Below are 66388 nucleotides of genomic sequence, written 5' to 3'. Positions count from 1 at the left end.
CGCGGACCGCACAAAGTGGTATAGCGGCTGCGGTTGGCCAGCGCGGACCGCATAAAGTGCAACGCGGCCGCGCTGGGCTCAGGTTAACTTTCAAGAACATGAGCACTGCGGTCCGCACAAAGTGATACTGCGGACCGCGTAAGGGCATGGCGGACCGCGCAAAGGAGACCGCGGTCTGCGGAGGGTGCTTAGCCCAGACACTGAGTTAGGGTTTTAGTTTTTTGCAATTTTGTTCAAATTTTTCTCATAACTTGTCCCTGCTCAATTGTACCCAGTTCAACAAGTTCACCAAACACACAAAATTCAACATTTATACTAACCTAAGCTAACAGATACGGGAAGAAGAAGAAGCTATGGGCTACTGGACATGAAAATAAAATGAAATTGTAAAACTAAACAATGAAAAATGGATGAAATGGTGCCAGATGTGAAGGTGGAATGCAAGAATTCAGTCTAGACAAAGATTTACGTGCAATAGAGAAGATGAACAGTAACATTTAGGGTTCTGAGTGTTTAGGGTGCAAAAAGGGTAAAAGAAGACCCTTGAGGTCTATTTATAGAAAAAGGTGTGGGACCCAGCCTTACCTACCAGGGCGGCCGCACAAAACGGACTGCGGTCCGCACTGGGTTTGTTCAACAGAAGTTTGAGAAGGCAACCTCCGCGTTCCGCACAAAATAGACCGCGATCGCGGAGGTCCACCGCGGGCCGCACTAAATGGGACGCGACCGCGGTGGCAAACTTCAGAGAGCACCTCACTTGGCTTTCACCAGTGCGGACCGCACAAAATGCAATGCGGCCGCACTGGCAACTTCAGAGACTGTTCAATTTTTCCAAAATGTTTTGCACTGCATCAACACAATCCCTGCAACATCTCACAACCAATTAGTCCAAAAATCAAACCTAAACTACAAAGAAAATCAAAGAAAACAAGAAGAAAAATACATGGGTTGCCTCCCAAGAAGCGCCTGATTTAACGTCGCGGCACGATGCGGGTTACCATCATATCATTTCAAATGAATAACAGCCACCACATGGCTATCATCAAACTTCCCAAGATAATGCTTGACACCATGACCATTCACTCTAAAAACTTCACCACTTTTGTTCTTCAAATCTAGAGCACCAAATGGGGTCACACACACAACTTCAAAGGGACCACTCCACTTAGATTTCAGCTTTCCCGGAAACAACCTTAGACGAGAATTGAACAAGAGGACCAAATCACCAACATTGAACTCCTTTCCACAAGAATATTTGTCATGAAGGTACTTCATCTTATCCTTGTACAAGGACGAACTAGAGTATGCATGGAACCAAAATTCATCAAGTTCATTGAGTTGTTCAACATGAAGATTGGCCGCAACATCCCACTCAAGATTAAGCTTCCTCAAGGCCCACATAGCCTTATGCTCCAATTCCACTGCTAGGTGACATGCTTTCCCAAAACACCAACTGATACGGTGACATACCAATTGGGGTCTTGTAAGTGGTCCGGCAGGCCCATAGAGCATCATCTAACTTTTAGACCAATCGGTCCTACTAGCATTGACAGTTTTTGGATAAAATGCTCTTGAACTCCCTGTTAGACACTTCAACCTGGCCACTTGCTTGAGGATGATAAGGTGTAGAGACTTTGTAGTTGACACCATACTTGGAAAGCAAAGTATCAAAATCTCTATTACAAAAATGCGATCCTCCATCACTAATGATTGCCCGGGGTGTACCAAACCTTGTGAAAATGCTCTTCTTTAGAAATGCCACTACACTCCTAGCTTCATTGTTGGGCAAGGCCACGGCCTCAGCCCATTTTGACACATAATCAACCGCTACAAGAATGTAAGTGTTCCCACACGAGATAACAAAAGGGCCCATAAAATCGATACCCCATACATCAAAGATATCCACCTCAAGAATTGTGTTTAGAGGCATCTCATCTTTCTTGGAAATCCCTCCCGCTCGTTGACATTGATCACATCTTTTCACTCGATCACTTGCATATTTGAACAAAGTTGGCCAATAGAAACCACAACTCAAAACCTTCGAAGCTGTCCTCACCCCTCTATGATGGCCACCATAGGGGGAGGAATGACAAGCCTCCAAAATCCTTAATTGCTCTCCCTCCGGGACACACCTTCGAATCACACCATCCGTGCAAATCTTAAACAAGTATGGCTCATCCCAATAGAAGTCCAGCTTATCCCGTTTGAGCTTCTTCCTTTGGTTAGAAGAGAGCTCACACGGGATGATGCCAGTCACAATGAAATTAGAAATATCCGCAAACCATGGCATATCACACATTGACACAGAAAGTAGTTGCTCATCGGGGAATGTATCATTGATCTCCAAGCCATCACACGTCCTTCCTTCCTCCTCCAAGCGGGACAAATGATCCGCAACTTGGTTCTCACTACCTTTCCGGTCCACTATTTCTAAGTCAAACTTTTGAAGAAGTAACACCCATCTCATCAATCTTGCCTTGGAATCTTTCTTGGTCATCAAATACCTAAGGACGGCATGGTCGGTGTGCACAATTACCTTGGCCCCCATAAGATATGGCCTAAATTTTTCCATGGCAAATACAATGGCCAATAATTCCTTTTCCGTCACCGTTGTAATTCCGTTGAGCTTCATTCATACTCTTACTTGCATAGTACACGGGATGGAACATTTTGCTCACTCGTTGGCCCAACACCGCCCCAACCGCAATGTCACTTGCATCGCACATTAGTTCGAAGGGCAAACTTGTGCTTTAGAAGTTCAAAGGCCTCCATGCATTATTCATCAAAAACAAACTTGGCATCTTTCTGTAGCAACTTGCAAAGGGGATTTACAACCTTCGAGAAATCTTTGATAAACCGCCGGTAGAATCCAGCATGCCCCAGGAAACTCCTTACCCCTTTGACAGAAGTGGGGGGAGGAAGCCTCGAAATCACCTCGATCTTAGCCTTGTCTACCTCAATCCCATGTCTAGAAATCTTGTGACCCAACACTATACCTTCTTCAACCATAAAATGGCATTTTTCCCAATTGAGAACGAGGTTAGTTTCTTCACATCGGGCCAAGACTCTATTCAAATTTCCCAAGCACCCTTCAAAGGAATCACCAACCACACTAAAATCATCTATAAAGACCTCCAATATGTCTTCCACCATGTCGGTGAAAATAGCCATCATGCAACGTTGGAAGGTCGCCGGAGCATTGCACAACCTGAATGGCATCCTAGAGAAAGCAAATGTACCATATGGTCATGTGAATGTGGTTTTCTCTTGGTCCTCCGGGGCAATTAAAATTTGATTATACCCCGAGTAGCCATCCAAAAAGCAATAAAAAGCTCACCCCGCAAGGCGATCAAGCATTTGATCGAGGAATGGCAAGGGAAAATGATCCTTGCTGGTCACTTTATTTAGCTTCCGGTAATCCATGCAAACTCTCCTCCCAGTAATGGTCCGAATGAGAATAAGTTCATTGTTGTCATTTGTCACCACAGTCATCCCACCTTTCTTCGGCACACATTGCACCGGAGAAGTCCATGAGCTATCAGAGATTGGATACACCACGCCTGCATCAAGCCACTTGATCACTTCTTTCTTCACCACCTCTTGCATTGCCTCATTGATCCTCCTTTGATGTTCTAAGGAAGGCCTTGAATCATCCTCCAAGATAATTTTATGCATGCAAAATGCGGGGCTTATTCCCCGAATGTCCGCCAGAGTCCATCCAATTGCCCTTTTTCGCCTTTGAAGCACCGCCAAAGTGGCCTCAACCTGCATGTTAGTAAGGAAAGAAGAAAGAATAATTGGTAAAGTTGAATTAGAGCCCAAGAATTCATACCTGAGGTGTCGAGGAAGTAGCTTCAACTCCAACACCGGTGGCTCCTCAATTTATGGTTTTGTTGGTGGAGCTTTCCGGTTTTCAAGATCCAAAGACAATTTTCTCGGCTCATAGGAATAAGAGCCCATCCCACGTAATGCATTGACACACTCCACTCTGCTTGCATCATCATTGACATCAAGATTTAATAGCATGGCCTCAAGGGGATCCTCCACGTTGATCATAGAACTTGTGTCATCCACTATCACAGTTGTGACAATGTCCACAAAGGAGCACACCTCGGTGCTACTGGGTTGCTTCATGGATTTGCAAACATGGAAAACGACCTTCTCATCCCCCACTCGGAAAGTTAGTTCACCCGCTTTAACATCAACCAATGCCTTTTTCGTTGCAAGGAAAGGTCTCCCTAGAATAATTGGAACCTCATAGTCCACCTCACAATCCAAAATCACAAAGTCCGCCGGCAGGATAAATTTGTCCACCCGGACAAGCACATCATCAACTATACCCAAAGGACGCTTCATTGATCTATCTGCCATCTGTAGTCTCATGGAGGTTGGCCTTGGTGGCCCAATACCTAGAGTCTTGAAAACTGAGAAGGGCATTAAATTGATGCTTGCCCCAAGATCACATAAAGCTTTGGCAAAGTCTGCTCTGCCAATAGTGCAGGGGATGGTGAAAGCACCGGGATCCTCTAATTTCGGGGCCATTGAATGTACAATGGCACTAACTTGGTGTGTCATTTTGATAGTTTCGCAGTCCATTGATCTTTTCTTTGTAACCAAATCTTTCATGAATTTCGCATACGCAGGCATTTGCTCCAAAGCCTCCACCAAAGGCACGTTGATGGATAAGCTCTTCATCATGTCAATGAATTTTTTGAATTGGTTGTCACTTTTCTGCTTGGCTAGCCTTTGAGGATGGGGGGAGGTGGTCTAGGCAAAGGTGCCTTGGCTTTTGGCACCACGGGCTCCGGCATATCAATTATGTTCTCCCTAGATAGGTTCACGGCCTTTTGTGTTTCCACCTCGGTTTCAACATTTCAATCCTCACTTCTTTGTTCACATTATCATCAACTACATCTTCTACTACCAGAGGAACATCATTTTCTTGCAACTCAACATCATCATCCACAACTTGCTTATCTTTCGAGGCATGCACATCACCGCCTCTCCCACTTCTTGTTGTAACCGCCATCACATGATTGTTCCCACCCTTAGGGTTCACTACCGTATCACTTGGTAGAGCACCCTTTGGGCGAGTATTCAACGATTGAGAGATTTGGCCTAATTGCACCTCTAAATTCCGAATGGAGGTATTGTGGGAAACCAGTTGAGCATCGAAATCTTGGTTCTTCTTCATCATTTGTTCGAACATCATTTCTATTCTTCCCATATCATTACCCGAAGAACTAGACCCTTGAGATTGAAACGGGGGCGGGTTGATCGGTTGTTGATACATTGGGGGCCTTTGAAAACCTTGCCCCCGGTTGCCTTGATTTCCATTGTTATTCCACCCGCCTTGACCATTGTTGTTATTCCAATTGTTGTTGTTATTCCAATTATTGTTGTTATTCCCATTCCAATTCCCTTGGTTGCCCGAATTGTTGTTCCCTCAATTACCGCCTTGGTTGTTGTTGTTCCATTTACCACCACCTTGTTGATTGCCCCAATTTCCTTGGGGTCGCCATTGTTGGTTTGAAGAGTTGCCTCGATTGCCTTGATAGTTATTGACATATTGAACCTCTTCGCTTTGCTCATCATAACACTCATTTGAAAAACTACCACCATGTTGTCATATTGTTCACAATTCCCTTGAGATTGTTGCCCTCTTTGCCTCTTTTTAAGCATATTCACTCCATCCATAGCGTTGACTTGGCGAGGATTTTGGACTTGTTGCAATTGCGCCTTCGCCAATTGGTTCATAGTAGTAGTGAGCTCGGCAATATCTTGACCGTGATCAAGTAATTCCTTGTGCAAATGGATGACCGTGGGGTCACCTTGGGGCACATTCGCTCTACTTTGCCAAGCCGAAGTAGTGTCGGCCATTTCGTCCAAAATATCACAAGCTTCATTGTAGGGGAGCTTCATAAAGTTACCTCTGGCTAATTGGTTCACAATGCATTGATTAGTGGTGTTGATTCCCCGATAGAAGGTTTGTTGGATCATATTCTCCGTCATGTCATTATTTGGGCATTCTTTCACCATTGTTCTAAACCGCTCCCAAATCTCATGCAAAGGTTCCGTGGGTTCTTGCTTAAAAGCCAATATCTCATCTCGAAGTGCCGCCATATGCCCGGGTGAGAAAAATTTAGCAATAAATTTATCCGCCAACTCATCCCAAGTTGTGATGGAATGATGGGGGAGTCTCTCTAACCAATCCAATGCCTATCCCCGGAGTGAGAATGGGAAAGGCATTGGATTGGGGACTCATATTCGACCTAATTCGAATCAAATACGAGTCAACATTCAATTTCACTCAAATTGGCTCATATTTGACCTCGTTCGAATCAAATACGAGTCAACATTCGACCTCGCTCAAATTGACTCATATTCGACCTCGCTCGAATCAACTCATATTCGACCTCGTTCGAATCAACTACAAGTCAACATTCGATCTCGCTCGAATCGAGTCATATTCGACCTCATTCGAATCGGTTACGAGTCAACATTCGACTTCGCTCGAACCGACTCATATTTGACCTCGTTCGAATCAACTACGAGTCAACATTCGACTATACTCAAATCGACTCATATTTGACCTCGTTCGAATCAACTACGATTCAACATTCGACTTCGCTCGAATTGACTCATATTCAACCTCGTTCGAATCAAATACGAGTCAACATTAGACTTTGCTCGAATCAACTCATATTCGACCTCGTTCGAATCAAATATGAGTCAACATTCGACTTCGATTGAATCGACTCATATTCGACCTTGATCGAATCAAATACGAGTGAACGTTCGACCTCGCTCAGATCGACTCATATTCGACCTCGTCCGAATCAACTACGAGTCAACATTCGGCCTCGCTCGAATCGACTCACATTCGATTTCGTTCAACTATGAGTCAACATTCGACCTCGCTCGAAACGAGTCACAGTCGACTTCTTTCGAATTATGTGACGTTCGACCTCGTTCGAATTAGTGAAGAATTATATTCGACCGTACTCAAATTCAACCCATACTCAACCTGACTTGAGTTCAAGTTAGAAGATAACTTTGTTTGAGTTAAATACGACGACATGAGACTTCACCCAGATTCAATCAAAGATATACCCGACCATGTTGGAGATATCACATACCACCGACACAACCCTTCTAAAGCAACTATTTGAAAATCATTCGAAGAAAATAAAAGACCCAATAACGTACAACAAAGGGTTATTATCATTCCATTCTAAAAAATGTCTTAATAAGGGCCAGAAAGACGCCCACACACAAAAAAAAGATTTCAAAAATACTACACGGCAGCATCGCCCCCAGCATCATCACCACCATCTCCCTCGTCATCATACCAAGCACTTGACTCAATTGCTTCGAAATCATCTTCACCATCACCAGTCCCTGGCGTAGCTGGATTGTAACCACAGGCGAGCCAAGCTGAGCGCGCCATAGCACGAACGTCTTCAAGCTCGGCCTTAGAAACCCTCCATGCCGTCATCAAGCCCCTGAATATATCTACTTGAGCCTCGGCATGAATCCACTTTTCGTAAAAATCCCGTGGAACATCGGGATAAGTGGAAGCACGGGATGAAGCCGGTTGAGCCAGTAGCTGCATTTTCTCGGTCTCAAGAATGGCGATCTGCTCATTCAGGTCCGAGATATCTTTCTCAAGACCACCAATCCGTTCATCGAACCTCGCCTCCTTGAGTGCGGCCATCTCTGCTTCAATCGCCCGCTCAAATCTAAGGACACGAATGGTATCCTCTAATGCCGCCACCTTCGCCAAAGCCGCCATCCTCGCCTTCTTGGCCCGCTCCAACTCTGCCACTTTCTCAATCAAGTCATCACTCAAGCCGTTAGCTCTGATCGAGCTCTGCTCAAGCTTAGCCTGCAAAGACGCCACTTGAGCTTGAAGGTCGACACACTCAGCCACGCCCCCTTTGCTCAGCTCGAGCTCGTCCTCCTTGGCTTTAAGCGCTCCCTCGAGATCACTACATCTGCCAATGAACCTCACGAGCAATTTGTCCTTCTGCCCCACCTCGTCTCTAAGGGACTGGAAATTACCATCCGCGTTTAACCCGGCACGCATCTCACGGTACTTGTCACGATACCTGCGATACTTCAAAATCATTTTCATGAAAACCACTGATCGCTGCCAACACCACACTACTATAAAGTAGGAAGAGAGGGTCGCAATAGCTTTTAACCGATATGAGGGTCAGGATCGAATTCCTCAGAGAGCTAGAAATTGGAGCTGGGTATCTATCTAGACTAATGTCGTATAGTTGTTCTAAATGTCACTTCCAACATTTCTGGGTTTTTAAATTATAAACTACTATTATCAAACTACTAATTGAAACTAGATTATGCTATGAAATAATTGCTAAGGTTGTATCTAATGGGGAGAAAGGCACTAGGGTCGTGGCATCACCTAGGTGGCTAATTGACGGGTAGATACTACTAAGGTTCGATTGACATAATTGGGATCTATGCTATAACCGTTGCACAATTTTACCCACTCTCAGACCTCTCGGTAGAGAGAGTGATTTTTCCCAATTGACTCTCTCGAGACCAAATGGGTAGGCAAATTAGATCAAGCAACTAGGGTTCAAGTAGGTCGATTACTCTCTCGAGGTTTAACCCGTTAATTTGGACTATCATTTCTCATGAGTCCATCCCAATTCCTTGTTGGGTCAATTTTGGAGACTTAGTCTCACTCTCTCAAGAAGAGTCAAATCAACAAAGCTCAAATCAGTGTTTGCAACCACCAATTCATAGATTAAAACATAAAATCAACCCAAATAGCAAACACCCATAATCAAGCCAACCCTAGATGGCAACACCCATCAATTACCCACACTAGGGTTGAGCCACAACCCTAGCTAATGGGTTTAGCTACTCATGCTTGAAGGACAAAATGATGAAATAGATGAAGAACAAGACATATTAATGAAATACTAAATTAAAGTACAAGAATCTATCGTTAATTTGAAGTTAAGATGCCAAAAATGGCTAGAAATGATGTTCTCACGAGCGCAGCTAAGTTCTGGAATTAACTGATGACCTAAAAATGATAAAATGTTCTATTTATACTAGGCTGGAAAAACTGGACTAAAATACCCCTGCGGGGTCAGTGCGGGCCGCATGAAATGGACCGCGGCCGCACTAGGCTCTTTGACTTCAATTCTGGGCTCTCTGAACTTGGGCTCCACGGGCCGCGTAGAATGGACCGCGGCCGCGGAGGCAGCTTGCGTGGTCCGCACAATCACGACCGCGGACCGCATGACTTGGACTTGGCATAATTCCATCTCTCTGAATCTCTTGTCCGTGGACCGCACAAATAGGTAGTGCGGCCGCGGAGCCTTCACCGCAGATCGCGCTATGTGTACCGCGACCGCATTTCCTGAAGCTTGGTTTTGCCATCTCTCTGAATCTACCTAGTATGGACCACACAAAGTCGAATGCGGCCGCACTAGGCCTTTTTTGCCCTCAGTTTGCCTTGTCTTTTGTGCTTGAGCAAGTTTCACTCCTTTTGAGCCGAACTTTGACATTTCTTGTCGATCAAACCTGCAAACAAGCACACTTATGAGCCTTTTGGGACCATTTTTGTAGCAATTATAACCAAAGCGTAAGCAAGAAGGAGCATAAAACACTACAAAATCCCTAGTTATCAACTCCCCCAAACTTAAGCTTTTGCTTATCCTCAAGCAAACAAAATAAGACCCATCCCTTAAGGTAAAATCCAAGAATTTCCAGCTATCCTAAAGTAACCAAAACAAGCATCAATTGGGACTAACAATTGCCCTCAATACGAATGAATCATCAACAACATTTAAACTTTGAAAAACCATGGATCAAGTGTGACACAAGAGCATCAAGAGTTGACTCATTACATCAAAGAACTCTCTCAATTACTTTGGTCTCTGTGGAACCCAAACTCACACATCCTCAACACTCCCTAAGCAAACCTCACCTTTTAGAGTATTGGCACACAAACCGAGGTAATAGGAATTCACTCATCTCTCTCAAGAAAAGGTCACAAGTCCGGCTCTAGGTACCATATGCTTGCCCCTTATGTAAGTATCCACTAATGTAAGCTTCATTCAACTCAAGATCATATAGGGCTTTTGTGGAGTTATTGTGAAGGCTTTTGGGTTAGGGTAGGTCATGTTTTTGTTCAAGTGGGTTCCATCTTCCCTTAAGCACTTCTTTTGATTCATTTGGCACAATTTACTTGATTCTTTGAGCCATTTCACCTCTTTCTAAGGGGTTGGAGAGACACATTGTCACTCTTTCTTATGCATTTCCATTTTTTTCTCCTTTTTTAACTTTCCACACCTTTCTTTCTTTTATTTTTCTTGAATCCCTTTTTATTCTTTCTCACATTGAGCATTCTTTTTGTCGTTTTGCTTTTTTTTTTTTTTCATTGCCTTTCCTTTTCTGCATTTTTGTGCCTTATACCACTTTGTTGTCATCTTCGTCTCTCCCCCAAACTTATACTTTTGCCATGTGCTCAAGGAAAGATCGGGTGCCAAGAGAGGGTATCTTTTGGAACGGGTATAGGCTTGTAACATGGTTCTTGAAAGAAAAAGGTCTAAGGCTCAAAAGGGGTTAACTAGGGATCATATCATTGGTAGGCTATGGAATTTGTTCAACTATCATTTGGATCAAGGAGAGCCTATAATCACTTCTCAAGTCAAGTTTCACTTAAGATTTTGCCCCAACAAACATTCAGGGCAAGTTCTAGACCATTGGCTCGGGACTTGGACTCACAATTCGATTTCTCACCACGCAAACTCAAGGATTACTAAAGATATAGAGTCGGGGGCCCACAATAACCTTAGACACGATTGAGCACACAATAGTTCGAAAGACCACATGCTGATTGTTTGGTCACACAAGAGTCTCAAAGTCGCTACTTTCACCATCCTAAACACAACCACTTGTCTTTGACTATGGGATCAAAGGCAAAAGTGTTAGGCCCAAGTGATGCTTTGCTTGAGATACCCTTAACAATAAACTACCAAAAACAAGAAAAACAAAAACGGACTCAAACCCTAAAGAAGGTTGTCACGCCATCTATCATTGGGAGAAGCCACCCGGTTAACACAATACTCCACCTTTGGAAAGAACCGTGGCATTAAGAAAACCAAAGGCTTATTAAAAGCATGAAAATAAAACAAAAAGCTACGAGCCTATATAAGAAGCTAAAAACGAAATCTTTTTACGAAAAATAGAAAATAGAATGAATATCTACAAACGGGGAATGAATATACAACGGGGGATGAATATATACAATAATGTAACTTTATATACAGACCAAAAGGAAGATAAAAAGTACGATGAAATTAACTAAATGTAAAGTTATATACAGACCAATAGAAAATCAAAAGAAAGCATAAACTAAATCAATCTATATATACAGTCATCCAATTGATAAAAGTAGGGCACACCCCCTCAAATAAAAGTTGGCATTGTCCCCAATGCCAACTAAAGCAAAAATAAGCATAAAAACTATAGGGAAAGGATATGAAGACTCCCTAAGCCGTGTCCGTCTGCATGGGATCATGAGTGGTCCCCGGGTCCTCTGTATGCGTGGGAACCTCAGACTGGTTCCCGGTCTCCTGCTGCTCAGCTGCTGGGACTGGGGCCTAGACCTGGACGAGCTGAATATCAGGGGCATCCTATGGCTGACTGGAGGAGGCCTCCGGTGGGTCCGCCAACTGGATGATTGCCTCATCTGCACTGGGAAGCTTCCTCTTCTTCCTTGGAAGCCTCTGTGTCTGCTCCCGCTGTGGCTCTGCTGCTGGTACTGCTGCTGAAGCTGGATCCCCAAATAGCAAGTCTAAAGGCAGTGAGTCAGCCTTTAGCTTGTCCACATCTGCTATAAGCTCCTTCACAGACTCCTTGGAAACCCGTGTTTTTCGCAATTTCTTGTGCTCCCTGGCAAGCTCCTTCAGAGCCTTGCCGTGTGAATCCAATGCCTTAGACAAGGCATCCTGAGTACTGATGATCTTTTCCTGGTTCTCCAGGATCTTCTTCAATGTGTCCTCAATGGACTGTGGAATCTGTGCTGGCTGTGGTGCAGACTGGGCCGCAATAGTAGAAGACAGTGTAGAAAACTTGGATGACGCAGCTGACATCCAGTTGTTCAAGCTATGAAGTGCCTGGCTCAGCTGGTGGGCAGTGATAGGATGGGCCTGGGAAGACGGAATCCCCGGGCCAGCTGAAGAAGAAGGACCAGCAGTGGTGGAAGGTCCTAGAGGCAACTCAACGATGGTGGATGCAGGCTCAGTGGAGGGTTATACCGCAATCGGCTCTTCAGACTGGCCAGTTGGAGCAGAGGCAGGCGGCTTGTAATTTTTGTCCTTGGGGTTGTCTAGCCCCTTCAAACTGTACCACGAAAACGGAGCCACAGGTTTGACCTTGATATCAAAAGGTCTCTTATCTACCTCTAGGTCCCGGAAATACATAGTGAGGGTGTTGGGAAAAGGATAGTTCCGGTCATGCTCCAGCCCTACTGCGAAAATGACGCGGGACATAACATTGCCCACGTTGATAGGGTATCCAGCCATAATAGATGCAACAAGAACAGCCCGGGCAAGTGGAATAGTCTGATCATGGGTAGTGGGGTCAAGCCGATTGCACACAAAAGTCAACCACCCCCTAGTCTCAAAGTTAAAGGTCTTCCGAAATATTTTGGTCCCTGCTTGCAACCACTTTGGAACAGTAACCGGGATTGCCAAGTATGAAGCTAACCACGGACGAACCTGTTCGCCCATTGCCAACTTTTCATTGTAAAGGGTCTCATCTTCGTCATCGAAACCTAAGTATTCATTGAGTGCCTTCCCAGTAAATACCACGTTTTTGTTCCGCACTTTGGTCACTTTAGTGCCCTTCAAGATGTGGGCCACATTGCTATAGAACTCCTTGACCATGTGCTCATTTGCCTTTACATATTCACTCCGAAAATGCGCCCAACCCACTCGAGATTGAAACTGTCTATGCACATTTGGGTGTAGGGGAAGAAGGTCTCGCTCATTAAAACTCCTCTCAAGAATCAGCTTTCGTAGTGGCCACCACTCCCTAAACTTGTGGAACGCTACCTGACTGACGAACCTATCCTCCCAAGTTGTGGGATTTCTAGTTCGGTAAACACCCCCAACCTGAGGTTCACCACCCCCCCGCACCTCTCTAGCACCTTGAACCTCCTCCTCGCCTCCTTCTGCACTCTCCCCAGACAATGAAGCTGTGGGGGAGGTGGAGTAGTCCCTACTACCGGATGCCGAGCCCTCATATGACTCATAAACAACATTGATTAGCTGTCAGACAGTGGGTGATGGCGGAGGAGTATCATCAGTTAGTCCAAACCTTCCGGGCCAGTCAGGGACATGAGTGGGAATGGAATCTGAAGAGACATCTTGTGAAGGAACGTACTCACTCCCCGAAGAATGAGAAGCAGCTCTGTCTGCAGCTTTTATTAGCTTTCTTGTCTTTTTCATGCTTTCCCGAACTTGGGGAGTGAGTTTTATCATCTTGCCTTTGCCTCCCCGGGAGGTGTCACCTCTGTCGGGTTGTTTGGAGCCCTTTCCTCTTTGTTTTACCATTGTCTGCAAGCACACACATCTAACATTGTTAGTCTAAGCACAGGCAGTGAAACAGATGAAAAATGAATTGCAGAGTAGAATCCCAAAAGTTGTAGAACATGTTGCAGACACAGTGCACCGCGGCTCGCACAAACAGGAGTGCGGCCGCACTGGAAGCACCGCGAACCACATAAAAGCTACCGCGGTCCGCATTGGGGCAGGTTCTAGAAGCCACCTCTCTGAATCTCCCCACCGCGGACCGCACAAAGTGGTATAGCGGCTGCGGTTGGCCAGCGCGGACCGCATAAAGTGCAACGCGGCCGCGCTTGGCAAGAGTCATTCCCATAAATCAACACCGCGGTCCGCATAAACGNTTTGCATTATCTTATTTGGCTGCTATTATCTGTTGTTTGGTGCTACTTCTTGCAATATAGACCTGATACTCTGGCATTCCTTGATAACTGAGTGTTGTGCCCGCGGGGCGGAAATTCTGTGCTTATCTGCACTATTTGTTTTTGGCATTCATTTGCGTTACCGCTGAAAAGATCATTTTCAAAAGAGGTTTTAAACTGAGCTAAGATATTTCTAAAGGTTTTACAACTTCACTGCTTTCTCTAAAAGGGTTTTTCACTGCTCCTATATAGCATGATGGTTTGCTTTACGTGATTTCTTACTGCTCAGTTATTATTTACCCTTATTACTCACTGAGTTGGAGTACTCACTTTACTCCCTGCACCTCGCGTGCAGATGCAGGTATTTGTTCACCTGGTAGCGGGTTTTGGCTGATCAGAGGCAGAGCTATAGGAGTAGCGGTGACTGCCTGCATTCGCAACACCATTTTTCTCTCTTTTGGTTCATTATTCCGGCTTTGTATATTTTAGGTCTTGTAGTTGTATTTATACTCTGATAGATGCTCGTGACTTGTGACACCCCGGTTTAGGTTGTGTTTGGGTTTTATTCTGCATTTATTAAAGAGATCTTTTGATAGACTGTGGTTATTTAATCATATTAAAGCTGCTTATTAATGTTATCTATTCTAAAAAGATAAGTTGGTTTAGTTGGCTGGCCTCGTCTTCACGAGAGGCGCCATCACGACCAGTGCGGGGTTTGGGTCGTGACATCCTCTTTCTTGATGGTCCATGTCCTTCTCTTCTTCTTCTTCTTCTACAACCTCAACATTCTCCACAGCCTTTGCCTTCCCTTTTTCCCTCCTTTTCTTCTTGCTTTCTTCCAGTGCTTTCTGCAACTCTTCCTCACTTTGTGTGACCCTGCTTCTAGTTGCTCTTCCCTTTGAAGGGACAGTAGACTTAGGAGATGACACTTTGCTTTTCTTTGCTGGCTTGGAAGCAATTGGAGCTTTTAGAGAAGAAGCCTTGCGCTTCTTTGGATCATAGCTGGCCCCAACCTTCTTCAAGATGTCAGCTAGGGTTTCTTCAACAAATGAACTAGGTTCATCTTGTTGTTCACTCAGATGAACAAGACCTTCAGCAGCCTCACCGGAGCCACTTCCCCCTGACTTGGTGCCACTTTCCTCTATCCCTCCACAGATTGCAAGCATTTTGCCTTTCTTTTTCTTTCCCCTTCTACTAGACTCAGCCTCCTTCACATCTTTCACAGACCCAACCAACACAAACCTATTTTCCACCGTTTCTACCACATCAGAAAACACAAAATAGGTATTTACCTCACCAGGGTTTCATTGATTTTTGTCAGTGTCAGAAGACCCACGTTCTTCACCTTCGCTTGCACAGATAAATGTCTCAGACTCAGAACTTGAGTCAGATTCTTTAGTAGGGTTCTCTTTCTTCTGGCTAGCTCTCAACTTTTCATTTAGGGTTGTTTTCAGAGAACCAGTAGCTACAGTTTTTCTTGCCAACATTTTCTGCCGGCGAAACCAAGGTTTGGGGTTTTTACTAGGGGGTGTAGATGAGGATGTGTGTGAGGGAGACACTGGTGTGGGAGTTTCAGGGTTATCTTGAGGGTTTGTCATGGTGAAGGATTTCTGGAGAATTTTGGAAATTTTGAAGACAAAGGAAGATGATCAGAACTTGGGAGAGATTAATGACGGTTATGGACTAAAAGGGAGTATGTAGAGTGTATTTAAAAAGGATTATGATGAAGTGCAGTAATGGTAGCCTTTTTGCAGTAGTCAATCAGGAGTCTAATCACTTTAGAACTCCGGTCTTTTAGTTATTAATAGGCGACGCTAGTTTTTAGGCAAGAATCCCGTTTTCTTTAGAATTCTAGGAGAGTGAAACTGGTTCAATGCTCAACGGATATAATTTTTGGGAGTTTGGTGATAATAGGACTTCTGCTCATGATTGGAAAATTAATCTTTCTAATTGTGCAAAGTATAGAAACATACCTGAACTTTCTCATGAGCGTATACTGATGAACCAGGTTCTTCAAGTAGAACTTCTCTTGATTATGCCTCAAATGTCAGAATAGAAAAAACTTTGTAAGGGATTAGTGAATTAATACAAACACATGTCACAGGAGTATACTGATTAGAGTATGAGACTGAGTAAGAATTAGTCTAGATATTTACATAAAGTCAGAACTTCTAAAACCAAAAATATCTTTTTTTTTCATTGCATTCTGAACTGGTTCTTTTGGTGATCTTAATCATCCCTAATTCCAACCTGTTCCCCTTAAAGTTTTCCCAATTCAGTGCTTTAGTGAAGATGTCAGCTATTTGTTTATCAGTAGCACAGAATTCTATTGAGATTAATCCTTTCTCATAGTTATCTTTTATGAAGTGGTGTCTAACATCTATGTGCTTGGTCCTTTTATGATGAACATGGTTCTTTGTCATACTTATAGCACTAGTGTTATCACAAAATATTGGTATACATCCCACTTCAATTCCAAAATCTACCAACTGTTGTTTGATCCATAGCAATTGAGCACAACAAGAAGCTGCAACCACATATTCAGCTTCAGCAGTGGATAAGGCCACTGAATTTTGCTTTTTGGTAGCCCATGATACAAGACATGAACCAAGGAAGTGTGCCATACTAGATGTGCTTTTTCCATCCACTAGGAAACCTGCATAATCAACATCAGCATATCCTACTAGATTGAAATTAGTACCTTTAGGGTACCAAAGACACAAATCAGTAGTGCCTTTGAGATATCTCAATATCCACAGTCAAGTGAGACTCTTTTGGATTTGCCTGAAAACGAGCACAAAGTCCTACACTGAGAACAATGTCAGGTCTGCTGGCAGTAAGATACAAGAGTGAACCAATCATACCCCTATACAACTTCTGATCAACTGATGAACCAGGTTCTTCAACATCTAATTTTGTGGCAGTTGCAATAGGTGTATCTATTTCTTTAGAATCCTCCATTTTAAACTTTTTGATTAGTTCTTTTGTATATTTCTGCTGATGAATCATGGTTCCATTTTGACTTTGTTTGATCTGCAACCCTAGGAAGAAGTTAAGCTCACCCATCATGCTCATTTCAAACTCACTCCCCATTAATTTTGCAAAGTCCTTACTTAACTTATCAGTGGTGGCCCCAAAGATTATGTCATCAACATAGATTTTCACAACAAGGAGATCCTTACCTTTTTCCCTTAAGAATAAGGTACTATCAATTTTACCTCTTTTGTAACCATGCTCCAGTAGGAATTTTGATAGCCGTTCATACCAAGCTCTTGGGGCCTGCTTGAGCCCATATAGAGCTTTGTCTAACTTGTACACATGCTCAGGACATTCCTTGCTTTCAAATCCTGGAGGTTGTTTCACAAACACTTCTTCCTTTAGGTAGCCGTTAAGGAAGGCACTTTTGACATCCATCTGATGAAGAGTGAATTCCATGTGTGCTGCAAAGGCTATGAGAAGTCTGATTGCCTCTAGTCTTGCAACTGGAGCAAAAGTCTCATCATAGTCTATGCCCTCCTCTTGGCTGTAACCTTGGACCACCAATCTTGCCTTGTTTCTTGTAACTGTTCCATCTTCATCAAGTTTGTTCCTGAAGACCCATTTTGTACCAATGACTGATCTGTCCTTGGGTCTTGGTACTAGATGCCAAGCTTGACTTCTTCCAAATTGGTTGAGTTCATCCTGCATTGCATCCTACATTGCATTCACCCAATCTACATCCTGCAAAGCCTCAGCAACATTTTTAGGTTCAATGATAGATAGAAAAGCATCAAAAGCACACAGATTCTTTAATTGTGATCTGGTTTTAACTCCAGATGTTGGATTAGTGAGAATGTTCTCAATTGGATGAGAACTTTGATACTTGTGAGGTTTCACAACCAACTGGCTTCTGCTAGATGTTTCTGCCATTTGCTGAGGAACAGGATCATGAACAGGTTCCTTCAAGAAGTTTATCTTAATTCCTCTTTGATTTCTTCCCCCTGTCAGGTTGCCCTGTATGGAAGAACCTGTTCCATCACCTGTTCCGTCTGTTGATGCCACTTTAACCTGAGTTGATGCTCCAGTCAAGTCTTTCACCAATTCAATGGCTTCATCTTCATGTTCCTGTCTCTCAGAAAGAATGTTAGTTTCATCAAATACTACATGCACACTTTCTTCAACACACAAGGTTCTTTTGTTAAACACTTTATATGCTTTGCTATGTGAAGAATATCCCAAGAACACTCCCTCATCACTTCTGGGATCAAACTTACCTAGGGAGTCTTTTCCATTATTATGCACATAGCACTTGCAACCAAATGCCCTAAGATGGGATATGTTTGGTTTTCTCCCTTTAAGTAACTGATAGGGAGTTTTCTCAACAAGAGGTCTAGTCATGCATCTATTGATTATGTAGCATGCAGTGTTTACAGCCTCTGCCCAGAAGCTGTGAGGTAATTTACTAGAAAGTAGCATGGTTCTAGCCATATCCTCCAGAGTTCTATTCTTTCTTTCAACTACTCCATTTTGCTGAGGGGTCCTAGGGGCAGAGAAATTATGATCTATACCATTTTCATCACAGAATTCAGCAAACTTTGCATTTTCAAATTCAGTTCCATGATCAGACATAATGGATGCAAGTTGATTTCCTAATTGTTTCTGATTTTTTCTAACAAAAGCATTAAACATTTCAAATGCTTCATCTTTAGATGTCAGAAATAGTACCCAGGTAAATCTAGAATAATCATCAACAAGTATCATTACATATTTCTTTCCACCTCTGCTCATGGATCTCATTGGACCACATAGATCCATATGAACCAGTTCTAACGTCTTGGACGTACTTACCATTTTCTTGGATTTGAGGGATGACCTTCCCATCTTCCCCCTTGCACATGCCTCACAAACTTTATCTTTCTTGAATTTGATATTAGGTAACCCTATCACCAAGTCCTTGGAGACTAATTTGTTTAGCTGATTTAGACTGGCATGACCAAGTCTTTTGTGCCACAGGAGGGGATCATTAACTAACACACTTAAGCAAGTGAGTTCATTTTCTGAAAGAGTTGACAAATCTACAATGTAAATATTGTTAACTCTTTTTCCCTGCAAAACAATCTTGTCAGTGGTAAGGTTAATCACAAAGCATTTGGTAGAGGTGAAAGCCACAAGGTTACCTCTGTCACACAGTTGTGACACACTTATTAAGCTATATTTCAAGCAATCTATCAGGTAGACATTCTCTATAGAATGAGAGTCTGTTTTGCCTACTTTGCCAACCCCAATGATCTCACCTTTCTTTCCATTACCAAAGGAGACATTACCTCCTTTTAAGTCCTCAAGTGAAAGGAACTGGTCCTTGTTCCCAGTCATATGTTTTGAGCAGCCACTATCCATATACCATATTTGGCTCCTCCCTTTCACTTGGACCTGCAAAAGGAAATCAGGGGTTAGTCTTAGGAACCCAAACTAGTTTGGGTCCCTTTCTATGGGCAAAAGGATGAATCAGATTCTTTCTTGCCCAACCAGACAGCTTATGTTTTTCTTGAATAAAACTTTATTTCTTTGACTGGCCTTTTCTTTTGCATTACATTCATATTTGTAATGGCCGGTCTTACCACAGTGTGTGCAGATTTTATTTTCAGGAAGAGTGAGGTACTTGCTTTTAGGATCCCATTTTGGAGCTTGAGTCCCATAGCCAAGTCCTCTTTTGTTACTGTTATGATGTTCTTGCAGCCAGGAGAGTGCATCAGAAGCCTTGTTCCACTTGCAAGTTCTGTCTAGTTCATGTTTCACCTTTCCTAGATCTTCCTTTAAGACTTTGATGAATTCATCTTTCTTGTACAATTCATCTTTCATTTTTCCCAAATTCTCTTCTAGAGTGAGATATGTGTGATCAGCTTTCTTCTTTCCTGTTCCTAATTTCAGTTTTAAGTTTTCAGACCTAAGTTCTAGGACGCTGTTGTCAAGTTCAAGAAACTGGTTCTTCAACTCAGCATTTTTGTTATCACTCTCATTTGCCCTAGACTCTAGACTTTTACATTTTGCTTTAAGGATCACACATTCCCTAGACAGAACTTCTTTTTCATTATTAATTATCTCAGACTCATCAATGAAGTCTAGTAATAGCACAACCAGCCTTTCTTTAGACAAGAATTTAATCTTGTCTTTGAGATGAAGAATACTTACCTCTTGTTCATCATCTGATTCTCCGATGGCCATCAGTGCTTGCTCCTCTTCAGCTTCATCTTCTGAGTCTTTATCTGAGGTTTCTCCCCAAGCAGCAACCATAGCCTTGGTTGAACCTTTGTTTCTTTTGGGTTGAACCTGTTCCTTCTTCCTGTTCCTTCGTTCAGCTCTTTCTTTCTTCCACTCAATTTCCCATTGAGGGCAGTTCTTGATCATGTGATCAGTCTTACCACACTTGTAACAACCCTCATTGGTCTGTTTCTCCGGAGCTCTTGTTTTGTTGAAGGTTGTACCGCTTGAAGGACCCTTTCCTCTCATCAGGTACTTTTTGAAATCCCTAGTGATCATAGCCACTTTATCATCTTCCAGTCTGCACCTTCAGCAATTCTGAGAGCTATGCTTCTCTCCTTCTTGGGGATATCCATGTTCATGGTTTGCCTTCTCATTTCATAAGCAGTCAAATTTCCAATCAGTTCATCCAGTCTAAGGTTAGCAATATTCTTGGATTCTTGAATATCAGTGATTTTGCTTTCCCATATGACTGGCAGAACCCTTGTCAGAATTTTCTCAACCTTGTCTTCTTCAAGGATAATCCTTCCAAGAGACTCAAGTTCATTTGTCAAAGTAGTGAATCTAGTATACATCTCCTGGATAGTTTCTCCTTCCTTCATTGTAAAATTCTCATATTGAGAATACAGAAGTGTTCCTCTTGATCTTTTCACTTGAGGTGTTCCTTCATGGGCCACTTGCAGAGTGCCCATATTTCCTTAGCAGTTGTACAGCTTTGGATCCTACTGTACTCATCTGGTCCCAGCCCACACACAAGCCATTTCTTGGCATTAGCATTTTTCTCCCACTTCCTTAGGTCTTCAGTAGTACAATCAGCCCTTGTCTTTGGCACATCAATTCCTTTAGCATTTTTCTTTGTGGTAGCTAGGGGACCATCAGTGACTATGTCCCAGAGTTCATAATCTTCCCCTATAATGTGATCTCTCACTCTGTTCTTCCACCAAGAATAGTACTGACCATTGAAAAGTGGAGGCCTGGCAGTGGATTGGCTTTCCTAGTTCCCAGGTGGTGCACTCATTGTTGATCTTCTCCTAAGGTGTTAGCCTCTTCAAGGATAACCTGCTCTGATACCAATTGATGTTCTAAACGTCAATACCACACAAGAGGGGGGGAGGGTGATTTGTGTGGTACCTAATTTTCGCACTAGAAGAACCTGGTTCTTCTAGATGTACTTACTATTACTGTTTGCGGAATTAAGAGTGAATAAAATAAAGAACACAGATATTTTTACGTGAAAAATACCTGGCTCAAAAGGTGAAAAAACCACGACCTACTACTCAGTAGGATTTTCCCAAACTTCTACTAAAATCACTGAGCCAAAACAGCATTTACAAAACTCTTGTAAACCAAAGGATTAAACTCTTCCCAGTGTGGCACACAGCCTCAAATGCTGCGACACTTTCAAGTTAACTCTAACTTGAATACTCAAAGTACCTAATACAATTGCTTCTATGAAAGCTGGAAAGGTACAAATTTAAAACACCTACTACAATTGAACTAGAATAAAAATAAACACAATAGAATTGGTTCTTCAATCTGGTTCATGCAGCTTCAGGAATGCACACTTGAATCTCACATAAATTGCTTGCAAAATTGCCTAGCTCTTTTGCTCTCAATTTAGTTTAACTTCTGCGTATGTGCAACACCTGTAAAAGAGAACAATCATTGTTATTTAAAGAATTAGTAATTAGAGTTTGATTGAGACTCAATTGCTAATCCTTCATCAAATTCGAGTCCTAGAACATTACAAACTCCAACCCTTATTCTTGATCCGGATTTAGTTCTCTTCACATAAGGAGACTTCATCTCCTTATCCTTTATGCAACCTTTTCGATCAGTTCAGAAGATATTGTTGCTGATCCTTGAGACTTATCTTCTTCACGTGCATCTCACACGTATAGTTAGATAACCACTGTGTATCACATGATGGACCTGGTCCATGACTGAGTTCATTTTGTCAATCTTCAAAACTTCATTTGAACTTGGGCCAACACTAATGATTTTAGGACTTGCTGAATTTGAGCATTTCACAAACAGTCAAACAAAGCACAATTTAATAATTTTAAGATTTTAGTCGCCCTACAGGCTTGCCTAGGCGAGGATCAGAGATGTCCTATGAACATGATATCTAATCGTTAATCAGAACCGCAATAAACCAGTAAATAATTTTAAGCAGGCAGTTTGGTTCATTAGGTCCTATAGGCATGGTGTCTAGGTGTAGAAACTGATTTAAAACTTATAGACATGGCATGTAAATGCAAAAATTGGTTTGAAAACCTTATAGACATAGTGTCTAAATGCAGAAGTTGATTCGAACCTTATATGCATGCAGAAACTGATTTAAACCTTATTTGCATACAGAAACTGATTTAAACCTTATTTGCATGGTATCTAGAATGCAAGACTGATTTTAAACTTATAGACATGGTGCCTAAATGCACACAAGTGAACAAACATCGCAGCAACCTATAGGCATAGTTTCTAAATGTAGGAACTGATTTTAAACTCTATAGGCATGATATTTAAATGCACGGAAGTAAACAAATATCGCAGCAACCTATAGGCATAGTTTCTAAATGTAGGAACTGATTTTAAACTCTATAGGCATGATATTTAAATGCACGGAAGTAAACAAACATCGCAGCAACCTATAGACATAGTTTCTAAATGCAGGAACAGATTTTAAACTCTTTAGGCATGGTATCTACCCGTTCCCAACAAAATATATATAAGAATCCCTTCCAGTTTTACTAATATCCTCAATATTTGTTTACAAAGAAATTATTATTACAAACCAAACATAAATAATGAATTACATAAGTGAGACTGCTAAAACTCTAGGGAGCCTGAATAAGCCCAAACAGTAAACCTGAAAAGCCAGGCCTTCAACCAAGTACGAACATGCCAATATTCTCATAGTGCGCCCAATGGTATCCTGGTGTGTCAAAGTTCCCGAGGGCCTCAGGGACCTCGGGCAATGCTCACACCAGAAAATCTTTATGGAAACATTTTGGTAAGCAATTTTCGGAGAGCCACCCCCAGTGTGTCAAAGTTTAGAGGAGTCTCATGGACTCCTAGGCAATGCTCACACTGGAGGGGCAAGACCCTAGGTGTTCTAAGAGTAGGAGTTGAAAGCAGTGTATTAAAATAGGAGATAATTTTGTTTTTAGAAAGATAGTTTGAGTTTCAGAAGTGCATAGAAGCAGATTATAAGATCACAAGAATAACAAGAAGCACACACTTAGTAGGAGGAGCTCCGCCCTGAACTCCATCAATCAACAACAGATAAGGAAAAGTTTCACATTGCCTTAATCCATTAGCTATTACTAGGTGATCATATAGGCAGATGTTGGCCATAAGGCAGCATACTAGGATCAGATAATCATACAGGAAGGCAATGAGGTTGAGAACATAGAAGTCATGAATCAATCAGGAATTTGTTAGGGATGAGTACTTAAAACAGGACAAGAAGAACATGGTAGTTGAGAAATAAATAGGCATAGGTCATATAAGCAAACATGTAAGCATGCTGAAAGCAGGAGACACATAGGTTTACTTAAACATAAGTAGACAGGCTGAACATATGGTTGAACAGAAGTAGACATGTTGATTACAAGGAAACACATAGGTTTAATAACAGTAAACATGTTGATTAGGAACAATAATCAGAAAGCACAGAGATCTAATGAGGTAAAGTAGACATGCTGATAACAGGGCACATAGTTAAATTGAATAGCAGTAAACATGCTGAGTAGGGAAATACATAGGTTTAGTTAAACAAAAGAAAGACATGCTGATTATAAGGAAACACATAGGTTTAATTGAATAGCAATAGTGGAGGCATACCACTTAAGAGATAGCAATAGAAGAGTGAAGCTAACAGGGTCCAAAGGTCTAGCCTTGGCTTCCAGCCGGCTAGACAGTGCAACAAACAAAGAGTAGAAAATTTTGTTAAAGAAAGAGAGCAAGAACTTTTGTGTGTCTTTCTATGTCTGTGTGCGTGTGTGTTAAAGAAAAAGAATGAGGCTTATATAGCATTGGTAGAGTAGAGTAAATAAGGTAAAGCAATTTAAAGGTTTGCAAATAAGGCAAAGAAATAATCAGTCAATCAATTTAAGCATGACATGACTAATCAGCGGGCAAAAATCATGGGATTATATCAAAAATAACTCAGAATTGAGGTCCAAATAAGGTAGGTGGTGAGTCTGATAGCCAATTAGGGTTAGAACACCAAAACCCGGCAAACAACAGGCAATTAGTCACGTAAATAAGGTAACACAAGTAAATTAGCGACCAATCTGGGGTTGGTAAATCAATCAGCCCACAAATTAAGCTTAGCAGGAAGAATTAAGGCAAGTAGTACTAGTTAGGAGCCCCAAAATAAAGAAAGTAAATAAAATTACAGGAAGTAATCACCTCAATAAACAAAGCAAATTTCAAAACCCTAGGTAGTTTAGTTAATAAATCAATTATTCAGGAATATCAGGCAAATTATTAGGCGAGTAATGAAATAATCAATCAAATTAAAAACTGGAACACAGTCATGAAAGAATCAGTGGAAAAAAAAAATCAAACACATAGGATTCTTTAGAAAAGTTCCGCAGAAACAGACGAAGTGAAACCCTAGTTCTCAGAGAACATTAGGGTCGATTAATAATGAGAAAAAAAGAAGATCTTTAAGGAAAATGCCATGGAAACTGAAAATCGTTTCAGGTTCAAAGAGATTTGAACAGCAAATAACAAGGAAGCAAAACCCTAATGTAGAGGGATACTAAAATCGATTAATCAATAAAGAGATAAAGAGATTTTAAAAAGAAAACTACTGGATAAACTCAAAACCACTCCATATCTACAAAGATCTGGACAGATTCATGTTGAAAAGATTAGGGTTTCGAGGAAAAGGGGAGAGGTAAAGGAAAATCTAACCACACCAACAAAACCAACGATACTCATAGCATTGATGAACACAAGGCAGTGTTCATAAGGAATCGAAGAGGCTAGGTCGATTCTGAGTCGAACCTCTTCCAGGTTTCTTCACCAAAACAACAAGAATCGAACATCCAATAGAAGAAAGAGGTCGGCAGGGGCCGAAAATCACAAGGGAACCCCATGGAAGGGGTAAGAATCGAAGAGGTTTGGGGAAATTTTGGGTGACGGTGCTAGGGTTAGGGTTAGCTTCAGAGAGAACTGGAGAAGAAGAGGGATTCAAAGGCGGCTGTCTTCAGAGAATGGCTAGGGTTAGGGGGTCGTTTGGGTTAAAAAAGGAAAGGGGGATTGTGGGTCGTTGATCTCAGAGATCAACGGCCACGATTAGAAGGGGTTTTGGGTCGGGTAGAGGTCATTTGGTTTTGGGCTGGGATGATTTGGGCTTAGGTTAGTTTAAATTGGGCTGGGGGGTCCGATTTTGGATATAATTAAGGGGCTATTTGTTAAATACCCAATTTATTAATAAAATAAATTTAATAATAGTTAATTAAATGATAAAAAATAATTTTTATGCATTAAGGTGATTTAAAATAATTACTTAATATTATAAAAATATAAAATGTTATTTTCTGTATAGATAATGTAATTATGCATATGGATGGGCTATTATTGCAAAATGTGCAATTATAGCCTTAAAATGCAACTGTAATTGTAGAAAATGCGACTAAAATATTTGAACACTTATACGAGTATAAATGATGACTTTAGATGACTAGATCATTGTAAAGTAATATGAGGGATAATTATTGAATATTTATATAATTAAAATGCAGAAATAAATTGATTTGAGGCCTTTAAAAATTATAGAAAAAATTGTAAAAATACTTGTGCATGTTTGTAAATGCATGTACAATATTTTGAAAGTATGTATTCATGTTTAAAAACATATGAGGGAAAAATTGGGTATCAACACTGCGTACTCAAAGCCAAAACACAGCAAGCAAGGACCTACGGAAGGAATGCTAGGAACTAATTGGGATGGCCCATATAAAATCACGGCGGCATCAAGAAAAGGGTCATTCCAACTAGTAACAATGAAGGGGAAGCTATTACTAAACAACTGGAACATCGCCTACCTCAAGTACTTCAACTTCTAAGGAAAGATCTTCTCCGAGCCGTACTCTTTTTCCCTCACCTGAGTTTTGTCCCAATTGGGTTTTCTCGAGGAGGTTTTTAACGAGGCGACAAGGAGGACATCTCGAAGTTTAAGGCTCGAGCAGGTTAGATTACAAGTTGGCAAAGTTCATTACTTGACCCCTCGAATACTTCTCCGAGCCGAATAATAAAGAGACTAGATAGGCTGGGACTGGAACACCAGCCCAAAAAACATGTAAAATTCTCCGATGTATATATGTAAGCAAAGCATACAAACATATGATGTTCTCCTGTCTCCACCAAGTTTTAACTCCGCACCAATCAATGCACTCATATTCGACCTTGTTCAAATCAAATACGAGTCAACATTTGACCTCGCTCGAATCGACTGATATTCGACCTCGCTCGAATCGACTCATATTCGACCTCGTTTGAATCAACTATGAGTCAACATTCAACTTCGCTCGAAGCGACCCATATTCGACCTCGTTCAAATTAACTACGAGTCAACATTCGACATCGCTCGAATCGACTCATATTCGACCTCGTTTGAATCAACTATGAGTCAACATTCGACCTCGCACGAATCAACTCATATTCGACCTCGTTCGAATCAAATACGATTCAACATTCAATTTTACTCAAATTGGCTCATATTTGACCTCGTTCGAATCAAATACGAGTCAACATTCGACCTCGCTAAAATTGACTCATATTCGACCTCGCTCGAATCAACTCATATTCGACCTCGTTCGAATCAACTACAAGCCAACATTCGACCTCGCTCGAATCGACTCATATTCGACCTCGTTCGAATCGGTTACGAGTCAACATTCGACTTCGCTCGAACCGACACATATTTGACCTCGTTCGAATCAACTACGAGTCAACATTCGACTTCACTCAAATTGACTCATATTTGACCTCGTTCGAATCAACTACGAGTCAACATTCGACTTCGCTCGAATTGACTCATATTCAACCTCATTCGAATCAAATACGAGTCAACATTCGACTTTGCTCAAATCGACTCATATTCGACCTCGTTCGAATCAAATATGAGTCAACATTCGACTTCGCTCGAATCGACTCATATTCGACCTTGATCGAATCAAATACGAGTGAACGTTCGACCTCGCTCGAATCGACTCATATTCGACCTCATCCGAATCAACTACGAGTCAACATTCGGCCTCGCTCGAATCGACTCACATTCGATTTCGTTCAACTATGAGTCAACATTCGACCTCGCTCGAAACGAGTCACAGTCGACTTCGTTCGAATTATGTGACGTTCGACCTCGTTCGAATTAGTGAAGAATTATATTCGACCACACTCAAATTCAACCCATACTCAACCTGACTTGAGTTCGATTTAGAAGATAACTTTGTTTGAGTTAATTATGACGACATGAGACTTCACCCAGATTCAATCAAAGATATACTCTACCATGCTGGAGATAGCACATACCACCGACACAACCCTTCTAAAGCAACTATTTGAAAAACATTCAAAGAAAATAAATGACCAAATAACGTACAACAAAGGGTTATTATCATTCCATTACAAAAAATGTCTTAATAAGGGCCAGAAAGACACCCACACAAAAAAAAAAGATTTCAAGAATACTACTCGGCAGCATCGCCCCCAGCATCGTCACCACTATCTCCCTCGTCATCATACCAAGTACTTGACTCAAGTCCGTCCAAATCATCTTCACCATCACCAGTCCCTGGCGTAGCTGGATCGTAACCACAGGCGAGCCGAGCTGAGCGCTCCTTAGCACAAATGTCTTCAAGCTCGGCCTTAGAAACCCTCCATGCCATCATCAATCCCCTGAATATATATCTACTTGAGCCTCGGCATGAATCCACTTTTCGTAAAAATCCCGTGGAACATCGGGATAAGTGGAAGCATGGGATGAAGCCGGTTGAGCCAGTAGCTGCGTTTTCTCGGCCTCAAGAATGGCGATCCGCTCATTCAGGTCTGAGATATCTTTCTCATGACCACCAATCCGTTCATCAAACCTCGCCTCCTTGAGTGCGGCCATCTCTGCTTCAATCGCCCGCTCAAATCTAAGGACACGAATGGTATCCTCTAATGCCGCCACCTTCGCCAAAGCCGCCATCCTCGCCTTCTTGGCCCGCTCCAACTCTGCCACTTTCTCAATCAACTCATCACTCAAGCCGTTAGCTCTGATTGAGCTCTGCTCAAGCTTAGCCTGCAAAGATGCCACTTGAGCTTGAAGGTCGACACACTCAGCCACGCCCCCTTTGCTCAGCTCGAGCTCGTCCTCCTTGGCTTTAAGCGCTCCCTCGAGATCACTACATCTGCCAATGAACCTCACGAGCAATTTGTCCTTCTGCCCCACCTCGTCTCTAAGGGACTGGAAATTACCATCCGCGTTTAACCCGGCACGCATCTCACGGTACTTGTCACGATACCTGCGATACTTCAAAATCATTTTCATGAAAACCACTGATCGCTGCCAACTCCACACTACTATAAAGTAGGAAGAGAGGGTCGCAATAGCTTTTACCCGATATGACGGTCAGGATCGAATTCCTCAGAGAGCTAGAAATTGGAGCTGGGTATCTATCTAGACTAATGTCGTATAGTTGTTCTAAATGTCACTTCCAAGATTTTTGGGTTTTTCAATTATAAACTACTATTATCAAACTACTAATTGAAACTAGATTATGCTATGAAATAATTGCTATGGTTTTATATAATGGGGAGAAAGGCACTAGGGTCGTGACATCACCTAGGTGGCTAATTGACGGGTAGATACTACTAAGGTTCGATTCACATAATTGGGGCTTATGCTATAACCAGTGCACAATTTTACCCACTCTCACACCTCTCGGTAGAGAGAGTGATTTTGCCCAATTGACTCTCTCGAGACCAAATGGGTAGGCAAAATAGATCAAGCAACTAGGGTTCAAGTAGGGTGATTACTCTCTCGAGGTTTAACCCGTTAATTGGGACTATCATTTCTCACGAGTCCATCCCAATTCCTTGTTGGGTCAATTTTGGAGACTTAAGCTCTCTCTCTCTCAAGAAGAGTCAAATCAACAAAGCTCAAATCAGTGTTTGCAACCACCAATTCATAGATTAAAACATAAAATCAACCCAAATAGCAAACACCCATAGTAAATCCAACCCTAGATGGCAACACCCATCAATTACCCACACTAGGGTTGAGCCACAACCCTAGCTAATGGGTTTAGCTACTCATGCTCTAAGGAGAAAATGAAGAAATAGATGAAGAACAAGACATATTAATTAAATACTAAATTAAAGTACCAGAATCTATCGTTAATTTGAAGCTAAGATGCCAAAAATGGCTACAAATGATGTTCTCACGAGCAACTAAGTTCTGGAATTAACCGATGACCTAAAAATGGTAAAATGTTCTATTTATACTAGGATAGAAAAACTGGACAAAAATACCCCTGCGGGGTCAGTGCGGGCCGCATGAAATGGACCGCGGCCGCACTAGGCTCTTTGACTTCAATTCTGGGCTCTCTGAACTTGGGCTCCGCGGGCCGCGTAGAATGGACCGCCGCCGCGGAGGCAGCTGGCGCGGTCCGCACAATCACAACCGCGGACCGCATGGCTTGGACTTGGCATATCTCCATCTCTCTGAATCTCTTGTCCGCGGACCGCACAAAAAGGTAGTGTGGCCGCGGAGCCTTCACTGCGGACCGCGCTATGTGTACTGCAGCCGCATTGCCTGAAGCCTGGTTTTGCCATCTCTCTGAATCTACCTAGTGCGGACCGCGCAAAGTCGAATGCGGCCGCACTAGGCCTTTTTTGCCCTCAGTTTGCCTTGTCTTTTGTGCTTGAGCAAGTTTCACTCCTTTTAAGCCGAACTTTGACATTTCGTCACTTTGTCGATCAAACCTGCAAACAAACACACTTATGAGCCCTTTTGGGACCATTTTTGTAGCAATTTATAACCAAAGCATAAGCAAGAAGGAGCATAAAACACTACAAAATACCTAGTTATCAACCACCTTCCGCTTCTCTTCTCGGCGGGAGCTCTCGATCTCCAAAATAAGAGTCTAAAGAGAAAAAGAGCCAAAAAGAATCAGTAAGAATAAAAAGGAGAAAAGACGCAAGGTACAAGAACAAAAACAAGGGTACCAACTCACCCCCAAAACCATTCTTGATATGCTTAACGATAGGCCGGCATTCTTAAAAGACCGTAGAGTCCTGTTCTCAGTGCCAGAGCAAAAAGGGACCAAAGAAGGGAACACACTCTCAGTGTTCGTCAACAGTTCGCAGTACAAGGGAATGACTATAGAACGATGGATCCATCCGTTCTCACCTCCACACTGGTAAACCCCTCATCGAACATCCTTTCTTCTTCGGGGTCGACGTCGTAACCGAACTCATAGTCATCTACGATCACACCTTTCTCCCTCTCCTCGACGAGGAAGGAATGTCGACCGGCTCAGACGTTGACAGATCGTTCGTCAGTGCGACCATGGTGACCTCTGGCAAGGGAGCGATAACATCTGAAGGGGACGCAGTCTCTGCGTCAAAAACCATGCTGCCCTCGGGCGCGATCATGGACCACCGGGATCACCCCTCGTCGGCTTTTCGTTCTCTACCGCCTCATCGCCAACCTCTATTCTCCGCCTTTTTAGCGGAACCGCATTCTCTTCGCCCGACGATGACTCGTCCACTAAGTGTAATATTGGAGAAGTAGGAGTCTCCACTGATAGGGCAGTCGCCCGACAACCAAGCCTACGTGAGGCCGGAGAAGAAGCAGCTGTTTGTGCGAAATCGCCTACAGTCATAGCGAGTAAAGACTCGGTCGAGGCACCTGATTGACGGAAAGCTGGGGTGGGAGTCTTCGCTTTCCTCAGAACCCCCAAACTAACAACAAAGAAAAACCACGTAAGTGAAAAAGAGAACGACATTACGGTTGAAATAACTGAAGATCGAGACTTGACTTACCGGTCGAAGAAGGTTTACGTCCAAATTTCTTATTGAACGATGACCACTCACGGATCCCCACCGTGTGGGGCAAAATTTGAGCCACCCAATCACGAATATCGGCGACGAACGTAGGAAGATCCTTCTCGACTGCACAAAAGAAGAACGATCAAGTCATCGAAGAAAGAACAAACGATCAGTTAACAAAAACACTTACGGGCGAAGTTCCATTCCTCGGGGTATCCACTAGGGTTCGCCACCACATGCTCGGTTTTGATGTAGAAATAGTTGACCCAACATCGACAATTTGCCTTATCGTCCATTTTCACCACCAGTCCCTTGGTCCCACGGTGGGGGAGGTATGTTATCGTACCTCGTTGAAAGCTTGGTGCAAAAAGATGTAGGAAATGGCGGATAAAAATTCCACGATTGGCCAACTCCGCGTACTTTATCAACATAATAAACAGTTTATAGATGCAAGGAGAGAGCTGGGCTGGATAGATGCCATAGTAGCGGCAAAATTCCTCTGCTAACGGGGGAAGGGTAAGAGAATATCCACTTGAAACGGATACGCGTAAAATTTGCAATACCTAGGACGGTGAATGTGGATCACATCTCTCCCATCTGGGACCAGATCGATGTAAGCAGGGATGTCGTACTTGGCCTTAAGCCCGGCAAGATGGACCGCTCCCATCTCGAATTTTAAAGGCTCAAGCTCGTCCTCAGGTGACTTTGAGAAGTCCGACCTGGCCCTATCACTACGAGGAACGGTTTCTTCCACTATGGGGAAGCTTTCATCTTCCGCAACAATGGCCTCCCCATCATCGTGAGAAAGCAAGGCCACTGACAACAGAACCAGGTCAAGGGTCTCCTCAGGAATGGAAGATGCACTAGCCATCTTTTGTTATATTTGTGTGAGGGAATTAAAAGTGCGGGAATTGAAAGTGCATGAATTAAAAATACAGGAAGTGATAATGGAAAAAGGTGTAGAAAATAGGAATGCCGAAAGAAGAAGAAGAAGAAGAAGAAGAGGAGCAGCTACACAGGTTCGAAAGATTGGAAATGTAAAGTCTCGTGCAAAGGGTTTCCCCCTTTTATTTATAGAATATCCGCGCACAAATCGAGAAAAATAATTGTTAAATGAACTAGGATGGAAACATCAGGGACACAGGAAACGAGTCAACGCATCGGGAAGAAACGTAATGATGACGCATGAAGCTGTGACTTCATTTCTGAACCGACGTCATTAAGCATGGATTTCAAAACGCCACATCATTAACTCGACCGCAACTCCGACTACTCGACCTCCCCACCCGAATCTCCCCAAACTGTGACTAGCAAAGTCTGCTCATCGAGGTCGACCAAAAGGCAGCCTCGATAAGCAGAGGGACTAACTGTATGGGTCAAAATTCGACCGAGAAGATTTAGCACGAGGAAGGTAATTATCGTGAGAATTGTAACTTATCATAGACAGTTCGCCCGAGGTCGATTAGTGGCGAATGGATTGAAATGTTGAGTGGTTCATCAGGGTCGAGGTCGAGCAACAAAAGATAGAAGTAACAGCTAGTATAACTTTGGAACTAACCAATGGAATACTCCATTCGATATTCCTTCTGTTGTACCTTTTATGGTTTTTTCGGGAATATCCCATATAAATAGTAGAAGAGATAAGGCAAAGGGTATGTAATATTCTAGAAGATAGGAACTCTCTTGAAAAGTTGGCTCTAAAATAAAATACAAAGATTACCTTTCCAATGAGATTCGGTTTGCTGTTTATTCCATATTTCTCGCATCAGATCCGAGAAAGCTTCCTATATTCTCATATCCATTTGTCTTACATTATTGTCAAAAAGTGGAATCATCCACCTCATTCAATATTGGGTAAATCATTCTCTCTATTTACATTTGTTGACATTTAACATATTTATTGCTTATCATTACTCATCTCTCATTTATGATCGTATCATTTAATGTACATCGCATTAAATCTGTTATAACGAACCCCCACATTATCCTCACAAATACGTTTTGGATCAAGAAGTCATTATCGGTAACTAGGCTTTACCCATTATCAACTCATATAATATTGGTTTAACTAAAGGTTTCATACTTTTTGGTCAAACACAAAGAGGAGACAACAATATTTTTGATTTGTCAATGCATTAACAAAATGTGTTATCAAAAATATCAAAAACTATCAGTACTTCAATAATAAAGTTTAAAGGAAAACTCAAGTATCTGTAATAGATAAATACAATTATTATAGTTTAATTTTTTTTAACCTTCTGGCTCCAATTTTCTCTTTAAATACCCAACATATTTGTCCAAGTTCATGGACAATGTAGGCTTCGCGTTCTTCTTGGTAGTTGTGCCTTTCAAGAAATATTTTTGAATTTCTCCTCGCTCCGCCATTGGTATTTTCCTTGCACTTTTAATTTACCATCTTAGGCTCTCACCTTTTCTTGGAAGATTACACTCTAAGTCACAAATCATACACTGATTTCTTTTGCATATCGACTTTGAAGTCACAAATCATACACTTATTTCTCTTGCATATCAAGTATGAAGTTCAAATAAATTCTTCTATTCTGGGGCCCGGGTGTATGTATGTTCTTTGTACTGAATTTTTGAAGAGAAAAAGGGGTGCAAGGTGGAATGTGAAGAGGACAAGTTTGGTACTAAATTTATTGGTTACTTTAACTATCAAAATTATTTCAATTTTTCCAACCGTTTTATTAACTTAGGAAAGGTTACAACTTTCAATCATTATTTTCATTAATGGTTGCACATTCTTATTCTTCTTTGGATTAGAAGTGAAAACTTAACTTTTGCAACATTTCATTATTCTTTAGATAGTAAAAAAAAAGTTTTTAACATGAAAATAAGAGCAATATTCAAAATAATGAGGAAAAGAATAAATAAATTTCTTGGTTTTGGAAAGTGGCAATAGTGCAATAGAACAGCACGAGGCAACTGGGGATCTATAGATGTCGCAACCCCAGAAATATGGAAGTCGTCCTCGTATCTTTAAGCACTGAGAAGTATAGAGTATTTCCATGAGCGATTATATTTTCCAATTAACGATCTTGAAATTTTATTTGACGATTGGGCCTCAAGAGAGCACTCGCCGACACTTCAGTATTCAAATCGTTACCTATACAATTACCTACTCAGCAAAACTAAATATTTTGCTGTAAGTTTATGTCTGAACTGTCTGTACCTTCCGTTCTTTTCGTATAATGAAAAAGTAAATCTTGAACTCATTTTACCGAAAAAATGAATTATATAAGAACGTCTTCAACTATGAAATATTGCAGAAGAAAATTGCAGTTACTCTAACTCAAGTGTTTTAGGGAAAATTGAAATACAAGGCATAAGGTTAATTTTTTTTTTCTGTTCTGAATTATTAAAGCTAAAAATTGTCAGATTACATGGTTCTCGAGACTATACGAACGGAATTAGTCTCTGATACATTACACGAAATGAAAGCATATCCTTGGAATAAACATTAATCTAGATCCAAATGAAGCAAATAAAAATTAAGGAAACACTATAGAACATCTTTACATAATGACTAACAAAGATGATCACCTTTAATTTCTGTTTTCACCTCTCTAGTCTTCCTTTCTTGAGGGAAAAAAGAGGTGGTAGTGCATTATTTTTACCCTGTGTGCAAATTGGCACAGTAATCAAAGGTCTTACACTTATAGTTGCTGACCTAGATCTCTCCAGCCTTTTCTTAATCTTGTTCACATGCTTCTCTTTGCTTTCATCTGTTGGAGAAATTTCAGAATTCGAGCTGGAAGAAGAAGAAGAAGAAGAAGAAGAAGGTGATAAAGAGGAAGGTCTCTGCTTTTGCTTTTTCAATCTCAGCAACTCTTTCCATAAAACGTTACATGTTGGTGGCCTAGGAGATGGATCCTCATCAATAAACCAATTTGTTGGCCTATTCATCTCTTCTTTACTTTTCACCTCAGTTTCAGTCATTATTTCTTCTGTTTTGAGACTAATCTTGTTGAGTTTTTCAGCATGGTGCATTTGCCAATACGGAAGTAGCTTACCATCAAATATTAGCTCATCCGCTGTAGTCATGTTTCCGCTTGTAAAATTGCTGGATAGGAACTCAAATTCTGCTGCATTAAGCTCCTTTTCACATTTTTTCTCTACTTGACAAGTCGGACTTATGGATATGATGTTTTTCTCATCAAGAAAGTCTGCAGAGAACGAAATCCGGGGACTTGATTTCTGCTCAACAGATCTAGTGGCAGTTTCTAAGGACACCATGTTAGTTCTATCAGTAAAGGGGCAAAAAAGAGACAATAGAGTTGGCTAAAGGGGAGGAAACTGTGTTGTTGTTGAACTATTGAACTCTTTTTAAGGAATCTCTTTGGTATATGTAGGAGGAGTAGTAGTAGTAAATATTTGGACGGTGAGAATATTTAAACTGAGTGGTCTGGTGAAGCAGAAACAAATGAGCTATTATATTGATGTATTTAAAAAAATATGGGAACAGCACATGGACAACTTTTGGAGCTAAAAGAGAGCTGTTCTGAACGTGGAATCTCATTGTCTTTAAGGGATTCAATTAACAAGCTGCATACAAAGACAATAAGGTGATACCAGCTCTCTCTTCCAAGCTAATTGTTGGTTGTCCCCTTTGTTAGGTGTTTGCCATAATTTTCCTACCATATTTGGTTTTCCTATCTCTTGAAGGAAAAGGGCAATATAATTACCTTAACTAGGTTTTCCTTTTTGTAAAAGGAAATTATAAATTCTTCCATATTTGGCTAGTCCCTTTTCTTGTAGGAAAATGTTTGGACTTCTATAAATTGAGGATCCTTCCTTCACATTCAGTAGCATCCACAATGTAGCCATAGGGGGCTTGAGAGTCTTGTTTAGGGGGAGAACTTTACGGGACAAGTGTTAGTGTGTCACTTGTGTTTGCCTCTTCGTGAGATTGTTCTCTCGATATTTTGTACTCTCTTTTTATTATAGTGGATTGCTCATCTCCGTTGTGGACGTAGGTCAGTTGACCGAACCACGTTAAATGTTTGTGTCTCTTTTGGTATTTCTCTTTTGTTGTTGGATTTATCATCGTTCAGGGTTGCGCTACTAGCTTCCGCATGACACTTGATTTTTTCGATCCTAACACCCTTTTCAACTGAAGCAATAAAGATTTCTCATCTGTTAGTAGTGTGGCGTACAAGTTAATGAAAATCATGAAATGTTGGGATTCAGATTTGAGCATAGACGAATATTCTGTACTAATTGGTAATCGATAAAATAGTCGATAAAATAGTCGAGATGCGCTTAAACTGACTCCTACTGCACCATTATTTTAAAAAATAGTTAGTAGTGACAATTAAAATACGCTTTGATTAGCAGTTTGACCCTAAATAACTCTAGCAGAGATCATAATGACTTGGGAGAAGTCCCGGGCATCATGTGGTCACATGAGACTAATTTGCAGACCATGTGATCCTGCACTTCCCAACAAAATCAAACAGAACATGCACATCTTCACAGAACTTCCCTTTAAAAGGGCTTCGTGTTATTATAAACTGGTTTCTGGTGTCATTTGTCTCACCTGGGAAGGGATAATTGGAAAAAATATATACTATTTACTCTATGTAATAGATGCATGACATATGTTTGAATAACAACTTCTATTGCTTAAGCATTGTTAGCTGCATCTAGTCTCAAATCATTTATCTTAACATGGTTTAACATGGTAATAATGTCCCTTAGCAGTGTTTACAATGTGGTAGATATCATGTCCTGTTCCTAGGAAAGCTTGCATATGTGTTATGAAAAATTACAGAGTATCTTGCAGATAATGGCTCTACTTAGTATTTGATTATAATTATGGAGTTTTAACAACGGTCCTATCATCGAATATATAGAATATGACCTAGGGAAACGAAAAGAACATGCTGAGTTACTAAACTTTTATAGTATAGTCCAAATAATTGATTTGTTATATGAGAATTCGTTACGAGTAGTATTTTGTACTCTTGATGGAAATAACGTCTTATTCAGGTTATTTATCTGTGTAAAATAAATTTCAAAGGAAAAGGGCAGCTTTATCTAAAATAATAACCGGCTTTTTATTTTAAATTTAAAGAATTTGTTAATATGTTATTTTGATAGAGATAATTAATTGAAAGAATTTAATATTAGAAAAGGGCAGATTTGTTAAACTGCATTTTATTTACATTAGTGAAAAATAGGTAAAATAAATTGTTATAAAAAATTAATATAAGAGAAGCAAGCGTAATATTGTAAATTACATGGGGCGGCTATGTGATCGAATAAAACATGATGGATGTCTTTGAAATTATCTCTAAAAATTAAGGATAACATCAGTATATTCATGTAGGTATTCCATAATATAGCAGGTGTAAGTGTACGATATTGAAACACAAAAAATGCATGTGCAGTTGAATCATATTTTCATGAGTGTTTAGAGTAATTTATCCTGAAAATATCTGCAGTTGAATCGTATTATATGAGTGTTTGGAGTAAGTTATCCTAAAAATATCTTACAGAATATTAAAGACAATAATTTATCACATAGAGTTTTGATGAGACAAATTTTTAACACATGGACATTCAAGGGTATTTCATAACACTCATAAACTCCATGAATTGATGTAAATGTCAGATATAAATCCTTTTGCCACCTCTTTCAAAATTATTGTCCTTGTAGATTTAGTTATAACAGACCTTATTATTTCAGAAGTGAAATTTATCACTATCTGCCAATGAAACTTTAGCCTGTACTTCCAAATCGTACCTTTCCTGGGTCTTAATTTATTACATGAATTCCTGTTCATCCTAACCGTAAGTATCGAGGCCGAAATCAAAGTGTTATTTTTTTGGACTCAAAACATAAAAATAAGTAAAAAATCAACTGATGATCAATTTATATATAATGCATGGGTTGAATGCGCTATACCTTAACGGCACGTTTGTCCGTTAGGATATAGCGCATGCAACCCATGCGCTATATTTGAACTTTACTGACTCAATCCATGCGCTATATTTGAACTTTACTGACCCACCAATAATTGAGGCTATAGCGCATGCAAAATACGCGCTACATATATAGCGCGTATTATGAATGCGCCTATACCCTCAATTATTGTACCCCCGCATTAGTTTTTTGCTTGTTTAAGGAGTTTCATTGTTCCGTTAAAAATCCATTCAGAGTCCTCCAGGGTCTTCCGAAATATTTGTTTGCTTAACTTTTTTTGCATTTTGTCATAATGTCCGAAGAGCAAAAATTTAGGGTTACATTATATGGGGGCGGGGGTGAGATTGTGGTGAAGAATAACTTAGTACGCTATAGTTGTTCTCCATAGAGTATTGTTAAGTTGCCACCTACAATGGAGTATGATAAATTGATTTTGTTTATATGTAAAAAAAAATTAGTGTGAGAAAACGTTCGGTTAATATTAAAGTAACCGAAAGATTCTGTAATTTGTTACTCCGCAAAGGGTTGCTTAATTGTTATGCTGAGTTAAACATCAAAGACGATGAAACTCTGGCAGATTTTTTGAGGACTCCGGATGAACCCAAGGAACTTCTTGTGATAAAAATGTTGGAAATGTACGTCAAGTCTGAAGACATTCGCAATATTGAGGTTTCGCAAAATAGGGATAACCCTCAATCATCGGGTAGTTTTTTTGGAGCAGTTTTATCCGAACAAGTTCCTTTGAAAGAGTTTGACCAGATCTAAACTTATCTCCACGGGCGAATGAAAAGCGAGGACATAATTTCTCCCCAAGTTTACATAATCCACAAGCCGAGTGGTAAATTTTTAATTTTCCTTTATATTACTATTTTTTTTATCTATTATATTTGTATTAGCACTCATATATTCCAAAGGGGGTACCGGCTAGATATGAATTTTATAAGTTATGAACCAACGGACAGTTAAAATATGCCCAATTTTGGTGTGTTGGATCATGGTGGTCCATCCGGTAGTCATCAACAACAGGATAATATGCATCATGGAATATCAACAGATTATGATTTATAAGTTAAGTGATAATGTTTATTTATAATTTTAGGATGAATTTGAGAAACTCATTATTTTATTGGTTGTGCAGTGAAAACGAGCAACTTGAAGGTCCTGTCCTTACTCAATTGCCCGAATACGTTATATTTATCAGGATCTAGCAGATGCACAGAGTTAGGAAGATGATAGTGATTATGAAAACAATGCTGATGAGTCTGGAGATGACACACCCTTCCCTTATGAGGGTGATGATGATGAGGATGGGAATTATTAACCTGATTTGCCGAGGGAACATGATGCCACCAATGAGCATGCTCCATATATGCAGACTCCACCTCCCGTTAGACCTAGAGTGTACGAGTCATATGTGCCCTTTCATTCGAGGGGAATTCCATACCTTGATCAATAGCCAATATGCCGGATGTGGATGCCCTCACAAGGGATCTTGACGATATTCGGACAACTAAGTGGGATAAATCTAGACCAACAGTGCTGTCAAAGAATATGTTTTTTGCTGATAAAGCGCGCCTAAGCAGGGCGGTGCGAATGTACAGCACAAAAGAGTGTCGTGAGATCGTGGTTCATGAGTCATCTTCGGAAGTATACAAGGTTATTTGTCGTAGATGGTATCAAGGTTTTACATGGATGCTGCGTGCGAGAAAGTTGAAAACAAATATGTGGATTGAGGGAAAATACTTTGCCACCCACACTTGTGATATGGACACATTCAGTCGGAAACATTTTAACTTGAATGTTGACTTGATTTCTCTTGTCTTGATTCCACACATTGAATCGTCCATAAGGTACACGATTAAAGAGTGTATAACATCTGTCCACTAGGTATATGGATGTACCATTACCAAAAGAAAGGCATTTCTCGGGCGTAAACGTGCGTTTGAGATTGTGTATGGTAACTGGGATAAGTCCTTCGTCAACTGATTATTTTATGATTCATATCTAATATTTGATAATTATCTACTAATACTTTAAATCCATAATTGAGTACTCTAACCGAGTTTGTTAAGGAGAGCATGTAGTTTTTATTCTAGACTGCAGAATCTTAAAGAGCACTAAAGTCACACTACTCTAAATGGCCATAAACAAAGTCAACTACCATAAGCTAAAACTTATTATCAGTTTTACTATGCTAAAGGGCATTACATAACAATTAACGGTACAACATAACACTAAAGGATACTAAACAACAATAAAGTCACATACTAATATATACAACACTAAAATCACATATAACACAAATTATTCAATAAAATAATAATATATATTTTTAATAATTTTTAGCACATAAATAAACTAATCCGGATAAAAAACAAAAAAATAATTATATCACAAAACGATCATAAAAAGCATACAACACAGTAAAAATAACTAATAAGCACTATATATACATGAGTTTTACCAAAAAGCAAGTCGAAATACCTCGATTTACAACTTTTTGAATAGTGAAAAGTTGATGATTTGGGAGCCGAAACAAGCAATAGACGAGATCCACTACACGACAATATCTTGAATCTGGTGTTAGCTCGCTAAAATACGGAGGGGACACGATTTTTGGGAGACGGGTGGGCTCCAATGGAGATTTTTGCATAAACAATAGGGGGGGGGGGGACGATGTTTCACAACGTTGTCGAGGAAGATGGCTGGGCCATTTTTTATATAAGTATAACACATATATGGGATGCGCTATACCTACCTGTCTTTTCAACTTCAGGTATAGCGCATCCCGTATATGCGCTACACTTATATTTTGACCGCCATTTTAAAATTCAAATGTAGCGCATGTGTTGCATGCGCTATACCTTAGCAGACAAACGTGTCGTTAAGGTATAGCGCATTCAACCCATGCGTTATATATAAATCGGTCATCAATTGGTTTTTTCACCAATTTTTGTGCTTTGAGTCCAGAAAAGCAATACTTTATACCTTTCCTGGGTCTTAATTTATTACCTGAATTGCTGTCTGTTTACCCTTAAAAATGGATAATAATTGAATTTATACGCGGTTTTAAGGATATGTGGATTAATTCAATATAAGTGATTAATGGCGTTAGATTAAGAAAATAAAAGACGTAATAAATTACCAAACCAATGATAAGAATGAGTCCGAGCTCGGTTAATGGCTTAACGAGGAACCTGCCTTCTGTTTCGAGCTAACATTTATGGAGAACTTATGAACAAGAACAAGAACTTTGAATAGCATTCAGAAATAGAAGTATATTGCCTTGATATGCGTGTTATAGTGTGTGTCTAATGAATAATAAGCTTCTCCTTTATATAGTTGGGGAGTTTTACCCTAGGTACAATTCTGAGAAAGGTAAAAATCATCCATTTCGCTAATCACTGATTTTCTGCCATACTGGCCGAGATTCGTGCCGTGATATCCCATTGGGCGTGGACATCACGGCTCTTTGTTGTTCGTGTGCGGTTGTTTGGTAAAGTTCTCCGAGGTCTTAGGACACGAACAGGACCCGGAGGACGTGGTCCCGATGGCTCCGAGGGCAGGTATTTTGCTCCAACCTTGATATGAGTGGCTCCTCGCTCTGATTCTGATTCCTCACATTCATGACCCTGCTCAGTTTGCCTCCCCGAGAAATTGGGGTGCTCACTAGGCTCGATTTTACCCATGTACATATAGTCCCCTCATTTGTCAAAGAGTAGGATTTTCGAAACGAAGGGAAATGACAGATGCTCTACGGTTCCTTACTTCGTACGTTAAAACGAGGAAGCCAAAACGTCCCATCAGGTCCGTCGTTCTGACTTCGGACACGTGTCGCCCATCGGCTGGTTGCCCCCGAATGCGCAGTGTCAGCTGTTTTCTTATAGAAGCCTCCATCCTTTGTTCATTTTCTACATTTGACCAAGCTATTACCTTCAAGCTTTCCAGCTATCATCAAACTTCATCCAAACCTTCATATCTTTATCCTTGTTCTTCAATTTTCGCGCTGATTTCCAGGTTTTTACCCAAATTTTATTCAAATATTCATACTTTGGTCTTCATCTTCGAAAACTGTTTATCCAAAACTTTGCATTCTTTATTCAAATTTTCAAAACCTCCCCCAGATAACAATGGCCAAAACATCGAAATCCGTTCCTCATCATGTTTCCTCTTCATCTTCTCAACCGGCCGCTGGTACTGAGGCAATTTCCCCTGAAGTAGTCACCCTCAAAACGGCTTCCCCTGATGTGGTAATGAACCAGCCCCCAAGAATCCTTTGAAAGCATTCATTCCCGGAGGCTGCTCAATTGCAGATGACTTAAAATCAAGAAGCCCTCACGCAAACAGGACCGGGGCGAAGGAGTTTCGAGGTACATATGCTCCGTGACTAAAGACGTTCTTCCTATAGTTTGAAAGGACTGCAACTGGGAGGGCAAGGACGTAGTAGTCCCCGGGACCGAGGACGTCATTACTACCACATGGAGGGGTACTTAAGTGTTTATACTTCCACCTTCACATTGGGCCCGATGGACCCAGTCATTCTGGACTTTTGCAAGAGGTACGAGGTGTGCCTCGGGCAAATCCATCCTTCGCTGTGGAGGATTGTGATTCTCCTCCGCTACTTTGTGAAAAAGAATGAGTCTCGCCGGTTCAAAATCGACCACCTACTTCGATTATACAGTTCTCGAATGTTTCGAGGGGGACTGATCAAGCTTACTCGCCGGGCCAGCAAGGCCCCCTTTCCGAGAATAGACAAAGACCGAGACCGGGGCTGGCAGGGACGTTTCGTTTGAGTGAAGACCGAGGATTTGACCCCCCTGAATACATGCCATTCCCTGAGAAGTGGAATGCGTCTCGTAAGTGCAATCTCTCTTTAAATGTCAAAATTATGTTTCTTCAAGTTCTTTCTTCTCATTCATGCTTGTTGTTTTGCAGCTGTCGTCCGGGTTCCGAATGCGGTTCCCCGGCTAAAGGAATGGATTGAGGGTATCTGTACTCAAATATCGTACTTCGCGCACATGGCGCGGACTCTCGAAGGACCGATGGGAGGTGCCAATACCACGCTTCTATCTTTTATTAAAGGCGTAATGGCTTTCTGGCCACTTAAACTTGTACCGGATTTTAAAGCCGATACACGAACTTACATTGTTCCCATTTGAACACTCAAACTCACATATCCGGTAACTAATAAACCTATTTGACCGTTGACCATGCACATGTGGCAGTGACAAAGATGATGTGGACAAGGTGTGTGCAAGTCACCAAAATTATGCGCGTGACTACAGTAGTTTTGATTTTAAAAAATCTAAAACTAGAAAAAAATACAAATTAAAAATAAAGAAAATAAACCAGGCCATTTCCAGCATACCCCAGAAAAGAGCTGAACAATAATATGAGTACTTCACCTTTCAAAACTTAAACAATTTTGGCGGACACCTAAGGATTTTGGCAACTCAAAGAAAGAAAACAAGTACCATCATCATCCCAAAAATAGTGCAAAATGCAGGGAGGGTTGATGTTGCGAAGAAGATGTTGAACCGCCACCTAGGATTGAATTTCGGCCGGTGTTGCCCGTGGTGATGGGATTTGGCGGCAGTGTCGACGAGGCGGAAAGAGGAGTCTTCGTCAGCGGCGAGGGTAGCGAATGAATCGTCGCCGGAGAAGTCGAAGGCGGAATCAGTAGCGTTTTGCTTGGAGTTGGATCCGGGTCAGTTTGAAAGAGACCGAGTCCAGTCATCAATACGACCAAGCTTGTCGGAGCGAAAGAAAGGAGCGAATGGGGCGTTAGAGATTTGGTTTGGTATGGAGATGGAGGAATCTGGTGGACCCCATCCGTCGGCATTGAATGGAACAGAGCCAAGTTCAAAACCTACCATTGTTGAATATGGATAAGAGCTTATCAACTTTCCGGCGGGTTTGTGAGGAGTATGAAGAATTGAAGCAGAGAGTGGGTGAAAGGAGAAGAAGGGAGATTAATTTTTAAAATTCCATTTAAAAATTTTAAAGATTATTTCTTTTAATAATATAGGACCCACAAATCCACATGTCATATAATAAAGACCAAATATGTGACATGGCATTCCTGTCAGAGCGATTGGCGAACCCGTTCAACAGAAAGTGTTTATCAATATTCATTCCGTCAAGTTGAAGTGTTCAAATGGGAACAATGTAAGTTCGTGTATCGGCTTTAAAATCCGGTACAAGTTTTAAGTGGCCAGGAAGCCATTACGCCTTTATTAAACTAACTCCTCTTCCCTTTTGTTATTGCAGTTTTTCCTATGACCACTGAACTTAGACCTTTGGAAGGGGAAGTTTTTTCCGAGCTCCGAGGTGAAGAAACCAAAGAAAAGGGTGGCCCGCAAGCCCATGAGGGGCTCCAGTTTCCGGCTTTCGGATTCTAACTCATTCCTCCGGCTTAGGGACGAGCCGGATGATGAACCTATTTTTGTTACCCATGGGACGACTTATCTTGGGAAATTGGCAGCATCCGAGGGGGAGAATCGTGAGATCGACCCCCTCCAACTCAAATGATCGACGTGGACACCCAGGGTGAGACTCTCCAAGATGCCGGCTCTTCCCTAAAAGGAAGTGCTCGATATAATTGAGATTGCGGGGACGCCCTCCTACACTGACTCCATGCTCGAGGAGGCCCAGGCGAGAAAGGAGAAGTCCAATGAGGGGGTCCATAGTGCGGACAATCCCCTTCACTCTTTTTTTGATAGTGTAGACTCGCCTGCTTTGGAAGACTTCTCCAGTCTGGGCGACCTGGAAGTTTCGAAGTAGGACATATCCTCAGAATCTGGCGGGCTGAGCTCGAGCCCGAAATTGATCAACCAGTTCCTCGCTCTGAGTGTGGACCCTGATCGCAAGAGATCGGTTATACTGACCGTCTCGGAGGATGCCCGGGTTTTGTATGCTCCTGTAGGGATAGCTAGCTACCTCTGATGCCTGCATCATAATTGACAGCCATTTCTACACATTTGCCTTCTATATCTGTTAAATACAAAGCACCATTGGGCAACACTCTCGTTACAATGAACGGCCCCTGCCAGTTTGGGGAAAACTTGCCTTTAACTTCAGCCTGATGTGGAAGGATGTGTTTCAGTACTTGCTGACCCACTTCAAATTTCTGGGGATGCACCTTCTTGTTGTATGCTCTTGCCATTCTCTTTTGATACAATTGACCATGACATACTGCCGCCAGTCTTTTCTCATCGATCAGACTTAACTGCTCCAAACGGGTTTTGACCCACTCATCTTCATCAATTTCAGCTTCAGCAACAATCCGAAGGGATGGAATTTCGACTTCCACGGGTATAACTGCTTCAGTCCCATACCAACAAGGGGTTGCACCTACTGAAGTGCAAACAGTAGTGCGATAACCCAGCAAAGCAAAAGACAACTTTTCATGCCATTGCCTAAAACCTTGCACCATCTTTCGAAGTATCTTCTTTATGTTCTTGTTGGCCGCCTCAACAGCTCCATTCGCCTTAGGGCGATACGGAGTGGAATTTCGATGCATAATCTTGAACTGTTGGCATACCTCTTTCCTCAGATGGCTGTTAAGATTAGCACCATTGTCCGTGATGATTACCTTGGGGATTCCGAACCGGCAAATGAGGTTTGAATGAACAAAATCGACCACTGCCTTCGTAGTCATAGATTTGAAAGTCATAGCTTCAACCCACTTGGTGAAATAATCAATGGCCACCAGAATAAACCTATGTCTGTTCGATGCTGCCGGGTAAATCGGTCCAATGACATCCATGGCCCAATCAACAAAGGGCCAAGGTGCGGACATCGTATCCAACTCAGATGGCGGAGAATGAATCATATCACCTTGTACCTGGCATTGATGACACTTGCGCACAAAGCTGATGCAATCTCGCTCCATGGTAAGCCAGTAATATCCTCCTCGGAGAATTTTCTTTCCCAAAACATATCCACTCATATGCGGCCCGCAAACTCCGGAATGAACCTCAGCCATGATGGTCGAAGCTTGTTTAGCATCTATGCACCTCAGCAATCCAAGATCTTGAGTTCTTTTGTACAAAATTCCCCCGGTTAAGAAAAATCTACTAGCCAGGCGTCGAATCGTTCTCTTTTGATCTCTTGTGGCCTGTACCGGGTATACCCCCGACTTGATGTACTCCATGATATCGTGGAACCAAGGTTCATCATCAAGTTCCTCTTCCACCACGTTATAATAAGCATGCTGATCAGGAACACGAATATGCAGAGGGTCAATATAAGCCTTATTTGGATGGTGTAACATTGACGCCAGGGTAGCCAAGGCGTCGGCAACCTCATTATGGATCCTAGGAATATGCCTGAGCTCTACTGATCTGAATTGTTGACAAAGGTCATGCAGACATTGTCGATATGGTATGAGCTTCAAATCTCGAGTCTCCCATTCTCCCTGAATTTGGTGCACCAACAGATCTGAATCTCCCAAAACCAATACTTCCTGAACGCCCATGTCTACAGCCAACCTCAAAACCAAAATGCACGCCTCGTACTCAGCCATGTTGTTGGTACAATAGAAACGAAGATGGGCTGTGACAGGGTAATGATTCCCTGTTTCAGAAATAAGCACAGCTCCTATTCTAACGCCTTTCATGTTAGCGGCCCCATCAAAGAAAAGTTTCCAAACTGGCTTTTCATCCTTCTCAGCCTCGTCAATATGCATCACCTCTTCATCAGGAAAGTAGGTCCTCAATGGCTCATACTCTTCATCCACCAGGTTCTCGGCCAAGGCTTGGGCTTTCATCGCAGTCCGAGTCACATAGACGATGTCAAACTCTCTGAGCAAAATCTGCCACTTTGCAAGTCTTCCTGTGGGCATGGGATTTTGAAAGATATACTTTAGAGGATCCATGCGAGAAATGAGGTAAGTAGTGTAGGATGACAGGTAATGCTTCAGCTTTTCTGCCACCCAAGTCAATGCGCAACATGTCCTTTCAAGTAGAGTATACTTGACCTCATAAGGAATGAACTTCTTGCTGAGATAATAAATGGCCTGCTACTTCTTGCTAGTGATATCGTGTTGGCCCAACACATAACCAAACGAATTATCTAGGACTGTCAGATAAAGAATTAAAGGTCTCCCAGGTTCTGGCGGGACTAGCACAGGTGGGTTTGACAAGTACCTCTTCATCTTGTCGAATGCCTCCTGACACTCATTAGTCCACTTGACCGCGGCATCCTTCTTTAGCAACTTAAAAATGGGCTGACAATAGCATTACCCGGTAGCAATATGTTCCCCATGGCGTGATAAATGCTGTCTTTTCCGCATCTTCCTCATCCATCAAGATCTGATGATATCCCATATAGCAATCCACAAAAGACCCGATCTCATTCCTGGCACAATTATCAATCAAAATGTGGATATTTGGCAATGGGAAGTTATCCTTCGGACTTGCTTTTGTTGAGATTGCAGTAATCAACACACACCCTGGTCTTACCATCTTTCTTTGGAACTGGCACAACATTAGCTAACCAAGTGGGATATCGAGTAACCCGAATGACCTTCGCATCAAGCTGCTTTATGACTTCTTCTTTGATCTTCACACTCATGTCAGTCTTGAACTTCCTTAACTTCTGCTTGACGGGAGGAAATGCCGGATCAGTTGCTAATTTATGAACTACCAAGTCAGTACTGAAACCTGGTATGTCATCATATGACCATGCGAAAATATCTTTATATTCAAATAATGCTTTGATTATTTCTTCCTTGATTTGTTGTTCCAGGTGTACACTTATCTTGGTTTCTCTGACATTATCTGGATCTCCTAAATTGATTGCTTCAGTTTCATTCAAATTAGGCTTGGGTTTCTCTTCAAAATGACTTAGTTCTTTACTAATTTCCTCAAATGCCTCCTCTTCATCATATTCTGTTTCAGCATCGCACTCTACTTCTTGGATTATTATTTCAGAGTTAGATTGGCTTTTAAGACTTGGCCAAAAATTCCTCATGCATGTCATGTCATTGAAACCAGCATAAAAAGAACTGTACAAAGAAAAACAAAAATGACACTATCAGGAGTAATGAAAAACGGGAAATTGCATTTCATTGAAAATAAAGGATAGAAGGGTTTGTACATCAAAACAAACGAAAAATAAAAATCTGGATTACAACCCTGGTATAACCCAGATAACATAAAGGAAAACAAAGCAAACTACCAAAACTCCTTCCGAGTAGGGGGAGGAGTAGCCTTCCAATTGTTAAGCTTTACTTTTGGCCCAATAAACTGCACATCTGCTTTTCTGGAACCTTCCCCAATTTCCACCATGTTCACTTCATCAAATAAACTTTGGAACCTTTCAATTAGCTCTTCATCGAAGTCAACCATGCCTTCTTTTTTGACCTTTTAGCCCTTTTCACTCGTCCCCTTTAGGCTTGAATCCTAGACCAAACGTACCCAGATTTTCAGGTAGAGACACGGGCTGTATGATACCTTGTAAAGATGCGCCCAGACCTTTGTCCGGCACAAAACCATTCTTCAGCATTTCAGACGCCACCATGACGGATGCGGAGGCTAACTTTGGACCTGGAATACACTCCCCCTCCAGAATCTTCTCAACTGGCACTGTTTTAGAAACTTGGTAGACCCAGGGCCCCTTATCATCTTCGGCTTCAATAAGCGGGACGGAGGTATCATTGTAAGCACACGAGTTCTCATCACCATGCACGACGATCTCCTATCTATCCCACTCGAACTTTACCATCTGGTGCAGGGAAGAAGGAACTACTTTGGCAACATGTATCCAGGGCCTGCCCAATAGCAAATTGTAGGAGACGGCCACATCTAGCACTTGGAACTCCATGGTAAATTCAACTGGTCCTATCGTCAGTTAGAGCACGATATCACTAACAGAATCTTTTCCCCCCTCCGCTGAAACCTCGGACACATATACTGTTCTTGTGGATCCTTTCAGTATCAATGTTCAACTTGTGCAGAGTGGAGAGAGGGCAAATGTTTGCACTGGAACCATTGTCAACTAGCACCCTTGTGACCACAGAATCTTCACATTTCAATGTGAGATAGAGAGCCCGATTGTGCTCCGTACCCTACAAAGGCAACTCATCATCTGAGAAAGTGATTCTGTTTGTCTCGAGTATCTTGTTGGCAATCTTCTCCAAATGGTTTACTGTGATCTTTTTAGGGACATGAGCTTCATTCAGGATCTTCATGAGGGCCCGGCAGTACTCTCCGAATGTATCAACAATGATAGCAGAGAAATCTGAGCGGACGTCTTCCTCAACTGTTCTACGACGGAGTAATCCTGCACCTTCATTTTTCTCAGAAATTCTTCCGCCTCCTCTTCGGTGACTAGATTCTTCACTAGAATTGGATTATCTTTGGGTGGCTTAGCTTTCCTCAATTCCTCTGGGATAAAGCATTTCCAAGAACGAGTCAACCCTCGGGTTTCATTAACTTCCTCTTCCACTTCCTTCCCTTTATAGGTTACTATCACTTGCTTGTAATTCCATGGAACAGTCTTGGTGTTATTCATCGGCAGCTGGGTCACAGGTTTAATAATAATAGGGTCGGTGCGAGCCCCTTCGACGATTATGACACGCTTACTTGCTGCCCCTGGAACCACCACTTTCGGCTTTCCTTTCTTTGCTTCAACATCATCTAGGAACCCTTTCACAACTAATACAGGCAAATTAACATTGGGCGAGCTTAGTTTGTCCTTCAGCCCTTCAGCTATCGACGATGTTGCATTTGTAAAAACTGGAGTTTTGACTGAATTACTGTCACTGGCACGGATCATCATAACAGACTTTGAAGGCATCTCGGGCTCTCCATCCTTATACACTATCTCAATCATATGCATTTCGGCATAGGCTGGCAACGGATTCTGATTGATGTTTGGAGTTTCTGGGCTCTGGACCATAATTTGGTTTGTATCAATAAGCTCCTGGATGTCGTTCTTCAAATGCCAACACTTCTCTATGTCGTGCCCCGGAGCATCAGAACAATATGCACATCTGAGGGAATAATCCAGGTTCTTTGGAGGGGGATTTGGTAATTTCGACTCAATCGGCCTCAGAACATCCAACTGCCTCAACCTCCGAAACAAACTGGTATATGACTCCCCAAGCGGGGTGAAAGTTTTCTTCCGCTGCAGCCTCTCATTTCTATACTCCGGACTGGGTCAAAAACTTGGACCAGTAGGGTTTCGATATGTTTGTGGAGCTGGTGCACACCATTGCGGGTAAGGAGGGGGTTGAGCATATGACTGTGCGTGGTGGACGTGGTATTGGGGCGGTCCGATTGAATATTGAGGGTTTTGTGGTGGATAGTAGTGTTGGGGTGGATTATATGGGGTTTGAGTGTAGGTTTGAGGTTGGGGTCGAGGCTAGGTGTAATGGTGTGGTGAACCCCTCGGGCCATGCCACGATCCTGAGGCGACCATAGCAACATCTTCTTTCTTCTTTTTCCCTAACACACCCCCGGTGCCATTCTGGATTGCTTGTGTAGTTGCTTTGATGGCAGAGTAACTCATGATCTTGCTTGATTTGAGTCCTTCCTCTACCATTCCTCCCNACTTCATTGAAAGACCTATGGCCGAGATCAGATAACCAAAATAAGTAGGCTCCAAGGCCTGAAGAAAGTACTCTACCATTTCAGCTTCCTCCATTGGAGGGTTGACTCGTGCCGCTTGTTCTTTCTATCGGAAAACATACTCCCTGAAACCGTCACTGGGCTTTTTCACTATCTTAGTCAAGGATAGGCGATCTGGGACAATCTCTATGTTATACTGGAAATGCCGAGCGAAAGCCTGGGCAAAGTCATCCCAGGTGCACCACCTGCTGTTGTCCTAGCGGTTGTACCACTCAAACTTTGACTAAAATATGCCATTAACAGTTTATCTTTCCCACCAGCACCCCTCATTTTCCTACAAAATCCTCTTAAGTGGGCCACGGGGTCTCGATGCCCGTCGTACAAGTCAAACTTGGGCATTTTGAATCCGGCAGGTAGCTGGACATCAGGAAACAAACACAGATCTTTATATGCCACACTCACTTGGCCACCTAACCCTTTCATATTTCTCAGTGACTGCTCCAAACTCTTTACCTTCCTAAATATCTCCTCTTGCTCCGTGTTTTTGGGTGGCTTCTCAGTTTCGGCAAGAAGTTCAAAGTGAGGAGTGTAATCTTGGGCTTGGAATGCCGGCTCACTGGAAGATCGATGAAGGGTAGCTGGCGGAGGTTCTACAAAGACATGGGTAGTCGGCGGAGCAGTGTGGGTAGTTGCTTTGGCTGGTGGAGCTTGGATGGTTTGGGAAGAGGTGCTAGGATAATGATGGTAAAGGGTGAAGCTTGGTGCGTGTTGCGGGGATAGATCAACAATGGTGGGCTCTTGAGACTGAGCTAGTGGTGGGATGAAAGTAGGGTTGGCGGGGTATGACGGTGGAGGATGCCCCTTCATCCATGCCTGGTACATTTTGGCCATTTGGTGCTTCAGCTTATATACCTCTTCTTTCAAACCAGACTCAGATTCCTCCATCTCTTTCGGCGGGTCAATAACACTTGCGTCCAATTCTTTGCTAGCCATGATCGCCTTGTGTTTAGACCTGGTGTTAATGGGTGACTTGCCAGAATGCCAAACAAACTAACCACCTTCCTGTTCTCAATAACAACAGCAAACTTGTTAGTGTTTAAGAGTTTAACAAATAGGCAACCGCACGTTTCGGATGCAATGCACCTGAACAGTTAACTGCTTCTATTATGTATTTGAAGGCTTCATGCTTCATCCCGACCTTAACTAACTCTTTTCACTTTGCACTTTATCTTCTTTTTTTTCTTTTCTTTTCACTCCTGCCTTTCTTTACTTGGTTCTCGTCGCTCCCCTTTTATTTTTGCACTTTCTTTCCCCTCTTGTTTTGCCCCTCTTCTTTCCACTCAATTTCTTTCCTCTCCTTTCATTTTATAGTTATGATCGAATCTTATGGGGATTGCCTACGTATCATGACACCGCATCAATCCGATCATTTCGTAGTTCATGGGATAAATATGAAATAAAAGAAAGAAATTTTTTTAGGGTTTTCAATATTCTACTAAAATAAAATCTTTTTGGATTTTCTATTACAATGACTCTGACATACAGACTCTAAACAGGAAAAACAAACTAGACATAAAAACTAATAGACTCGACAAATGAACTACAGGCTTAAAACCAACAAAAAGTCAGGAGTACACAAGAGCTTCCACCGGTGCCCTGGGAGCTTGTAGAACATTATCAGGTCTTTGCGCGGGCCTTTGTGCAATATCTTGCTGAAGACGGTCCAAGTCAGCCATCACCTGGCGAACGAATGTTATCACGGAAGCAAAAAAACATCGACCCAGTCATGTCCTCACATTCGTGACACTTCATCACGACATAGTCAGCTATTTCTTTAATCCTTGTTCTGATGACACCTTTCTCCTGAAGCAGACGCCCTATTTGCTGTGCCCGAGCTTCCAACACTTGGGTATCTGTGTTTTTTTGGTCCTGTAATTGCTGCATGCTTTCTTCCAGTAGGCCAATAAGTGCGTAGCAATGCTCCCTTTCTGCTTTGAAATTCTTTGTTTGTTGGGCCATCTCATTTTCCAATGTAGTCAGCTTCTTCTTTAGAAACGTGACTTCTCTGTCATATCTTTCCTTTAACCGTTGAACAAACTTTGCCCGCCCTTCTGCATTCTATACCAACCTTGCTCGGGTTTTAGCCAATTCCTCTTCGGCCTTTTCCAAGTTAGGCCTGTAATCACACACTTTCCGTCTAATACTATTTATGAGTTTTTCATCTTGTCTACTTCTGACCGGGTTTTCAGCGGCGATCTTCATCCTCTGAATCTGAGCTCGGAGGGCTTCATTTTCTTGGACCAACCTTCTCCTTTCACCTTCAGCTTCTTGCACTTGTAGATCATTATTGAACTCAACGTTTCTCAATTTCTCTTCCAGAGTGTGAATGGCGGCTTGATACTTTTTCTCCTTCTCTCCCCAGGCCAACCTTTCCCAGACTTTATCATCAAAAGCCTGAACATGCAGTCTCTTTGCGGGTCTCTCGGGCTCGGGCTCTGGCTCATTACTTGCACAAGACTTTCTCTCAAACCACACGGCATAATCTGGATCCACTTCCCCCCTAGCAACATCTGGTACGTGGGTGCCATTTTTCAGATATCGGCAACCATTCCAATCCCGCTGGACTAAATCCTCGAGAAATGTAGCTTCTGGATGTAGCTAAATGACCTGGGTGGTTAAATTATCATCTTCGGGCACCACCTGATATCTCCCCAACTGCCTTAAAACCCTCTGCGGTGTGTATGGATGGACACTCCTCAAACCCATCAACATTAGGTAGCCTTTTGTAGCCGTCATGTGTATGATTTCCGTCACCGGAAGCCATCCTAGTGTCCATTCAATTTGACTTGCTTTTAGAGTTCTTAAGTGGGAGACCCAGGCCTCAAACCCTTCTAGAGAACTATAGTTTTTCACCCTTTCCTCATAACTCTTGATGAAGTTGTCCTTGTTTGAACCATAACTCATGAATTTGGGGTGATGGCGGAGATGCTCGATCAACCACATTTGTAGAAGTACATTACAACCTTCAAAGAATTGAGCCCCGGATCTACACAATGTCAATGCCCGATAAATGTCTGCCAGCACTAAAGGAACAAGTGTGATCTTCTTTTGTAGTGAGGATTTGTGCAATTCTGGCCATGCGGGTATCTATTGTCCCCCCTGCATTCGGAAAGACTATGATTCCTAAGAATGCTACTTTGAAAGCGAACCTACGATGAATTTGCCAAATGCTCTTGTCATGTTTGTTGTTCAATCCCTTTTCGTGTGTTTCGAACCCAACCGAATGTCCGGACCTGGAATACAAGAAGTGAAAGGAGCAGCATCTTGTTTACATGGGCCTTCTTCATTTGCTTGCTGATATTAAGAAGATCAAAGAATTTGTGCACAGAGGGGGCCCTTGGGAATATAAGCTGTTGTCTTCTCAAGTCCCGGCCAAAGTGAATGTATCCAGCTATTTCCTCCAGAGTAGGGGTGAGCTCGAAATTCGAGAAACGAAAAACGTTGTGCACAGGATCCCAAAAAGTTATCAAAGCCTTGATTAAATCCTCCCGAGATTTGATTTCCATAATGTCCGTAAGGGCACCCAAATGCTCTTTCACCAAATCTTGACCATCTTCATCCAAATCATTACCACCACATACGCAACTGCAATTGAGCCTGTTCTATGACCAATAGTGCCGGGTTCTGGACAGTGTTCATTTTGTACCTGTGGATGGTTAAGGTTAGGGTTGACTCTGGTGGACTTTTTCGAAAACGAGTTCTTAACCTATGAAGGAAAAAAAATCAAAGGAAAATGGCCCTTCCCCCTACACTATCTTTAACAAAAGTGGATATTTTTGAAATGTGGCCCCTTCACAATTCCAAGTAAATTTTGAGGCCCGGGGAAGATACTTTAGAAAAATGACACCTCAATGACAGACTTGTCCGTTCTCTACGAAAATAGCCCTTCGACAATTGAAAAATATTCTAAGGCTATCTTGGCAAGAACGACTTAAGACATAACCGAAGCTGGGTCGGTTTATTTTTTCGACCAGAGCCCTAACGACACTTTATTTTATTTGGTTACTTTTGCAAAAAAAAAAAGAAGGCTGAACCCTATGTAAGTTGCTTACGTATCCCACATCTGGTGAGAATCAGACATGCGTAGTTCGGTCAGCTTTGACATAATTGAAAAAACATGAATGACTCTTTTTTTCTTTTCTTCTTCTTTTCTTCTTTTTATTTTTGAAAAAAAATCGGCAGAGTTTCGGGACATTTTCAAATACCGGGGTTTCCAGAATCGAGTTTTATTTCCTTCCTACATCACTCTTGGTTTTTCTCTTGATTTTCTTTTCCTAGCCGGTCAGCATGCAAGCCGAAACAAATAAATGTTCACATAGCACGTAAGATGCATCAGGATGGTCTGTTATTTCGGGTACACCTGTCTTAGACGGACCCAACCCCTGTGTTGAGTCCCCTAAGTCAAATGCACGTGATGCAAACAAATGTTCCTACTAGGGATCCGGCATGAGGTTATGTTATTTTAGGTTTAAACCTGGGGTTGTATTCTAGACCTGGCTTACCTGAGCGGACAGCTCGAGCGGAGGTGGGGGCAACGTACCGAGAGCACGAAAGTCTACCCAGCCTTGTTGTTGATCCAAGCCTCGTTCTAATTGGTATGACTTCTAACAGAAAGTGGTCCACGCGTACGTGTGCACCATATTTCAGAAGACTCAGAAGGGTGGCGTAAGAAGGCATTTCAATACAGTTCAAACAATATCGAAATGGTAAACAAACAACAATAGCACATTAGGTTCACAAAATACAGTAATATCAACAATAAATAAAGGCAAGTAAAAATCCTATTAAAAGCTCGAGTTCTTGAACCCTGAACCAGAGATTCTGGGTTCTTGTCCCTAGCAGAGTCGCCAGAGCTGTCACACCTCGTTTTTCTACCCGAAATGGCATATAGGGAGTTTTTCCAATTTAAGTGACAATAACCGAAACGGGATTATTTATTCAAATTTAGAGTCGCCACTTGGGATAATTTATGGTGTCCCAAGTCACTGGTTTAAAATCCCAAATCGAGGAAGTTTGGCTCTGTTTAAAAGTCCGCGAAACACAGAAATCTGGGTAAGAAATTCTGTTAACCCGGGAGAAGGTGTTAGGAATTCCAGGGTTCCGTGGTTTTAGCACGGTCGCTTTAATCATACTTGGCTTAATTAAATTGTCTAATTACTTATTTTATAACCTATGTGCATTTACCTCTTTTTAATTAAGAAATTATCTTAAAACAGGTCACGCGCACGTGTACCCATTTGTTTGGCGCGTCAAGAATCATGTCACGCGTACGTGTCCACAATTAATGATGCTTTATTAGGATTAAGAAAGTTTAGTCGAAGTTGCGCGAATGCATACTCCGATTTTTTCTTAAGATCGTAATTATTTCACGCGAACGTGTACACAACCACGATGGTATATTAAACGTGTCTAAAGCAGCTACGAATATTCATATTTAAACTAAGTTTGGAATTGAATTCAAAGGGATACGAATTATGAGAATGCTTAGTAATATAAACCAGGCCCTTAATTATTTAAAAGAATCTGGCCAGCAGCAGACCCATCACATTATCTAAGAAAAAAATTTTAAGAGAAAAACAGGGCTGGTGAGAACTAGGCTCGAAATTGAGCCCAAGAATGCGGATAAGGGGGCAAACGGCCTGGTTTGACTTGGCAGCTTCGATTGGGCCAATACCAGGACCATCTTTTCAAAGACAAAATCCATTTTTTATTTTATTGACAGGTGAACTTAATGGTTGAAAATTATTGAAGATGATTGGGCTCGAAATTGAGCCCAAAAATGAAAAGTGAGCAACAAGCAGAATGCCCTAGGTCGAAGTTCGACCAGGCTTCCTTGTCTGGGCCAATATCAGGCCCAATTGAGACTCCTCTTCCTCTGAATCACATGTGACCCAAAGTATTAAAATTCCAGCAAAAATCAGAAGGTAACCATCCATATCATAAGTCTAATTATTAACATGCTATTAGTACTAACAATAAGAGATTAAACCTTACTTATCCATAAGTCACCTTAAACTTAAATGCAGGGTACAACAGGACAAACAATATGCTAGTAAAAAACGATTATGGCAAATGGCATTAACACCTAGTTCAATTCTTAACATTGCAAAGTTTCTGATTTTAAACAGGCATAGCACGTTTCAATATGAATATCTACCTCATATCACTAGACTCACTAGATCAATACAACAAATGACTCAATTAACCTGTGGACTCGATTAAGCAGTCCCCAGATCTACCTAAATGTAAACAATTAGATGTAGATCAAGATTGCAAGGACCTACTGTTTATACATTTGTCTACACATAGGCTGCCAAACAAATATAATGCATACAAGTGAATTGTTAAGCATCTGGTAGTGAACAAGCAACTAGTCTACTAATCAAAACGAATAACTTATCACTTTTAAGCAAAAGCTGAAGATAAAGAAAACAAAGGAAAGAGCTGAATATCATGAAGAATAGGGTTGAATATGAAAACAATTCTATCAATTCCAAATAGGAGTACATCTTCCATACAAGTATGCTCACATTCCATGTGCCATTTATGGTTCAAGAGAGTACCTGGATACAACAGGTAAACAAAAGAAAGGAAACTCTGAAGTTAGCAGAAATAGCAAGAACAGTAAGGCCAGCAGCAGAAAGAACAACAATATCAACTAACAACAGCCTTAATATCAATCCATATTTTGAATCAGAAAACCAGAAATCCAGAGAAAGTTTTTCTAAGTTCGTGCTAAAGAAAATCAGAAGAAATAAAACCAGCTACCAATGAAATAGTGTTGAACCTTTTTTGAGTTTTTTTGGGTTCTAAATCTCTATCTAAATGAATGAGAAGGGTACTATTTATAGGCATCAAAAATGCCATGTGCTGAAAGGATAAGGGAATTATTTCCTTCAGCCACAAAAGGCATCTTTTAACAGAATTGGACAGCTGGTTGTCCCTCATTGGCTTCAGCATTTTGTGCTGGCCAAATAAGGTCAGCTGCCCATATTGTAAAAACTTCTAATATGGTCTTATCCTATTTTCATATTTGTCTACTCCTCACATGATCCCTTAAGTTTTCTTTTGTTCATTTGACCCCTAGAAGTGTCTACTGATTTACAAATTAGGGCAAACACAAACGAGCAGGCCAATGTAAATCAAGTAACAAAGCTAGACAGTGTGATTGAATTTTACACATCTGAACACTAAAAAAAATAAACCTAAAATGAACCAAATTCATGATGAATCTTTGATTTAAACAATCAGAAATCTAATTCAAACGGCTAATGACAACTACTCAAACCACAACAAAAATATTACTGAATCAGCATGAATCCAAAAGACAAACAATGAAGGATGAACTAGCATGGAACATTCGAATCAAATAAACAACACAAAATACTGTAAATAACCTAGAGCATGCAAACCAAACACCAAAACAAGAAAGAACAGGAGGAACAAAACAAGAAAAAAAAAACAACATAAGGAATCTATCCTAAACAGTTACGATCTAATTAGTATTACTGCCTAATTAACAAAAAAAACAAGACAAGACAGAGATGAATAAAACCCTAACAACATATTTTTTTTTCTTTTCTTTTGTTTTCATGGACGTGAATCAGAACACAGATATAAGAAAATAAGATAAAAACAAGAAAACAAGGAAAAGGTAGTACCTAATGAGACACAGGGACAAACGGAATGGACCTCGTGTTTGGCTTCGATACATCTTAAAATCGACCCCAAATGGTTGTTCTTGTCAAGAACAACTGTTTGGGGTGAATCTCAAAACTATCGAACAGAAAAGAAAGGGTGAGGAAGGGACATGCATGACCCAGTGTTCTTAGGATTCTTAGATCTAAGATTCACGGAGTTGTAAGGGTTTTTGATAAGAGATGTTTGGTGATTATTTGTGAGGGGGAGAAGGGGGTTGTAGGGTGTGAGTTTGGCGGTGTTTGGGTACCGGCTGCCGCCGTGAAATGATTTCCGGCGGGGCGGCGGCTAGGGTTTGGGCTGTGAAGGGTGAGAGCATTTGGGGGCGGCTAGGGTTTAGGTTAGAGACGGGGGATGGGAATTAAAGGGATTCTCAAGGGTATGGGGGGGGGGAGGTTAGGACAGTTATATAGGTGGGGGTCGGTCAGTTCCTAGCCGTTAGATCATTAAAGATCAACGGTTGGGATTGATAAAGCCAAACAGCATCGTTGTGATGTCTAGGGGAGAAGCTGGACCGAGCATGGGGACTGGGCTGGGCGGAGCTGGGTCAAAAGGGTTTCTGGGCCACTAAATTTGGTCTTTTGGGTGGCCCAAATTGAAACCAGCCTTTTCTTTTGTGTTCTTTCTTTTTTTCTTTTTTTTCTTTAATAAAAATCTTAACTAAATTAATTATATCCTAAATCTAATCCTAAATTAATCTAAATTATAAAACCAAGCTAATTATCTATTTGTAATATTTAAAAAATTAATTAACCCTAAGTTACCGAAGAGAAAAATTACTCATCTAATATTAATAGCTAAAAATAAACAATATTGATTTTCATTTCAAAAAATAATTAATTATCCAATTAATCCAAAAATACGAACACAAAACGTAATATGCAATGCATGAAATTTTGATATTTTTTGCGGTAGTTTCTATGCTTTTAATATATGCAAAATGCAACTAAAATTCAAACATTTGAACCAAAATTCCTAAAAATTCTGTAAAAATTAAAATAAACTACAATCTATTGTGTGATCCTATAGGAGTATTTTGGGTGGCGCAAAAATCACGCGCTCACAACGGGTAGAAAAGCAAGATGGACCTGTTGGATTCGAGAAGGAGACCGTCCAGGCAAGCTGTCTTCAGCGGAAGTTCAACTTCTGGTGGTGAAGGAGAAGGCTGATACACGGGCCCAGCAAAATAAGGATCTCCGAACACAACTGGGCTCGGCCATCGCTGAACGCGATGCCCTTGGTAAGGAGCTCAAAATAACAAGGTCCAGGTTGGAGATAACCACGGCCGATGCTGACGAGATGGTGGCCCATACAAGGCCGATGTCGTAGCAGTCGAGTCCCACTTGAAGAGCACTACAGAGTACGTGAGGCGGCTATCCCGAAGGAGACCCTCGAAGAAAATCCATGCCCGAGGCTTCGACCTATCTGCCGAGATCGAGGAAGCAAAAAGACTTGCGGTCAAGGCAAAGAATCTAGCTGAACCCAAGGTGAAGAGGGCTTCGAAGAATTCGAAGGCCCCGATGGTTCTGGTGACGAGTCGAGTTCCGGCGAAGATCAGGCTTAAATGCCTTAGGATTTTTTTTCCAGTTTTTGTATTCTGTACATATTTTTTGTGGAGGCTGTTTTTGTTGGGCCTTTGGAAAGATATTTCAGAATATAGAAATTTTCCCCTTTCGGCAATTTCAAGTCTCTACTATCTTAGCATCTTTTTATACTTCCAATATTTCTAATGCCTTAGCACAGAATCAAACATAGTAATAAGTCATTATTCGGAGTTCCGAACAAAACCTGTCCTCGATGCAATTTTTGCTCGAAACTTTTCCCAAAATGCTTGCTTAAATGTTTTTAGGCGATGTCTCTACCGAGGGTAACCTTTTAACAGGTTTAGAATTGAAGGCCTTATGTTTTGATTATGGGCTTTGGACATCTCCGAACCATTTTTAGGGTGGATGTAACCTTTTAGGTTTAGGCACTGCCTAATAGGTTTTGTGCCTCCAGGTTTCGATGACCCGAGCCGCCCAAACTTATTTCGGATAACTGTCCCCGAGTGGGAGTAGCCCTTTGGGCTTAGATAGGGGTGGCCCTTAAGCTCGATAGTCCCGGGTGGGAATAGCCCTTAGGTTCGGCACTTTTAAGAAGAAAAAGTATGTAATAGCAAGGTAGAAACTTCCTTTCATTTTATGTAACGTACAACATTGGAAGCGTGTAAAAGCTTGTATTATGGCTAAGGTGGACTATGTGGGCACGATTCACTTTGATCATTTTGCCCATACAATAAATCCTAACAACCGAGCCTAAACCGTTCATGCACAAAGTTTTCTTCCTTCCTTGCTAAGAAGCTTGACCCGAGGGTGATGGCCCCAGTATTCGAGGTCGATCTTGAGAGGGCTCGGATACTGTTGATGAGACCATTAACTTCGATTTAAAATCGGTCTTCGATTTTAAGTTAGCACGATTTACTGTTGCCTCGTTAAAAACTTTTCCGGAAAACCCATTTAGGACCAAACCAGTTCAAGGGAAAAAGAGTGCAACGCGTGCATCAGACCTAATAGTCACATTATCCTTTAGTTGTTGCCTGCAAGTGTTAGTCCGATTCGTAATATTAAAAAGGTGAATGAGGTCGTACCTTAGCAGTAGTACTGCCTTAAGTGCGTTACGTTCCAGTTGTTTGGTAGCTGTGTACTGTTTCCTACTTCGAGTTTGTGCGAACCTTTAACGACAATCCCGATGACTCGATATGGTCCTTCCCAATTCGGTCCCGACTACCCCTCGTTCGGGTTCCGGTGTGCAGTGTTACTTTTCTTAGCACGAAGTCCCCGATATTGAAGCGTCAGAGGTTGGCTCTTTGGTTGTAATATCTTTCTATCCACTATTTCTGGGAGGCCAACCGGACTAGGGCAACCTCTCGCCTCTCGTCGAATAGTTCCATGCTCGTGCTCATGGCCTCACCATTTGTTTCTTCGGTCGCATATCGGAACCTTACACTTGGTTCTCCCACTTTAACTGGTATTAGCGTTTCGGCACCGTAGACCAATGAAAGCGCAGTGGCCTTGAAACAAGATTTCGAGGTTGTACGGTATGCCCACAAGACTTCGGGCAGAATTTCCTTCCATTTCCTTTTGGCATTGATCAACCTTTTCTTCAGATTTTGAAGTATGGTCTTGTTTGTAGATTTTACATGTCTGTTCTCACTAGGGTGATAGGGTGCTGACAAGATTTTTTTTAATCTTATGGTCCTCGAGAAATATGTTTACTTTGCTGCCGATGAACTGTCTCCCGTTATCGCACACTATCTCGGCCGGTATCCTGAACCGGCATATTATGTGGTCCCAGATGAAGTCGACGACTTCTTTTTCCCGGAACCTCTCGAATACTTGAGCTTCGACCCACATATAAAATAGTCGATCATTAACAGTATGAATTAAGCCTTACCGGGTGCCACGCCAGGGGACTGACAATGTCAATTCCCCATTTCATAAACGGCCAAGGTGACAAGACCGAATGTAATAGCTCCCTGGGTTGATGGATCATTGGTGCATTTCTCTGACAGCCATCGCATCTCTGTAAAGAGTCCTTCGCATCGTTCTCCATGTCGATCTAGAATAATCAGCTCTGGTTATCTTACGAACCAAAGATTCTTCCCCGGATGGTTTTTGCAGGTGCCTTCTTGAACTTCCCTTAAAACATATTTGGTGTCTCCCGGCCCCTAGCATATGGCGAGTGTGCCATCGAACGTTCTTCTGAACAAAGTACCTTAGGACAGACTAAACCTGGCCACCTTCGTGAGCTCTCGATTCTTTGGGATTCGAGGGCAACTTCCTATTCTTCAAGTAGTCTATATGCTTGTTTCTCCAGTCCCAAGCTAAATTTGTTGAGTTTATTTCGGCAAGGACTTCTTCCACTACTGATTTCATGAGTTGTATGACCGTCCCTGAGCTGAATTCATCGTCACCAACCGATGACCCCAAGTTAGCCAGAGCATCGGCTTCGCTATTTGATCCTAGGGTACGTGCTGTAGGGTCCATTCCTTGAATCGATGCAGCATTTCCTGTAACTTGTCCAAGTACCTTCACACTCGTTCCTCTTTTACTTCAAATGTCCCATTAACTTGATTTACCATAAGGAGGGAGTCACACTTAGATTTGACCACTTCGGCCCCCAGTCTTTCAGCTAATTCAAGACCTGCAATCATGGTCTCATACTCGGCCTCATTGTTAGTCAATTTCACAGTTCTAATAGATTTCCTAACTACATTACCTGTAGGAAGATTCAACACGATTCCGAGTCCAGAACCCTTTGCGTTTGAGGCACCATCAGTAAAGAGGGTCCAGATTCCCAAGGAAGTCCCCGAGGTTAACAGCAATTCCTCTTTGACTTTCGGCATTAATGCGGCGCGGAGTCGGCCACGAAATCTGCCAAAATTTGAGATTTGATGGCAGTCCGGGGTCGATATTGTACCCGCTAATTTCTACGGCCCATTGGCCAATCGACCTGAGAGCTAGGGTTTGTGCATTATGTTCCTTAGTGGGTAAGAATTTACGACGCAAATTGGATGGCATTGAAAATACTGCTTTAACTTGGAAGCGCTTAGCAAAGCGAGTGCCAATTTTTCTAGGTGAGGTACCTAATTTCAGCCTCTCCTAGAGTTTTACTAATTTAATAGATAGGAAATTATGTACCATCCTCTTTCCGACCTAAGACTCCACTTATCGCTATATCGGATACCGCTAAGTACAGGTACAGCTGCCGCCTGCCTTCGCAGTATGGAGCAAGGGTGGACTCGAAAGGTACTATTTGAGTTTCTCCAAAGCTTCCTGGCACTCTGGAGTCCACGAAAAGTTATTCTTCTTCTTTAATAATAAGAAGAACCGATGGCTCTTGTTAGAGGATCTCGATATGAACCGGCCCAGGGTGGCTATGCGCCCGGTTAGCCTCTGAATGACCTTGACACTGTCCACCACGGTGATATCATCTATAGCTTTAATTTTATCGGGATTGATCTCGATCCCTTGGTTGGACACCATGAACCGAAAGAACTTCCTGATTTTGACCCCAAATGCGCATTTCTCCAGGTTCAGCCTCATGTTGTATTTCTTCAATATGTTGAAGGTTTCCTGCAAGTGTTGCAAATGGTCCTCTGCTCGCAGGACTTAACTAAAATGTCACCAATGTAAACTTTCATTGATTTTCCAATTTGTTCTTCGAACATCCGGCTTACTAAGCGTTGATAAGTAGCACCTGTATTTTTTAGTCTGAACGACCTTACGTTATAATAATAGGTGCCGATTTTAGTGATTAACGGAAGTTTTTTCTTGATCACTCGGGTCCATCCGGATTTGGTTGTACTCGGAATAGGAGTCGAGAAAGCTGAGTATCTCGTGCTCGGCCGTGGCATCGATCATGCAATCGATGTTAAGAAAAGGAAAAGAGTCCTCGGGGCACGCCTTGTTCAAGTCTTTGTAGGCTACACACATTCTTAATTTATTCCCCTTTTTAGGCACTACTACTACATTAGCCAACCAATCCGGGTATTTAACTTCCCAAATGGAACCTATTCTAAGGAGTTTGGATGCCTCGTCTTTGATGAATGCATGCTTGACTTCGGACTGAGGCCTCCTCTTCTGTTTAACCGGGTGGAAGTTTGGAGCCAAGCTTAGCTTATGAGTGGTTATTTCCGGCGGGATCCCTATCATATCCAGATGGGACCAAGCAAAACAATCTATGTTAGATATAAGGAATTTAATGAGTCTTTTCCCGAGCTCGGAAGTTAACCCCGTGCCCAGGTATACCTTTCGATCAGGAAAATGTTCGATCAGTATGATTTGCTCAAGCTCCTCGATTGTCGATTTGGTGGCATCGGAATCGTAGAGGTGATGAACGACCTAGGATTTCCGCAATCATCATTCTCGCCTGACTCTTGCTTCTCCGGTTCGGTCGGGGCCAGTGTCGGTGATTGCTATTTAGTTTCTTCCTTCCTAACCGGCTCCGAGTTCTTTGATGTCGAGATTGTGGGAATCGAGATCACCCCATCGACCGTGAACATTTCTTTTGCGGTCAGCTGCTCTCTGTAAACCATCTTGATCTCTCCCGGTGTGGGGAACTTCAATGCCTAGTATAGTGTCGAGGGTATTGCCCTCATATTGTGAATCCATAGCCTTTCGAATAGAGCATTATATCTCATATCCCCTTCAATCACATAGAACTTCGTTTCCTGAGCGGTCCCGGCAGTGTTCACCAACAGGGTTATCTCCCTTGTAGTAGTTTCACATGCCATGTTGAATTTGTTTAAAACCCGGACTGCAAGCACTATTTCGTCTTGTTGACCCAGCTGCTCCACGACCCTCGATCTGATGATATTGCTCGAGCTACCTGAATCAATTAACACGCGCTTAACTTCAGATTTATTTATGAGTATCGATATTACCAGGGCATTATTATGCAGTTGCACGATTCATTCAGCATCCTCATCGTTGAAATAGATAGCTGATAAGTGGGGATTTTTGACTGCTTATTAGCACCTTTTAGCTTTTATTTTAGTCCGAAAGTATTGAATTGTGTTCCCGATACTAATGAAATTGTGCAAAATAGCACAAATACTGGAAGTTTGGTCTCCCAAGATGAAATCCAACTCAAAAGTAGTGTTCCGAAGCACAAGGCAATAAAGGGCGTAGAAGCACAAATATGCGGTCCGCAGAAGGAATTATGCGGTCGCAAAAGAATTTGCGGACCGCAGAATTCCATCTGCGGCCGCAAACCAAGAAGAAAAGTCTAGCAAAGCTTTGCGCAATATGTGGGTCGCCGCAGATCTAGGATAAGAGTCGAATATAAGAGAGTATGCAAAAAGACCAAGTCCAGGAGCCTTTGTGAATTGCGGACCGCACAAGAATTGTGCGGCCGCAGAAAATTTCCTTGCGGCCTCATTTCAGAAATGTGCGGCCGCAGAAGGTTGCATCGGGGCTGCAGTTCAGAAATGTGCGGCTGCAGAACTCCACTTCCTACTAGATGAAAAAATCTGCGGACGGCACATGAAATTGTGCGGCCACAGAACCTCCCGAGTGGCATTTTTGTCCGAGATTTTCAGCCTTGTATAAATAGAATAGTTTCACAAGATTTTGTCACGCCCCAAAACCGAGGAGCACGACCGGCGCTCAATCGAGTAAACCCGACTAAGCAAGCCTGTTATTTCATTACGACTTCTTTTTCATTTCCATTAACAACTTCATTCATATTATCAAAATATTACAAGTTTATAGATTTAACAGAAAACATATTTTTCCCAAATACCAACGCTTCTAGTTCAACCCCTAACATCAAGCACCACCCACAAACTATCTACGGAGCGTCTAAGTACAACCAAAGAATAATAAGGAAATGCCGGCAACAAGGCTCCGGCTATACCTCAGAACATGATAAGAAAATTAACAAAAGATACATGACATGACCCCGTGATGAAGTGGGGCTCACCAAGTCTGCTGGGGAGAGAATACTGCTATCAGTGATCGATGCTGCCTGCTGTGTGACTACCTGTACCAACTAAAGATACAGCGCCCCCGGTAAAAGGGATGTTAGTGCCGTCGAAAAGAACTAGTATGTATAGCTAAAGGTCCTCTTTCAAAATAGAATGTCAATATAAGCAAAGACAACACATAGATCCAGCAAGTCACAATAAAAAAATATCCAAATAACCAATTGAAACATAACGATTTTCAAAGTACGAAAATAGTGTGTGTGTGTGTATATATATATATATATATATATATATATATATATATATACATATATATATATATATATATATATATATAGAGAGAGAGAGAGAGAGAGAGAGAGAGAGAT

At 41.7% G+C, this 66388-nt stretch overlaps 2 protein-coding genes across 2 annotated transcripts; both read right to left on the bottom strand.

Moving 5' to 3' along the window:
• Positions 1–34617: 34617 nt before the first annotated feature.
• Positions 34618–35771, bottom strand: LOC109219634. The gene has a single exon (XM_019384108.1). It carries the CDS (start codon positions 35525–35527, stop codon positions 34850–34852), a length of 678 nt encoding a protein of 225 aa, XP_019239653.1. The 5' UTR covers positions 35528–35771; the 3' UTR covers positions 34618–34849.
• A 9240-nt stretch (positions 35772–45011) lies between these two features.
• On the bottom strand, positions 45012–46989 carry LOC109219633. Its single transcript, XM_019384107.1, has 3 exons — positions 46658–46989; positions 45931–46564; positions 45012–45167 (listed from the first exon to the last, which is right to left on the bottom strand). Exons 1-3 carry the CDS (start codon positions 46987–46989, stop codon positions 45012–45014), a joined length of 1122 nt encoding a protein of 373 aa, XP_019239652.1.
• Positions 46990–66388: the final 19399 nt, after the last annotated feature.

Source organism: Nicotiana attenuata, unplaced genomic scaffold (assembly GCF_001879085.1).
Source record: "Nicotiana attenuata strain UT unplaced genomic scaffold, NIATTr2, whole genome shotgun sequence".
Taxonomy (NCBI): Eukaryota; Viridiplantae; Streptophyta; class Magnoliopsida; order Solanales; family Solanaceae; genus Nicotiana; species Nicotiana attenuata.
The sequence above is the reverse complement of the archived record's forward strand: the minus strand, read 5'-3'. Positions and strand labels throughout refer to the sequence as shown.

Coding starts and splice junctions, on each gene's coding strand:
- LOC109219633 (XM_019384107.1), bottom strand. CDS start 46,989: ATGAAAGCCCAAGCCTTGGCCGAGAACCTGGTGGATGAAGAGTATGAG. Junction 46,565..46,657: donor GTTTTGGGAGATTCAGATCT/GTTGGTGCACCA, acceptor TCAACAATTCAG/ATCAGTAGAGCTCAGGCATA. Junction 45,168..45,930: donor ACAGACATAGGTTTATTCTG/GTGGCCATTGAT, acceptor ATTATGATGCAG/GCATCAGAGGTAGCTAGCTA.
- LOC109219634 (XM_019384108.1), bottom strand. CDS start 35,527: ATGGTGTCCTTAGAAACTGCCACTAGATCTGTTGAGCAGAAATCAAGT.